We start from the raw sequence: 72,089 nt of genomic DNA on the forward strand, positions 1-72,089 counted from the left end.
AGTGTGATGTCTCCAATTTTGTTCTTTTTGCTCAGCATTGCTGTGGCTATTCTGGCTCTCTTTTGGTTCCATATGAATTGTAAGATTGTTTTTTCTATTTCTGTGAAAAATTATGTTGGTACTTTCATATAGATTACTTTGAATCTGTAGATTGCTTCAGGCAGTATGGTTATTTAACAACATTATTTCTTCTAATCCATGAGCATGGGATATCTTTCCATTTGTGTCCTCTTCAATTTCTTTTATCAGTATTTTGCAGTTTTTCTTATAGAGATCTTTCATCTTTTTGGTTAAATTTATATCTAGATATTTTAATTTTTTGGTAGGTATTGTAAATGGAATTGGCTTCTTGATTTCTTTCTCAGCCAGTACACTATTGGTATATATAGAATAGTGTATGTTAATTTTATATCCTGCAACTTTACTGAATGTATAATATCTAAGAGTTTTCTGGTATAATCTTTAGGTTTTTCTGTATATAATATCATTTCTTCAATATCAGATCCAAAAATTAAAAATATGTAACATTATATCATCTGCAAAGAGGGAAAATTTGACTTCCTCCTTTACAGTTTGGATGCCTGTTATTTCTTTCTCTTGCTTGATTTCTGTGGCTAGGACTTCCAGCACTGTGTTGAATAGGAGTGGCTGAAGTGGGCATCCTTGCCTTGTTCCCGTTCTTAGAGGAAAGGCTTTCAGCTTTTCCCCATTCAGTATAATGTTAGCTGTGGGTTTGCCATCTGTGGTCTTTATTATGTTGTGTTATGTTCCCTCAATAACTAGTTTGTTGAGAATTTTCATCATAAAAGGATGTTGAATTTTATCAAATGCTTTCTCTACATCTGTTGAGATGACTGTATGGTTTTTGTCCTTCATTCTGTTGATGTGATGTATCATATTTGTTGATTTGCTTTTTTTGACCCATCCTTGCCTCCTGAGGACTTGATCATGGTGTCTTATCTTTTTGATGTGTTGTTGGATTTTGTTTGCTGTTATTTTGTTGAGGATTTTTGCATCTATGTTTATCAGGGATATTGGTCTGCAGTTTTCTTTTTTTGTTGTTGCATCATTGTCTGGTTTTGGTATCAGGGTAATGCCAGCCTCATAGAATGAGTTATGGAAAATTCCCTCCTCTTTAACTTTTTAGAATAGTTTGAGGAGAATTGGTATTAGTTCTTGGTGAAAGTTTGGTGGAATTTCACACTGAAGTCATCCAGTCCTGAACTTCGCTTTGTTGGGGGACTTTTTATTACTGATTCAATCTCATTATTCATTATTAGTCTGCTTTAGTTTTCTATTTCTTTCTGATTCACTCTTGGTGATTGTATGTATCCAGGAATTTATCCATTTCCTCTAGGTTTTCTATTTTATTAGTGTATAGTTGTTCATAATGGTCTGCAATTTTTTTGTATCTCTGTGGTGTCAGTTGTAATGTTTCCAATTTCATATCTGATTTTATTTGGGTCTTCTCTCTTTTTTTCTTGGTTAGCTTAGCTGTCTAAAGCAATCTACAGATTCAAAGTAATCCCTGTTCATTGGTTTTGTTTATCTTTTTTAAAAACCAACTTTTTGTTTTATTGATTGTATTTTTGTTTGTTTGTTTGAGATGGAGTGTTACTGTCACCCAGGCTGGAGTGCAGTGGCACAATCTTGGCTCACTGCAACCTCTGCCTCCCGGGTTCAAGCAATTTTCCTGCCTCAGCCTCCTGAGTAGCTGCGACTACAGGCACCCACCACCATGCCCGGCTAATTTTTTGTATTTTTAGTATGGACAGAATTTCACCATGTTGGCCAGGCTGGTCTCAAATGCCTGACCATGTGATCCACCCGCCTTGGGCTCCCAAAGTGCTGGGATTACAGGCATAAGCCACTGTGCCCCACTGATCCTTTGTCTTTTTTTTTAAGCCTCAATTTTTCTAGTTCTGTTCTGATCTTTATTATTTCTTTCCTTTTACTAATTTTGAGTTTGCTTTATTCTTATTTTCCTAGTTCCTCAAGGTACATTGTTAGATTGTTCATTTGAAATATTTTTACTTTTTTGATGTAGACATTTACTACTATAAACTTCCCTCTTGGCACTGCTTTTGCTATATCCAATAGGTTTTAGTATATTGTGTTTCAATTTTCATTAGTTTTAAGAAATGTTTCTATTTCCTCCTTAATTTCTTCTTTGACCCAGTTGTCATTTAGGAGCATGTTGTTTAAATTCCATGTATTTGTGCAATATCCCAAGTTCCTCTTTTTGTTAATTTTTAGTTTTATTCCATTGTGGTCTGAGAAGGTACTTGACATAATTTTGACTTTAAAAATTTCTTAAGACTTGTTTTTGTGTTCTGACATATGGTTGATCCTGGAGAATGTTCCAAGTACTAATGAGAGGAAGGTGTATTGTGTAGTTGGGTGAAATGTACTGTCAATGTCTGTTAGGTCCATTTGGTCTAATGTGAGGTTTAATTCCAACGTTTCTTTTTAAATTTTCTGTCTAGACCAATCAAGCTTGTCCAACTCAAGGGCTGCATGCAGCCCAGGACAGCTTTGAATGTGGCCCAACATAAATTCATAAACTTTATTAAAACATTGAGATTTTTGGCCGGGAGTGGTGGCTCATGCCTGTAATCCCGGCACTTTGGGAAGTTGAGGCAGGTGGATCACAAGGTCAAGAGGTCAAGACCAGCCTGACCAACATGGTGAAACTCCATCTCTACTAAAAATACAAAAATTAGCTGGGCGTAGTGGCGCACACCTGTTGTCCCAGCTACTCAGGAGGTTGAGGCAGAAGAATTGCTTGAACCTGGGAGGCAGAGGTTGCAGTGAGCTGAGATCGTGTCACTCTACTCTAGCCTAGCCTGGGTGATAGAGCAAGACTTGGTCAAAAAAAAAATTGAGATTTTTTTTGTGATTATATTTTAAGTTAATCAGCTATCATTAGTGTATTTTATGGGTGGTCCAAGACAGTTATTCCAGTGTGGCCCACAGAAGCCAAAAGGTTGGACACCCCGGTAGCTGATCTGTCTAATGCTGTGAGTAGGGTGTTGAAGTTCCCAGGTATTGTATTGAAGTGTCTCTCTTCCTTTACATCTAGTATTTGCTTTATATATCTAGGTGCTTCACTGCTGGGTGCATTTTTGTTTAGAACTGTTATATCATTTTGCTGAATTAATTCCTTTTTTACTATATCTCTTTGTACTGTTTTTGTCTTTCTATCTGATATAAGTATAGCTACTCCTGCTTACTTTTGGTTTTCGTTGGCATAGAATCTCTCTTTCCATCCTTTTGCTTTCAGTCTATGTGTATCTTTACAGTTGGGATGAGTTTCTTGTAGGCAGTATAGAGTTGGGTCATGTATTTTCATCCATTCATCCAGTCTATATCTTTTAAGTGGAAAGTTTAATCTGTTTACATTCAAGGTCATTATTGGTCTGTGAAGATTCATTCCTATCATTTTGTTAATTGATTTCTTATTGTTTTGCATATCCTTTGTTCCTTTCTTTCTCTCATTTTATATCATTGTGGTTTGGTAGTTTTCTTTGGTAGTGGTAACATTCGATTCCTTTTTCTTCCTTATTTGTGTGTTTGCTCCACCAATGGGTTTTATAGTTTCATGTGTTTTCATGATGGTAGATATTGTCCCTTTGCTTCTAGGTATAGAACTCCCTTAAGCTTTTCTTGTAGGACCAGGCTAATGGTGATGAATTCTCTCACCTTTTGCTTGTCTAGGAAAGACTTTATTTGACCATCACTTATGAAGCATAACTTTGCTAAATATGGTATCTTTGGCTGACATTTTTTTCTTTCAGCACTTGGAATATATCGTCTCATTCTTTCCTAGCTTGTAACATTTCTGCTGAGAAATCCACTGTTAGTCTGTGGGGAGTTCTAAGTGACTAGATGCCTTTCTCTTGCTGTTTTTAGAATTGTCTCTTTATGTTTGACTTTTAACACTTTGGCTGTAATGTACAGTAGAGAAGATCTTTTTGCGTTGTATCTGTTTGGGAATCTCTGAGCTTCCTGCATCTTGATGTCTAAATTTGTTTTTAGTCTTGGGAAGTTTTTGGCTATTATTTCATTAGATAGGTTTTCTAACCCCTTCATTTTCTCTTCACCTTCTTTGATACCAAACATTTGAATATTTGGTTGCTTTATGGTATCCCATATGTCATGTAGGCTTTTTTCATTTAAAAAAATTCTTTTGTCTGTATTTTTGTCTGCCTGGGTTATCTCAAAAGAACTTAGAGCTCCGAAAGTCTTCCTTCTGCTTGTTCTAATCTATTTTTGAAGCTTTTGCGTGTATTTTGTGTTTCATTTAATCCTTCAATTCTAGAATTTGTTTCATTTTTTAAATGACATTTATTTTTTTGGAAAATTTCTCATTCATATCCTGAACTGTTTTTCTAATTTCTTTATATTGTTTTTCTGTATTTTCTTAAGCTTCTTAATATCGTTATTTTGAATTCTCTTTTTGAGGTTTCATAAATTTCTTTTTGATTGGAATCTGTTGCTGGTGAATCATTGTGTTCTTTTGGAGGTGTCATACTTTTGTATGATAGCTTCCTTCATGTTTCATGTGTCCTTATATTGCTGTCTATGCATCTGATGTAACAGTTGCCTCTTTTGATATTTTGAATTTGCTTTTGTGGGGGAGGACTTTTTTTCCTGAAGACTTAGATATAGTGTTGGTTGGTTAGGACACATTGGCTTTGATTCTGGGTGCATGTAGTAGTATAGTCTCTGTATGATTTCTTTTGCTGTAAACAATGTTGGTGGTTTCTGATTTCCTCAATGATTTAGAATACAGTTGTTAATGAAGCCTGTGGCAAAATTTTGCTGGATATGGGACTACTGGGTGGGCGGGGGGCGGCTGTCTTTGGACCCTAGTCGTGGCAGTGGTGGGCCAAGTATGCCTATCCTTGGGCCACAGGGTGGCATATGCTGGCACTGGTGCTACTGAGTTCAGGTGGGTCAATTCTTGGACCTGCAGGTGGCTTGCTTAGGTATAGGTAGTGCCAGTGGTGGGTTAAGCAGATGAACGGGTTCTCAGGCTCCTGAGCAGCAGGTGTGGCATGGACAATGGCAAAGTAGTGGTGGGACTAACCTCTGGGTCCCAAGTATTCCATGCTGGTGTTGGTGGTGGCTGTGACGGACTGGGTAGTTCAACTCTCAGGCCCATGGGTGGGTGCCTACTGTGGTGGTAGCAGCAGGTTGGGTGGGCCCGACTTCAGGCCCCTGGGAGGAGTGCTCAGGTATCAATGGTGGCGGACTGAGCTGAGTGGTCCCCAGGCCTCCAGATAATGTGCTCAGGCACTGGCGGTGCAGAGGCGGGCCAGATGGATCTATCCTCAGGCTCCCTGGTGGTGCGTGCATGTGTTGGCTATGGTAGGAAGGGGTGGATTGATCCTCAGGTCCAAGGCAGCCCATCCTGGTGAGGCAGCTGAGCAGACTGCCTCGCTTCCTTCTCTTTGCTTTAGGTGTTTCCTGTCACTTCTCTGTTGAATTCCAGCATTGTCTCTTAGATGGTATATTTGAAGTGTGATTATCTTCTCAGTATTTCGGAGGTTCTTTATGGAAGAGTTGAGTACCAGACGCCTCCAGTCAGTCATCTTGAGGGCCCTCCTTTCTTCCTATTCTCAATCTCAGGATTCTTAGAACACCTCAGAAGTGCGGGCTCACCTTTAGGAATGTCCACAAGAACATCAAGTGATTTGGGATCTCATCCCCTGGTCTACTGCATTCTCTGGAAGATTCCTCCTCCAGTACGAGCATAGATCACCCCTCATCTCCTTCTGGTCTTTGCTCAAGTGGCACCTTCTTAGCAAGACCTTCCTTGACCACATATTCAACTTACAGCTCCCCTTTTCCCTCTCTGGTTTTATTTTTCTCTTTAGCTTTCATCGCCATCTGACATAGAGTCAGCTTTCTGTATCTGTAGGTTCCGCATCTTGAGATTCAACTGACTGCTGATTGAAAATATTTGAAAAATGAAAAATAACAATTTAATAATTTAAAAATACAAACTTAAAATATGTAGTGTAACCACAATTTATATAGCATTGTCAGTCATCTAGAGATGACTTAAACTACACAGGAGGATGTTCATCAGTTATATGCAAATACTATGGCATTTTAAAAATTATTTTTGGTAGAGACGGGGTTTCGCCATGTTGCTTAGACTGGTCTTGAACTCCTGGGCTCGACTGATCTGCCTGCCTCAGCCTCCCAAAGTGCTGGGATTTCAGGTGTGATTATGCCATTTTATATCAGGGACTTGAGCATCTTCAGACTTTGGTTTCCATGGGGTTCCTGGAACCAGTCCCCCACTGATACTGAGGCATGACTGTACTCTGTTTTTTACTCATGTATTTGTTCATCGTCTGTGTCTACCACAAGAATATAAGCTTCATAAGAGCAGAGAGTTTGCAGCTTTTTGTTCAGTATTGTGTCCCAATGCCAAGAATAAAGGAAGGAATACAGGAATGCTCTCTCCCCTGCCATTATTTTTCCAAAGATCATATGTCTTGCTAGTTCCTCAGACTGGTTTATGTTTTTTTTTTTTTTTTGAGACAGAGTCTCGCTCTGTCGCCCAGGCTGGAGTGCAGTGGCCGGATCTCAGCTCACTGCAAGCTCCGCCCCCCGGGTTTACGCCATTCTCCTGCCTCAGCCTCCCGAGTAGCTGGGACTACAGGCGCCCGCCACCTCGCCCGGCTAGATTTTTGTATTTTTTAGTAGAGACGGGGTTTCACCGCGTTAGCCGGGATGGTCTCGATCTCCTGACCTCGTGATCCGCCCATCTCGGCCTCCCAAAGTGCTGGGATTACAGGCTTGAGCCACCGCGCCCGGCCTGGTTTATGTTTTAAAACTATCTATATTTAATTCTTGTTTTTAAAGCATCTATAGTTGACAGTTGTAATAGTAAAACATTTTAAATGTTTATGATTGATGACAACTCCCTGTATCTTTTTTTTTTTTTTCTTTTGAGACAAGGTCTCACTGTCACCCAGGTTGGAGTGCAGTGGTGTGATCACGGCTCACTGCAGGGTCAACCTCCCCAGGCTCAGGTGATCCTCTCACCTCCTGAGTAGTGGGGACTACAGGTGCATGCCACCATGCACAGCAAATTATTCCCTATACTTTTAAAAGCACTTCTGCACAGGTCACCTCTTTCTTTAGTTTCTTTAGTAAAATCGGATAATAAACCCTGTTTCATGGCACCATTGTGTGAATTAACTGAGATGTTGTGTGTTTTGCATAGAGTAGGTGCTTAATAACACCAGCTTTTATTATTTTGCATCTGAACATCAGAAAAATCCTTACAAGAGACACAGAGCAGGACAATAAGTTATCCACATCTTTTACATGAAATAACTACAGTCAGAGGTGTTAAATGACTTGCCCAAAGTCACCCAATGAATCAAAGTAGGCAGTGACTCTAAACTATTGCCTTGATGGAAACCCTTATTCTTGGTTTTTATTTATTTAGAAATGAAGCTAACTAAAAAATCTATTAAATCTCAGAAATCTAAAGAGGGGCTACTGTAATGGTATTGGGGAAAGAGGTAGTTTTAAGAATATGCAGTGGCAAATGTTTTCCCATCTGAACAAAAAAGATATAGTCACATCTCAGCATCCTGGGCAAAGCTTTGGGTGTCTGCATGTCATTGACCTTTTCTCAACTCCTCTCTATCCTACTCTTGAAAGCATGTTAGAGTGAGAATGATGGGAAACTTGTGTGTGTGTGTGTGTGTTTGAGATGGAGTCTTGCTCGGTCACCCAGGCTGAAATGCAGTGGCACCATCTCGGCTCACTGCAAGCCCCACCTCCCAGGTTCACGCCATTCTCCTGCCTCAGCCTCCCGAGTAGCTGGGACTACAGGTGCTCATCACCACGCCTGGCTAACTTTTTTTTTTTTCTTTCTTTCTTTTTAATTTTTTTAGTAGAGATGGGGTTTCACCATGTTAGCCAGGATGGTCTCAATCTCCTGACCTCATGATCCACCTGCCTCGGCCTCCCAGAGTGTTGGGATTACAGGCGTGAGCCACCGCGCCCGGCCGACACTTTTTGAAATTTCTGTTACTTATAGGAAAAAAACATTTGCAAAACTTGGTATACATTAACAGTAACAAATTACTCTCCTCGTATGCCATGGTGGATCACAGTAGACCAGAATCCTAAGATCACATTTGAGACTACAGATCCATGCCAGGAGACTAACCCTCTTTCCATTCTCGGGGCTTGCAAAGTCATCCTCACCTTGAATTTCCTCTCAGAAATTGACATATGGAAGGGACAGCACAGTGGTGAACCAGCTCCTCTTCTAGCAGTTAACACTGGTATCTCTCCACTGACTCAGAACTTGATAACTCCTCTAATGAGGAAATAAAAGAATTAGACTAACCCTTCCCTAAATCTGTCCTGGTTTCTCTGCCCCCTTTCCCCAGGAGACACTTAATGACAGACATGTGAATTTGGAAAGACCATTTTGGTTGTTTCTTTCCTTCCCAATTACAGATTCGTTCCTTTGGAATGTTTCTAGAAGGTTTATCTCACCCCACTTTAAATGCACAAGTCAGTGAGACTTCCCTGGATTTCTCTTGGGAAGTCATTCTGACAGCTGGAAAGTCTCTCATGATCAGCAGACAGTAGCTCCCTCTGTTTAGAATTAGCTTAGGAATAGGGAACGTGGGGATGGCCTTCCGAATCTGTGATGTGATTGGCACGTGGGGGCCCTGGCTGACGAGGCCTGATCACAGGTTTCCCGTAGCTTAGTGTGGTGGAGCGAGCACGGCATTTGGAGTCGGGTCTGCGCTTGACCCACACTTCTACCCCTAACCACCTGTGTGTCTTTTGAACATTGCTGTGCCTTCACTTTCCTTATCTGTAAGACAGGGTTTATGATACCCACTTCGCAAGACTGTTTTCAGGAGTGAATGATATATATTTGCAAAAGCATCTTGACCGTGCTGTGGGACATCAGACCTGGGGCTGGGGGAGATCTGCCTACCTCCATGAAATGTGAACCCTGGAAAGTCACCTGTGTATTGTGAACCTCCAGATAAAAGTGAGTCTGTAGGAGGACAGGAAGGTCTACAGGGAAGAAGTAGGGGCTGCTGAGACCATGATATGTTGGCTCTGGGTTCAGATGGCAGCTCTGTGGCTGTGGCTGTTTTGCCTGTGAGTGGAAGTGCTGTTAGGCCAAGGGAAAGGATTATGGACAAAGGACACGGGTCTGTTGCCAGCTGTCATGTCCATCCGTAGCCACCGTGGAATGCTGGAAGGTGAGCGTCGTATCCCAGGCCTGTGTTTGAGATCCTCCCTCAGGGGCCAAATAGGAGCCAAGTAGGGTGAAAGTGAGAGTTTGAGTTTGTAGCTACATGCAAATTGGCCAGAGCTGGATAATGGGGCCATACCACAGGATGCCCTGGGAGATTAGAGCCAGACTGGGCTTTCTCTCCCACACTTGTAGGTCCCAGGGGTCCTTTAGCTACCACATTTAGTAGCAGAGGAAATGGGATATGCATCCTGGATAGGAAGCCCCAGAGAAGAGTGGAACATCAAGTCCCAGGGAGGAGGCTGACAGCTAGACACAGGTCCAAGATGAAGGGCTGGGTAGGACAGAAAGAGCAGGGCCCCCAGGCAGAGGGCGAGGCATTTGCTAGTGGTGAGAAATGGGATCCAGGGGTTAGGAGCCCATGAAAGGGTGCACAGGAGGAAGGGGACTGTGACATTGGCTGCCTCACATAGGACTAATGAGATTAGAAGTAGAAAGTAGACATAGATGGACTTTCTCCCTTTTCTATCACCTGTGTCCCTGTCTCTCCCTGCTTGCTTCTCCCATGATGTACTTGCAGCAGTTTAAGTCCAGGGGCAACTTCTGTTGGCCAAATGCCCTTTTCCTTGGAGAGTCAAGTGTGACAACAAAGATGGGGTCTAGGGCAGCTTTTCTCCATTGGTGTCTACAGAATGTTAAGTAAAAAAAGGAGAAATGTTGGGTTATGTCAAGTTAAGATCCTGCGGGCTAGTCAGGGCAGGGTCTCCTATCACCATTTAGTAGTGAAGAGTTAAATTAGCCACCTAAGCTTCCTCAGTTGGTAAGAAGGCAAAGCTGGGTTTCAAAGACAGATCTTGTGACTGTGAATCAACTGAACTCTTCGGGTAACTGTCTGTTCACAGCTGTGTCTCTAACCTGATGTGCACAAGGTGAATAAGCAGGTATATAGATGTCCACACTCCACCCCCCCCAAGTCATGGAAAAATGAAAGCTTTAATAAATGTGGTTGTAGATAAAGGAACAACTCATAATGACATCTGAAAGCAATTCTGTTAACAATTGAAACAAATTATCTATCCGACTTTATAAGATGACATATAATGATCATAGACAAAAAGTGAACTAGTCTCAGAATAAAAGCCCTTGTCAGTGATGAGGAGAAAATTCACTGGGCACTATGGGATTGATCGTAGACGGCTTCTTTCCTAATTTAAACCTAACTCTTTAAAATTAAAAATTAGAGTATGTGTGGAAAGAGAAGTGGATTAAGAGCTAAGAGACCTGGGTTTTCATCCTTGCTCTGGCTCTGGCTAATGAGCTGTGTGACACTTCTAAGTGACTCAGTCTTTGAATCTTTGTTTCTTCATTTGAAAAAAGAATGGGTACATCAGATAATCTCTAACGTCTGATTCAGTGCCAAAAGGCTGTAATAAGCTTTTTTTTTTTTTTTTTTTTTTGAGAAAGGATCTCACTCTGTCACCCAGATGGGAGTACAGCAGTATGATCATAGCTCAGGGTACCTTCAAGTGATCCTCCCACCTCAGCCTCCCAAGTAGCTGGGACCACAGGCACCACACCATGTCTGGCTATTTTTTTTTTTTCCATTTTTTGTAGTCATGGAGTGACACTGTATTGTCCAGGCTGGTATCAAACTCCTGGGCTCAAGCAATCCTCCCACCTCAGTCTCCCAAAATGCTCAGACTACAGGCATGAACCACCATGCCCAGCTAGCTAATGAACTCTTTAAGAGAACTCATAAACGTGTCTAGAATGTGTATTTTTATCTTTATTATGATCACAAGCACCTGCCAAGGGTCTATTTGCATATGCATTATCCATGTTAGCATATGTCCCTTTTGGGGGAGGGACACTGCTCCTAGGCATGGCTTGGCCTTTTGGCCTGGCTCCAGTCCCTCCTTGCTTTTGCTAACCCCCTCCTTTCTTAGAGAATAGAGTCCTACCCAAAGTCTGCATCGGGGGTCTACAGCCTCCAGCATGGTTTGCCTGGAACTCTAGATCCTGTTGCATGCAGATTTCCTGTGGCTATGTTCTTTCCCGGTTAAAGGCCTAGTGGTCACATCACATATCCTCAGCTTGCCTGATTAGACTTTCCTCCACTGATTGCTCCTGGGTCCTTGCTCTTTTTACCCATCCCATTTAACCAGCTTCTCAAGTTACTTAGTTTGAGCCTCTGTTTTCACAAAAGTTGAGGTTGCCTTGGGTGGCCTATATAAATTAGGGTGGTAAGGAATAGCTACACAGGGAGGGGGAAATGGAGATGAAGCACACTCTGCTGTCTTATTAATGTTATCTAGCCCTCCCAGGATACTAGTACACTTTGGCAGGCTTTAACAGGACTTACCCTTTACCGCCTCTGCACTCCACTGGCACCAGAGATGTCTCCCACACCCCCCTCTCCCATTCTACATCCACCCATCCTCTGAGAGCCGTGTCAAACCTTATCTGCTCAGGTCACAAGACTAAGTGGTCTCCCCTTCTCTGAAATGGTATGCCACACACTATCTGTAGCCTCCCCACCCTACACAGAGCCCAATTAATTCCCACTTCTTCAGATTTCAACCGAAAAGTCACTCTTCCTCCAGGAAGCCCCCCCAGCTACACAAACAGGCCATATCCCTCTGTTTAGATGCTCATGAACCCCTGTTACTTTTCTTTCATCCCACTTAGTAGGTTGTGAATTCAATGTTTATTTGAATGAAGAATCGATTCCCAACACTCTCCCATGAGGACAGAATCTGATCTCTTCCACTGACCACTGTATTCTCCAAGGTCCGGTAAGGTAACACCCGTATACTCCCCTGAACCTCGTTTACTCTCTTGAACATTTCTGTAAATCCTAATTACTTGCCTAAAGATCTTTTTTCTTCAGCTGATTTGCATCCTCCTTGAAGGCAGTTCCATCTTGCTGTTGTTCCTTCATAGTCCAGCACTGCTCTGAATAAATATACATCAATTTGATGTTTCAGTTGTAGGAGACATTATTTGATCATTAGTCTGAATTTACAGCATATGAACTGTGAAGCAGACTTCTTCCTGAACATTTTACTGAACTGAACTGGGATCTGCTTGCAGGCCCAGCAAGGCTAACCACCTACATCAAGATTTTGCAGGGAAAGAAAGGAAGGCGTTTATTTGCAGGGCACCAAGCAAGGAGAATTGGGCCGCTCATGCTTAAGACCTGAACTCCCTGATGACTTGCAAGCGAAGATTTTTAAAGGCAGGGGTAAATTTCAGGAAAGCGGAAGTTACAGGCAAAACTGTAAATTAATACATGGATGTTAAATAAACATTGGTTTATCCCACCTAAAAAGGTGGGTTTAGGTGGGATATCTGGAAGTGGGGACTTACAGGCCACAGGTGGATTCAGAGATTCTGATTTGTGATTGGTTAAGGAATGGAAGCTCTGTCTAAAAACTTCTGGTCAGGATAAAGGAATGTCAAGTTCTGGCCTATGGGTGTGCCTTCCTCCAGGCCCCTCAGGTAGAAATACAGAACAAAGAATGGCAGAGTTTAGTCCTCAGTTCCCCCTTATTTGAGGTTTGTGTGACAGTGGATTCATTTAGTGGGGGACCTAGGTTTCTGAAAAACACATCAGACATATGTCATGATGTTATCTTTAGTTTCTATAGTGAGCCAAATATCTTGTGACTCTAATTTCCTTGGCTATTGTTTTAAGCTACTGTTACTTTCTTGCTGATCAAGTTGCTCATTTACTTCTCAGGACTAGCTAGGTGCCTGTAATTTCCCTCCAGGGAACTCGAGATTTTCCTTTATTTCCGTGTTTGTAAGGGCCTGGCTGGTCCCTGAGAGGGAGTCCCTGCTGCATCTCAAACTTCCTGTATAGAAGGGAAGTTATTATTGAACATCAGAGTTGTAGATAGATGTGGGAAGAGAAATGAAAAGGAAACATTGACCCTGGCTCAAGGCCATTGGAGGTTCTCACAACAGGACATTGTCTGGGGACAGCATCGGGATGAGGAAGCTCATGGGAGAAGGGTTGGTCTTGGGGGTTTTAGGCCTGATTCCATATTGTCTGCATTTCGTGGAGGCTACTCAACCTCCCCAGACTTTGGTCCTTTTCCTTCCACACAATGCAATAGATGTGGTAGAAGATGATCATTTCAAAGAATTCAATAATATTCAACACTTGTCAGAGTTCTGGATGCAGGTTTCCATTTCTTTTTGCAATTTGGACCAAGTAACTAGATCTCCCCCCCCCCTTTTTTTTCTTTTTGCAAAACATGGTGGTGCGATGGGGTAGAGGTGAAGAGAAATAGCTGCCTTCTCTCTACAGAGTTGATGAAGCATCGACTGCGATAATAAATGTGAAAACACCATGAAATGAAAACATCTATTTAAATGCAAGAGGTTGTTATTTACAGTCTTTAAATGATATTTGCCCAGCTCTGGTTGTTTACCTTTAGCACATCCCACAGAAACTGTGGAAACTACAAAAACTACGGAAAGTGATGATTAAATTCAGAAACTCAATCTGACCTGATCTGTTTGGGTTGGCAATCTCTCTGTGCTGTTTTCTTGCTTAGGACTGAGGAAGCTTTATAGATGGACCGTGAGGAGGATGTCCAGGCAAGCTGGTGGGAGTTCGTGCCTTCAGAGAAGGGGTCCTAGCTTTGATTAGGTCTGTGGATGGATTCCCTGTCAGTTTCAGAGGATTTAGTGGCCCTGCACTTCAACTGCCCCAAACCAAAAATCAATCTGGGACTGTGCAGGGGAGAAATGGTGAACTGTATTTTGCAGGACAGGAAAGAATAAGATAGACGAGGAGAGAAATGTTCACCAAAGACCATGAACTCATTCTTAATCATCAGCACAACAGGCTTATTGACGTATCTTACCAGAAGCCCTAAGCAGAGGAGTTAAACATGTAAGATTTGTAGTCAGGCAGGTTTGAGTTCAAATCTTGCCTCTACCCAGGAGCCCAGGGTAGGTTACTCTTCTTCTCTGTGCTTTAGTTTCCTTTCTGTATGGGAAGAATAAAATCCCCACCTCTAATGATTATTGTGATTATCATATATGGGCATTCAATACATGTTAGTTTCTTTTTATTACTATGGGCCAACGTCTTCTGTATTATCAGTTCAAGCCTTTTAGTTGTTTGAAGTCATTGGCACTTTCTAATCTCAGAGTTCTCAGAAGCAGCATGGTGAACTGGGAGTAGATTCCATGAAGAATAGGGTTCTGTTGGATGTGTCACTAACAGCTCTATGACCTTGGGCAGTTACTTAACTTTTACAGCCCTGTCTTCCTGGACAGTAAAAAGAAGGTTGCAGGCTGGGCGCTGTGGCTCATGCTTGTAATGCTAGCACTTTGGTAGGCCAAGGCAGATGGATCACCTGAGGTCAGGAGTTTGAGACCAGTCTGGCCAATATGGTGAAACCCTGTCTCTACTAAAAAAAAAAAGTACAAAAAGTTAGCTGGGTGTGGTGGCGGGCACCCCTGTAATCCCAGCTACTTGGGAGGCTGAAGCAGGAGAATCTCTTGAACCCAGGAGGCAGAGGTTGCAGTGAGCCGAGATCACACCATTGCACTCCAGCCTGGGCAACAAGAGCAAAACTCTGTCTCAAAAAAAAAAAAAAAAAAAAAAAGGGTTGCATGTTGTGACCAAATATCTATTGAACACCCAGGATGTTCAAGACGTGTGAATGACTCAAAGAAGTGGCAGCTGCAGAAGTGATGGCCAATGTGGGGAAGGGGCTTGGTGGGGATTGGCAGAGATAGGGGACTCTGCATGTGAAACCCCAGTGAGGGGGCAGGACTGAGAGTTTGTAGGCACCCTCTTCTGGGAGGTAGGAGGAAATGGAGAATGTAGGTATAGGGGCTAAGGGGAACTTCAGTGAACTCTGAAGTTTCACTGAAAAATCAACTTGTAAAAGACAGATTAATTGGAGAAAAGGCATACAAATTGATTTAATGTGTATGCACGGGAGCCTTCAGAATGAACACCCAAATATACAGGGGAAATTGTTTATTTTTATGCTTAGGTGCAACAAAGTATGGATAGCCATGTAGAAATATGATTGGACAAAATGGGTGTGTTCTAATGCTAACAGACTGAGTTAGGAAACCCAGCGAGGCCTGTCTGTCTAGATCCTTCCTGGCCTCTCTGAGTGTACATTCCTTCCTTCTGGGTGTAGGGAAGGCGCTCTCTGGAATGGGGGTCCTATGACCTACAGTCAAATAAGGTAGGTCAGATAATTTCTTTATGGCCTATTTTTACACAGAAAGGCAGAGGAAATTTAGAGTAATATTCTTCGGTTTTATGGCTGGCTTTGAAGAAGGGGTTCTGGTTTCTATGACTGGCCTCGGGAAAGAGGAATTGTAGTTTCCATGGCTAACCTTGAGGGGAGAGAGAGGAGGGCAGGAGGTGAGAGAAAAACTTTTGCTTCTGAGGCTGCCTCTGAAACCTTTGTTTGGGGATATTGTTTTCTGAGTCCCAACACTGTTGAATAAGTTAACACCTGGATGGCTGAGTTGATTTTAAAATAGACATGTAAGCCAAGGTCGGGAGCGGGAGGAGTCTGGATGGTTTCAAGGGTGGAGGTAGGCACAAGAGCCAGCATCCCCTAACCTCCTGGAGGGGTAGTGGAAGGAGGAGGGCAGCAGCTCTGCAGTAAGCAAAGAAGCCCAGGACAACCCAAATCCACTGGTCTGGGTGCTGCACCTGCCGCACTGGGGCTGGCCCCCAGGTGGGCGGGGTGGGAGCGGGTATCCTCGGAGCTTGCTGATTGGCCAGTCGCGTAGGCAGGTGCCGTCTGATGCCTCCGGATCCCAAAGCATGGCCTCCTGCCTCACCTCAGGTTGTTCATCATGCTCAGGCTAATTTCCCAGTCTGAGAGCTGATGCTGATCAGCCCCTAAACCTCACACGCAGTCAGGCTCCAGCCACTTTAATTTCTGGCTGGGAATTAGCAAGGAGGGTATGCTGCCCCCACGCCCCTTTCCTGTAGATGTTGCTGTTGATCACCACACACCCAACACACACCTCCCTTTCTTACATTACTCCCCTCAGCCCCCTGATCTCCCCACCTCCACCATTTGGGGGGGCAACCCTTCCACCTCTTAATGTCACCTCATCCACTGCCAAGTACATTCTGATTTTTAAAGAGGCGTCCTCTAGGTTGACATCCTGGCATGAAAAGGCAACATTTGACCTTCCCTGGTTACCACACTGTCGATTCGGCCGGTGTGGATGGAAAGACTCCCACACTCACTCCTCCTTCTGTCTCTTGAAAAAAAAAAAAAAAGTACCCCCTCCCCTTTCAAATAAAAAAAAGAGAGGGAGAGAGGAAGAGGGAGAGGGAGGGAGAGAGAATTTGACATTGTATAATTTAAAATTGCACAGCCTAGAGCCCACAAAACCGAGCATGTAATTACACACTTACTAGAGGTAACAGCAGTGCTGATAATTATTCTTTACACAGGAGAGACCCTGCTGATATCCCACAGTCAGAAAGTGGGAACTACAATATCTTTAATACCATCCTCAGAGACCCTCATAAGCAGAAGAGAAGTATGAGAAAGCTCACAAGGTCCACAGCAATATCTTCATCGCGCCGGAACGTCAGGGGCTTTAGCACAACAGAAATCAATAGTTTCTAGTACATTTTTTGGTACAATTTTTTTTTTTTTTTAATGACCTAACCTGAGAAAGTACAGGAAAGGCAGAGGTACAGAACAGTAGGAAACAAAACCTCCTTAACCGAAGGCCTGTGTATTTAGACATGTCATGCCACGTCAGTTTAGGAGAGATGCATTCTTTATCTGAGCCACACAACTGGGCAGCCGAAGCCAGGTCTTGGTCCTGGAGTGCTTTTGGTCATAGGTAAAGCCTTTTCGTTTAAATCATGAACTGGTCCTTCTCCCCATATTTCCTGACTAAGGCAGCACCTTGACTAATTATTGGCTGTAAAGTTATGCAGTATTAAATCTCTAAAGAGAGGAGATTAATATCCAGGCATTTCTTTCCAGGCACTTGGCCCTTTTCTGCTCCTTTCTCCCTATGGACAGAAAATGAGTTGGTTGCATGTTAAAAAATAAGACCAAGCATCAGTTGAAACACTGAGAAATTTAAAGCAACAGTCAGTGATGCCACACAGTGAAGTAAACGGTTTTTGTGTTAAACTTGTACTTTGACTTTTTTTTAATACTGTAACTTGTTTTCAAAAGGAGACCATTTTGCTGTTTGCACCTCTATGCTAACTACAGAAGGTGACAAATGGTTGCCTATTTCTACTCCATAACCATAGCCAAGTTCTTACGCAGTTTGCTCTTAAAAATGCTTCTTGATTGTTTGCAGGTTGTGCTGATGTTCTGATTGACAATGCGCATTAATTCAGCTGGGCTAATAAACCAATTTAATTGGGTCCATTGTTCAGTAGAAATGGCAGCCAATTTTTGTTTGGGGCTTGGGGAAGGACACTCTGACTGATTCTTTACTGTGTGCCAGGCATAAATGGATAGATGCATTTCTGTACATTAGTCATTTAAGACTCATACAGCGGCCGGGCGCGGTGGCTCAAGCCTGTAATCCCAGCACTTTGGGAGGCCGAGACGGGCGGATCACGAGGTCAGGAGATCGAGACCATCCTGGCGAACACGGTGAAACCCCGTCTCTACTAAAAATACAAAAACTAGCCGGGCGACGTGGCGGGCGCCTGTAGTCCCAGCTACTCGGGAGGCTGAGGCAGGAGAATGGCGTAAACCCGGGAGGCGGAGCTTGCAGTGAGCTGAGATCCGGCCACTGCACTCCAGCCTGGGCGACAGAGCGAGACTCCGCCTCAAAAAAAAAAAAAAAAAAAAAAAGACTCATACAGCTTCTGTGCGCTTTGTACTATCCTCCTATTTTAAATATGGAAAACCTGAGACTCAAACAGGTTAACTTGACCAAGGTCACACAGCTAACAAAGATGGAAGAGCAGAGACTCCACTCAGCTCTGTCAACTTTGGACAGAAGGGTGTATTGTTTCATTTTACCATTTCCATGGTATGGCCAGGCCAGTGAGTTTAAAGGGGGTGGGAAGCTCAGAGCAGGGAGGTCCTTGCAGATGACTTTACAAAATGTCTTTTGGTGGGGACATCGCATCACAATGTATGAACAAAGAAACACAGTGGCCAGAGGAGTCTTTGGTGACTCCCCAGGGAAACAGATTCTAGGGGCGGCAGACTCCAGGCTGGTCTGCACCTGGGGCCCAATGAAAGCAGCAGTTAGCTATTAGGCCACCTGAAAAGAGGGAATTAGAGGACAGGCAGATGTTTTCAATGCATGAGCAAAAGTGAAGACTGGTGTGAGAAGTAGAGAGCTGAAGGCCAGACGTCTAAGGGGATGAATGGAATTGCATCTGCTGGAGGTCTTCAGATTTCCGGTATGCAGAGTTATTCTGGATATTTCAGCTATGTTAACTGGCTTTTTGGTTTGATCTGGGTGGAGTGGGGGCCACGAGGTCCCTGACGCTGCTAATTTAAAGAGGCTGTATTAGCAGACTCAGGGTAAGGACCACAGGTATATAAAGGCCTTATCAGCGGCAGCCACAGACTATTTACTCTGAACCTCCCATGGCGGCTGGCTCCAATACTTGTAATTTCTGCTGCTTTTGAGAAGGGTGCAGGATACTTATTGCTTATTAGGACTCGTGCTTGAACCTTAAATGAGAGTAATCAGCAGGACCATCTCTGCGCACGTTGGTAGGAAATTGGAATTTGTCTTTTGGTCTGTATCTCCGTTTGCATCCACTTCAGCGACCCCAGCTGAATCCTGGTGACCCAAGAGCCTGGATGAAAACCTATGGTGTTATCCCTCTCACGGCTGTATTCTCATTGGTATAAAAGGCTTCAAAGGGCCGGGGGTGGTGGCTCACGCCTGTAATCCCAGCACTTTGGGAGGCTGAGGCGGGTGGATCAACTGAGGTGAGGAGTTCACAACCAGTCTGCTCAACATGGTGAAACCCCGTTTCTACTAAAAATACAAAGAATATTAGCCAGGCATGGTGGCGCATGCCTGTAGTCCTAGCTACTTGGGAGGCTGAGGCAGGAGAATCACTTGAACCCCGAGGGTGGAGGTTGCAGTGAGCCGAGATCACGCCACTGCACTCACATATTAATGTAGCTTACCCACTTGGTCCTTTGTAAATCAATCCGCATCTGTACTTCGAGAGCACAAACTTCTGGAGGAGAAATAGAGGAGGACGCCTGCCTGGGGAGGGAAGGGCCTGTGTTAGGGCTGAAGGTCTGGAGCACAGAAGTTCAGCAAGGCAGGAAGCTCTTGACCTTTGCAACCAGAACAGTTTGGGATACATCTGTTTTCCAGGCCCTGGCTGTTTGGATCTTGACTCTTGCACTTTCTGCCCAAATGGTCAGTGGCCCCGGGAGCTGGGATGGCAGGAGTTAAGGGAGCAAGATGAGTTCCTGTTGGTGACTCATGCCAGGAATTTCTTCAGGTCCCCATGGGGGAGAGGTCACTGGAGACAAGGCCTTCTAGGATCCCCAATTTAGGCTACTGACTCATACACAAATCCTTTCTCTTAACATAGCAACGATTATCTATGAGAATTAGCAAATTGAGAGCATAGGCATTGAAGTCAAATAGATGTGACTTCGAATTCCAACTGGGCTATTTCTCAACTGCGCAACTTTGGACAAGTTATTCTGACACTCAGTTTTGTTTTGTTTTTCCTGAGAAATGGGAATAAAGATCTCTCCTTTGGGGTTGCTATTAAGAATAAATAATAGACGGAACTTAGTAGAGACTCAGCACTAGTTTCTTTCACCTCTTCTTTCTCCATCAGTTTCCCACTCTCCCCTTTTCCCTCCCCAAATTACAAGGCGTCAAAAATTCAGGGAAAAGAAGAGGGCCAAGGGAAGTGACACACCAGTGAAACGTTGCTTGAGGGATAAGTCTCAACTTCAGGGGTGGGATCACTCACCCCACAGGAGATCCCCTTGATCTAGCTATTGCATTTCTAAACCCAGAGGCAAATTGAAGCCATCGCAAGTATGAGAGATGATGTAGGAATTGCAACAAATATTCAAAGAAATAAAACTACCAATACCTCTTTGCCACCTCCAAGATAAGAGAGGGCAGAGGGCACATGGGGAGAAGAGTGGGAAGAGGAGATATCTTAGAATCATTCACCTCTTGCTGCTATTGTTGTTAAATAGCACCCCTGGCACTCCAAACTGAAAGCAGTGTTAGCACCCAAGCCTTTTTTTTTTTTTTGAGACACAGTCTCACTCTGTTGCCCAGGCTGGAGTGTAGTGGCATGATCATAGTTCACTGCAGCCCCAACCTCTCAGACTCAAGCAATCCTCCTGGCTCAGCCTCCTGAATAGCTGAGACTAGGTGCACAACACCACACCTGGCTAATTTATTTATTAGTAGAGATGGGGGTCTCGCTATGTTGTCCAGGCTTGTCTTGAACTTCTGAGCTCAGGTGATCCTCCCACCTTGACCTCCCAAAGTGCTGGGATTACAGGTGTGAGCTACTGCACCAGGCTGGGTGTCTGAGTGTTCGGGTCATCTGAGGCTGCAGGTCACTCATTTATCATAAAGAGAAGGAGTGAGGATTATTAATAACCAGAACTGCCCTAGAGTGAAGGGCTTCCTTTTCATATTCATACTTCAGAAAGATGGAGCTGCTCGTGGCCCCTTTTTGGCCTTTTTGTGCTTTCCTATGGTAGTGGGTAGGTTAGAGAACACGGTAAAACACACGACTTTGCCATATCTTGGGTCTTTTCATCCTCCATCCACCTCCCACCCCCACCTACCCCCGAACCTTCCCTCCTTTGTGCAAATCTGTTTTCGCCACAGGAGCACATGCTGTCTCTTCTAGCTACAACACTACTTGCTAATTCAACGATTCATCTTTAATGAGGCCCCCTGCCAATGTTTAAATAGCATTCAGAACAAAGAAAAGGCAATATTTCCAAAACAGCTGCTTCTGCTGCATCCTCATAGCTCATCTCTCAGAAAATCAAGAAAAATACCTTGACAGATGATGGAGAAATACCTGGCTATTATAGATAGAGATGCTATCTATATATGTATAAATGGATAGGTATAAAGATAAAATACCCACTTTTATGATGCCAGAGATTTTGAATATAAGCATCCTAAAAAGTTTTGTTGGCTTTAGATAGTGCTACGTCAGGGACGCTTTTCTTTGTGATTTTGTCGGTTCTTTTCAGAATTGTTTGGGAAACACATTTGGTCGTGAAAAGAGCATGCAATTTGGAGTTAGCTAAGTCTAGGCCCATCTTTGAGCTCTGTCACTGACTAGCTGTGTAGCTGTGTAAGTGGGTAGATCATGTGAGCTCTCTGCCCATATGTTATCTTATTGGTAGAATGAAGATAATACTCTCTTCCTTCCTGGATATATGTCAGCGTGACTAGCACAATGTTTGGCAAATAGTAGACTTGCAATCATTTCTTTATCTTATATTTTATTTTTTGAGACAGCGTCCTACTTTGTCACCCAGGCTGGAGTGCAGCGGTGCGATCTCGGCTCACTGCAACCTCTGCCTCCCAGGTTTAAACAATTTTCCTGCCTCAGCCTCCTGAGTAGCTGGGATTATAGGCATGTACCACAGCACCCAGCTAACTTTTTGTATTTTTCGTAGGGGCAGGGTTTCACCATGTTGGCCAGGCTGGTCTCGAACTCCTGGTCTCAAGTGATTCACCTGCTTCGGCCTCCCAAAGTGTTGGGGTTACAGGTGTGCCACCGCACCTGGCCATTTCTTGGTTTTAAATTCAGGACCTTCTAAAATCATAAAGCACTGGCAGAGTCTGAAGGACTCTCTGCTAGAAGTGCTGCTCCAGGGGCAATAAGTCTTTTCAGTAGCCACCTCTCTCATGTGCATCATCAATTCCACATCTTTGAGTACGAAAGGATGAGCATCATGGAGGGAAGGAGGCTTGGGAAAGTTCACCGTTGCCTTTATCATTTTTAAAAGGGAGATTGAAAATAACAGAGACTAGAAAAATAATAAATGAGCCCAAGGAAACTTAGAAGAAAGGAATGAATGTGTTTCAAACAATGAACAAACTCTAACACAGAAATATGGTAGAATTGATTTAAAACCATGTAAAACATGGTTCTTTGAAAGGGGGAGAAATGTAAACTTTGAAAAAGAATTGAATTAAGAAAAAACATTTAACAGTAGGCCTGAGCTAAAACCTAGAGACACAAATGAAGAAACTTTTATTAGAGAAAGATGAGGCAGATGTTCAGAGAGATGTGAAGGAGAAGTGAGGGAATGGGAGGAGGAGGAGGAAGAAGCCAGGCTTGTCCCTCCCGCTGCCTGTCTGGTCAATTCTTCCTTGAATTCCATCTGATGCTTTAATTTCCTTTTTCGCTTTAGCCGTCTTGAAGTTGATTTCTACTATGTACTTGTAATTAAGCAACCATTACTAATACAGATGTGAAAATAGCAAGTTACAAAGTAGTTAGTTTAATATGGCCCTATTTTTGTGAAGGAAAATTGTGTATAAATGTCTGTAAAGCAAAGCCTGGAAGTGTATACCCTAAAAATGATAACAATGGTTATATTTGGGGAATGGGATTATGAGTGCATTTTATTTTCTGCTTTTTGCTTGTATAATTGATTATGCATGAGTTATCAGGACAAGAGGGCTGTTTGGACTTGTGAGGATTAGTGGATTTGTAAGATTTAGCCTATCTGATTAGTTAGATATCTTATTTATCTTCTTGGCCTTTAAAAGAGGGATGTTAGAGCAATGACAATATGTATGCATAAGGGCCAGGCTGATGTATGGTAACCAGGGGGTGACATCAATGAGACGAAAGAGGGGATCACCAATTAGAAAGGTTAAAGGGCCAGATAAAGGAGCCAAGCAGGCAAATCCAGGGTTCACAGATCCTGTTAGAGAACGGGTCTTTCCGTCTGATTGCCAAGAAACAGGGGTGCCTACAGAACTGTTGTAATCAGGAGTCATTTGGTTGCAAGGACAGAAATTCCTTCAAGCTTAACATTTACAAAGGCTTCATAAAACGATACAGGGACATCACATTGACCCCTAACTATATAACTATGGCCTGCTACTCTGTCTCTGGATCTGGGTGGCCTCTCCTTACTTCTTTCTGCAACTCAGATGTCTCTGTGAGCTCCAAAGCTCCCACCTTGATAAGAGTAGGGAGAGTCAGCCTCTCCTACCCTGAGCTTCCATAGCACATTCTACTGTGCTGCAGTTTTCTCTTTCTCTCTCTCTCTCTCCTTTCTTCTCTTTTCTCTCCTCTTTTCTTTCCTTTCTTCTCTCCTCTTTTCTTTCCTTTCTTCTCTCCTCTTTTCTTTCCTTTCTTCTCTTCTCTCTTCTTTCTTCTCTCCTCTTCTCTTCTCTTTTCTTTCTCTCATTTCTCTCCTCTCCTTCCCTTTCTTTCCTTCTCTCTCTCTCTCCTTCTTTCCTTTCTTTCTTTCATCTCTGAGCTCATTATGGTAGAAATGAACTTTTTCCTTTCTCTTTCATCAATCACCAGAAAACTGCTCAATACTTATTTTGAATAACAAATATGACAGTGTGAGTGAAAGTACTTTATAAAATTAAGTACTTTATAAAATTATCATAATACAAGATGATATTTTGTTGTGTTCTTTCAAGGCAGCCTTTCTTGTCTTCTTACTCCACGCCTGTTCCTGGTATAATATCCAGGCAGGCCAGTTGCAGAACTAAAATTAATTTTACCAATCCATCTCTTGGTTCAGAAATCAGATGAGATGAGACACATGGAAGTGCCTATTCCCATGCTTTCTGCATAGTAGCTGTTTACGCTTGGTTAAATCCCTGAGGAGGGTCCAATGGGAAAATGAACAAAAAAGAATTAGGTGTTCAGTGTCTTCATATGACTCTGGAGGTTTTTAATGGGGAGACTCCAGCAGCTTGGCCTCAGTTGGACACAGTCTGTCAAGGAATCTTAATGCCTACATTAAGCTCCATTACATGACTTCTTGATATGTATTTGACATTTTTTCATCTTTTCCCATGATCACATTTATTTTAGTGTCCAGAATCTGCAGCTACACATACCCCCTCTTTGATACTTGTCCTTCTATGTGGCATGGCTCATAGATGGTTTTAACCATGCGATATGATCTTGATCTCTTTAGAAGTAGGCTTAGGTAGAAATAAATCCCCACTGAAATAGTGATTCCACCATAGCCTTGCTCAGTGGCTTTTAGGAACATTCTCTGTTCAGCAGGACTCATCTTGGTCATGAACTTTTACCTATAGAGCACTAATTCCCATAATTTCCTTCAAGGAGATGTTAACTCAACAAATGCTTATTGAACATTAATACATACTACTGGGTCTCTGGTGTTGCTTATTTTGTTTTGTGATTACTAAACCAGTACCACTGTATTCAAGGGGCTCAGAGCATAGAGGAAAGACAGACAATCCTAGAATTTGTCTCAAGCCAGCCATGGCAGTGATGTAGGGTAGCTCACTTCCAGTCTACTCTTCATTTGTTTTTCTCTTGTATAAAGTCTGGAAAGATCCGAACACACCTCCCAAATTCCCTAGCAGTCTGGAGTGACTGTATTGTGGCTGCAGTTGTGGTCGGTGAAACATCACAGAAGTGAGGCCTCTTTTCTTCTTACTTCCTCCTCCCCGTTATGAGTGTGGGGCTTGAGCTTGGCAGTGCTCTCTAAGGCTGGCAGAGAGAGAGAAGGGAGAGCTTGGTTCCTCTGTGGCACACACCAGCCCTGGACTGCTATGTTGATATTGCTTTGTGAGCGAAGTAAACCCCTTATCATTTCAGCTGCTGTTTGTTGATGGGAGCTTGCAGGCTAAAGCAGTCTCAACTCATGTATCTGCCCACTCACAGGAGCCTTGGCTGGAGGGATCTTACTTCACTGAGCATTAGCCCATGAAGCCCATCTAGCGTGATCTACGTTATAGTGGACAGTCCAACCCCCTCCCCGCAGGCATGGGCTGGCAAACTCTAGTTATGGGATGATCTTTAATTAACAGCAAAAATCACATATGACATCATTTAATAGGCAGACTAGAAATCAGGGATGAGTACCACTTCGTTCACAATTGGCAGATTCCTTTCTCACTAATCCATTTCCACTTTCCATTTCGTCCTCCCCATGACCCTGGCCTTCCAGCAGAAAAGACTCCATTTACTCCTGAGCTGTTGATCTGTTTTCTCCTGTTCCTCTTCAGTGTGACTTTCTTATCTCATTTACCTCGCTCTTCCTTTACCAGGCCCCCTCGCCTCCTGTGATGCATTTTAGTGAATTGTCTCCCTAGTGGTAGCCTGGCTCTATTCTCACTCTCCAAGTCACACAGTTACTCTAGTAAGAAGGGACCGATGCTACATGTCCGCAGAAATTGGGATCAAGTGCAGGAAAATAGAGCTAAGAGGAATGATTTGTTCCTGGGAGTAGGAGCTTTGAGTTGGAGAAAGCTTTGTATGGGACTTTTTTTTTTTTTTTTTTTTTTGAGACAGAGTCTCGCTCTGTTGCCCAGGCTGGAGTGCCTGACGCGGTCTCAGCTCACTGCAAGCTCTGCCTCCCGGGTTTACGCCATTCTCCTGCCTCAGCCTCCTGAGTAGCTGGGACTACAGGCACCTGCCAACACGCCCGGCTAATATTTTGTATTTTTAGGAGAGACAGGGTTTCCCCGTGTTAGCCAGGATGGTCTTGATATCCTGACCTTGTGATCCGCCCACCTTGGCCTCCCAAAGTGCTGGGATTACAGGCGTGAGCCACCGCGCCCGGCCTTGTACGGGATTTAATGTTTACATCGAGGTGCGGAGGGGACAAAAAGGATTTTTTTTTTCCCTCAGAGAACAGAAGAAATAAATTCCAGGTGTAGGAAAGAGTGCAATCTCGATACAGGTGGGTGGCATGTTTGGGGAGTACTGGATAGTCTCTTAAAGAGACATGAGTAAGTGGTGTGAGATTCCCTATATATGAGGCTGGAAAGAGATATTTGGACTAGAGTTTGAAGAAAACAGAAAAGCTTGAAAGGTTTTTTTTTTTTTACAGGTAAATGGTAACCAATCAAATCCTGGAAAGAAAACTAGACAGTGTTTTAATCAGGGAGAAGGAAAGGAACTATATTTAACAAATACCAGGCACTCAGCAGTACTACTTTAAATTCACAGATTAATTTTCTTCTTACAATATGCCTTGATGGTTGATATAATAGTACACTCTCATTTTATAGAAGAATGAAGAACAACCAGTCAGGTAGCTACGGGAGCAAGTTCACACCAGAGATGACTAGGGGCTTGGGTGGGGCAGGAGCAGTGAGGATGGAGAAGAAGACATTGATGAGAGCTGTTTGAGGATTAAAGGCAATAACAAATGGAATCATTAACACATGCAAGTGGGCTAGTGAGGAAAGTCCGAGATGGGTATGAGCAAAGTTTCAGTGAATGAATTAATAAGACAGAGACGTGTTACAGAGGCAACTAGCAGGACCTGATAGAGCTGATAGGATGTAGCATGATCAGATTAGATGGGGGTTGATGGTGGTCCCTGCTGTCAAATGTTGCAGGTAGGTCAAGGACAAGTAAGACTCACAGAAAGTTAATGGCGAGATTCTGCAACCTTTAAAAAGCACACTTCACAAATAGGGCAGAGGCTAAATAGGAAGTGTCTAGAGAGTCAATGGAAGATAGGAATGGAGACCAGGCATGGGTGTAGCCTTATTTTCAGGAAGTCTGACGGTCAACAAAGAAGAGATGCTGTGGAAAGTTAAGCACGTGTGTGAGGGAGAGAGGTTAAGCCTGAATAAAGGCCCTTTGAAGGGCAGAAGGCCTTGTTGAGAAGTTGAATGACTGGAAGGTGACTAGAAGGGGAGACATCCCAGGTACAAGAAGGAAGGAAGGAGAAAGATTGAATGCATTTGTAGAGATTGTTACAGTTTATACAGTGCTTTTCATTCAGTGTCTCATATGGGGATAGGTGGGACCAACATCACCACCCATTTGATAGATGGGTAAACTGAGGCTCACAGAGATCAAATGACTTTATTAGAGAGGGGAGAGGGAGGATATGAACTCAGGATGCCTGAAACTGGTTAGGATTTTGTTTTTTGTTTGTTTTTATTCTTTGCCTTCCACATGAGGGAAAAGATGACTTGAAAAACTACCACTTAAGAGTAACACATTTTTGTGGAGAAACACTCCATTCATTGCCTACTTTGATTTTTCCACCACAATGACCCTGTGAGGTTGGCAGAATCAGCGTTTTTCTCATTCCATCAATGAACAAACGCAACCTCAGCAAGGCCAAGCAACTTCCATGACACCACATAGCTAAGAAATGGCCAAGAAGGGCCTCAGACTCTCATCTTGACTCTTAGATGAGCAGTCCTGTCAACAAGGAGGCGTCTCCCTGCACTTGTGGATGAGAAGACAGCCTCTCAGCAGTGTGGCAGATAAACAGTTCATGTCCCCCATATTTCTGGTTCTCTGCTCCTTCCTGGAACCTGGAGGGTTGTATATTGCCATGCCCTTGGGTTAGGCATGACCATCTGACTTGCTTTGGACAATGCAGCATGAGCTGATGTGCAGTTCTTCACAGTCTTGTCTTCCACTGTCTGGGCTATTTTGGAGGAGAAAGGGCTGTAAGATGGAAGCTGCTGGAATGTCAACTCAATGCTGGGAGGCTAGCTGCCTGGAAAGCTGCCTAAACCTGGAGCCAATTTTGAGTGAGAAGTAAAATAAAATGCCTGATATTTGGAGATTGTTACAGCAGCATGATCTAGTTTATACAGTTGAACACCAACAAACTCTTCCCAGTGGAAAAAAATAAAAATCCCAGTGCCTTATAGAAAACCCTATCCCGAAGAGACAAGCATCTTCCCAGAATAACTGGGAAATAAACATCACTAAAAGCCCCTCTAGGAGTTAAAATGCCATCAGGAAAGGCTCTATTGGATGTTGAGTTTTTATTATGAGGTTGAGTTGTGAGCTTGAGGAGAAATTGTTTTTACAGATGTTCAGGGTGTGTTATGAGGAAATGGCCTTTTACAGGGGTTCAGATTGATGGGCTCTCTAGGGACCCCTTCTGACTACATGCGCAGAGGAAGTAGGGAGGGGCCTGAAGAGGCACAGAAGGACACTGGAGTTTGAGGAAGACCAGGAAAGGGGGTGGCTGAGCGATGAACTAGAACAAGATTTGGAGTCACATAGACTTGGGTAGAGTCCTGGCCTTGCCAATCACTTAACCTATCTGAGTATTAAAATGGTTTTCTATACAATGGGAAAAATGATACGTGCCTTACAGAACTGTAGTGAATTTAGATAGATTCAGTCACAATTATCATTACTTTTGTTGTTATTGGTAATACAGTTGTCCTTTGGTATCCATGAGGGATTGGTTCCAGGCATCCCCACCAGGATGCCCAAATCTGAGGATGCTCAAGTCCCTTGTATAAAATGACGTAGTATTTACACATAATCTGTACACATCTTCCTGTATACCTTGTCATCTCTAGATTACTTATAATACCTAATACAATGTCAATGCTATATAAATTGTTGTTATTGTTTGTTTATATTATTTTTTATTGTCCTACTTTTTTTTTGTTTGTTTGTTTTTCTGAGACGGAGTTTCGCTCTGCTGCCCAGGCTAGAGTGAGTGGTGTAATCTCTGGTCACTGCAACCTCCACCTCCCAGGGTCAAGCAATTCTCCTGCCTCAGCCTCCTGAGTAGCTGGAATTACAGGTGGGCACCACCATGCCTGGCTAATTTTTGTAGTTTTACTAGAAATGGGGTTTCACCATGTTGGCCAGGCTGGTCTCAAACTCCTGACCTCAGGAGATCCATCTGCCTCGGCCTCCCAAAGTGCTAGGATTACAGGCGTGAGCCACCATGCCTGGCCGAGTATTTTTTTAATTTATTTTTTATTTTTTAAGTTTTTTAGAGACAGGATCTTTCTCACTCTGTCACCTAGGCAGGAGTGCAGTGGTGTAATCATAGCTCACTGCAGACTCAAACTTCTGAGCTCAAACCATCCTTTTGCGTCAGCCTCCCTAGCAGCTGGAATTATTGGAATGTGCCACCATGCCTGGCTAATTTCTTTATTTTTATTTTTTTTATCGAGATGGATTCTTGCTATGTTGCCTAAGCTAGTCTTGAATTCCTGGGTTCAAGCAATCCTCCCACCTCACCCCCCAAAGTGTTGGGATCACAGGTGTTAGCTAGCATGCCCAGCCACTGTTTTCTGAGGTTGGTTGTATTCTTGGATGTGGAATCCATGGATATGGAGGGCCAACTGTAGCTTACATTGGGGACTTGATCTTCCAGTTCTTACTTTTGTCTCCTGAAGATTCAAAGTGGTTGCTATAAACTGAATTGTGTGGCCTTAAAATTCCTGTTTTTGAAGCCCTGCCCAACAGTGTGGTGGTATTTGGAGGTGGGGCCTTTAGGAGATAATTAGGTTACCTGAGGTCATGAGGGTGGGACCCTTATGAAGGCATTCGTGGCCTTGAAGAATTAGTGCTATAGGAAGACAGAGAGAAGGCTGCTTTCTGAAAGCCAGAAAAAAAGCCCTCAGTAGAATCCAGCCATGCTGGTGCCCTGATCTTAGCCTTTCAGCCTCCAGAACTGTGGGAATATGAATGCTTGTTGTTTAAGCACCCAGTCTGTGGAATTTTGTTACGGCAACTGGAGCTAATATACAGCTGGGTTTGAAGAGGGAGTTAGAAGCTTCTACTACTTGTCTACTTTTATTGCTTCTTTTGTGACTACATTTTGGGGTGGTGAAACCTCGGGAATTGCAGGTTGGAGAGGGTGAGGTGGGAGTGCCTTCTTTGTAGAAGTTGCATTTGAGTCTTAAATGCTGAGAGCAGCCAGCGTGTGGCTGGGGAGAAAGGAGCTGGCTCCTTAGAGCTGACTCCAAGGTCATGGTTCTAAGTGGGCCTTCTGCGTGGTCTGGTCTTGCTTACCGGAAAATTGATTTAGGGTAGGCTTGAGATCAGTATGAAATAGAATTCATCTATTCGTCCTATCTGATACCACTCTTGAGAGCCCCAGCAAAGTGTGCTGGGCATTGGCATTGGGTGTCAACTAGGGGAGACAAAGGGAACCCCCAAAATATTGGCCCCAAGGGAGAACTTGGTGGGGTCCCCTTTCCAGAGCCCTGACCTTGCACCTGTCACCTCAAGCATTTTTTTCCTCTTGCTTGGAAGATTGTGCAGTTCTAACAGAGGACATTGGACGTTGTAATCTTTTCCTTAACACGGGTTTCCTAGTCTTTATTTATTCACATGTAATTGTCATGTTCTTTTGTTGTTGTACCTGTGAAATGTTCATCCTATTTACTTCATAATTCCTCAAAATTGACTCATTTTATTTAAACATCTACTTTAGTTTTATGTTAATACTATTTAAAAACTGGTAGTCTGTGTTTATTTTCATTTTTTTTAATTATTATTTTTTTTTTAGAGGTGGGATCTCCCCGTATTGCCCAGACTGGTCTTGAACTCCTGGCCTCAAGGGGTCCTCCCACCTCGGCCTCCCCAAGTACTGGGATGACAGGCATGAGCCATCGTGCCCAGTTCCCCCTCCCCCTTTTTTCCCTCTAATACACATTACAATAAATATGTCACTTAAAATTTTTAGAGAATATTCATGAATGTCCCACCTCACATCATCTTGGGGACCACTCATAGGACATGAACCACATTTTGGGGTACTACTGTAGGAGCTGAGGCAAGCAGCGTGCCTTACAGACGGGGGTGGGATAAGGGGCGTTTGGAAGGAGCAGCAGCATTCTTGCAGCACCAGCCCCATGGGTGGCCTCCATCTCAGTGGAGCCTCCGTCTTGGCACTGCCATCTGCTCCAAGCAAGCAGGCTTTTGTGAGAAGCTGTGGGAGGATAAGCCTGGCTGATTGGCTGGAGCCATGCCCAGAGTGCCCAGATGTACATTTGCCCCAAAAGAGGGGGCACAGCTGGGGTTCACTGTCTCCCTGGAGGCCTGGTTTTCCTGGTGCAGCTCAATGCTGCCTCCCACTTTCCTGCTGCGCATTCTGCTCAGCTGGGCGGCGAGGAGCGGGCCCAGAGCGGCACCGCGAGCTCCCTCACCGCCGTCTGCCTGCCATTTGCTGCCACTGGGGACCTGCGACTGCTTCCATGGAAACAGAACCATGGATTGTTTTTCCAGAAAATGTCTCAATCTAATTTGTGTAGAGCTGCGTTGTGTGTGTGCACGTCTGTGTGTGTGCTTCAGTTGCAGAAGGGGGTGAGAAGTGGGAAGAGGGAATTTGCATAGAACCTCCAATTTTCCTCATTTCCCAGGGAGTTGATGATTTCAGGTGAGTGCTGCATCTCAGACACGGAGTCGTATTAAGGGCTTGGGTTAGGAAGCAGTGACTGTTATATTTGCCTAGGGAACTCTGAAATACTTGAATTCTGCCTTGGTCTAGGTAGTTCTCCTTTTCACTAGGTCTTCCTCAGAGGAGAGAAGGTGCACGGGGAGACAAAGCATGGCAATGAGGAGGATTCCATTTAGCATTTCCTACCCTGATGTAGGACTCCAGGAACTGGGTTGAGTCCCCTCCACAGTTTCCCCTCTACCAGGCAGGGCAACATAGCCTCAACAAGAAATAATTGGGAGGTCGAGGCGGGTGGATCATTTGAGGTCAGCAGCTTGAGACCAGCCTGGCCAACACAGTGAAACCTTGTCTTTACTAAAAATACAAAAATTAGCTGGGGATGGTGTCACATGCCTGTAATCTTAGCTATTGGAGAGGCTGAGGCAGGAGAATTGCTTGAACCCCAGAGGCGGAAGTTGCAGTGAGCCAAGATCACACCACTGCACTCTAGCCTGGGCAACAGAGCAAGACTCTGTCTCTAAATAAATATAAATAAATAAATAATAAATCATGTGAACTCTTGTATTTTCCTCTCCACAGCCAAATATAAGTCTTAATGTTACATCTGCAATGGAAAAACAAGTCAGACTCAGTAAAAAGGAGCCCCGAATAGACAGAGTTAAGTGTTTCTGTGATGAGAGTAGAGTTGGCCTATGCTGTCCCTCCCAGGACTCCTTAACCCAAGAGAGAGAGAGTATGTGTGCATCCAAAGGGGAGTGAAAATAGAATACAAATAGGGAAAACAGAACTGCTCAGAGCAGTTCAGGGATCTTGACCACTCGGACATGGAGGGAAGAAGGAAAAGAGAAAAGACGAACAGGCTTTGAACCTGGGATATCTCATGTTACTGCTACATTGGTATTAAGATACAGCACTCATATGCCCTGGGATGTTTTGTTCTGTTAGGTGCTGCACCCAGTGGAAGAGTGCTCCATCCAACACAATGTTCTGGAATTTAAACAATCCAGACCAGAATTTTTCCTCCTTGGAGATGGAATGTCTTGCTCCAGAGGGAGGAGGAAGAAGAGAAAAGAAGTCTCAACCAGCCTCCTCTCTACCCCAAACAGAGAATAGAGATACAAAACTTCTCCCATAGAGTGTTTCAACTTCTTCCTGGTTTCTCTTGCTTCTTTTCTCTTCGGACAATGATATGTAAAGTTGACTTGTGGCACATTTGGCTCTTCTCCAAAGGTGCTCACAGAAATAACTCCAGTGGACTAGAATGAGATGCTTGAAACCTTCCCTGGAGCCTTGCTCTACATTTAGGAGAACAGTACAGCATGCCATGATCTGATATAGTTGTAAGTGGGTGGGAGTCTCAGTCTGTAGTTCTATATTACCTATTAGGAGACTGGAATTTGGTCCCATGTTTTCTGAGGAGGTTGAGCTCTTAACAACATGCCAAGTCAGCAGCTGTGCCCTAGAGTCTTGGCCTAAGACAAGCAAATAATTGTCAGATGACTGAATGGTTCTGTTTCCTTATTATATCCCAGGTTCAGAATTCCTTTCACAGTTAAAAAGATTTGGACAACAACTTTATAGTGCCAATTCTTTTTATTCCAGCTTATCACAACATCCTCAAAGAAAAATGCATCATGAATGGTCTTCATACCATCTAACAGATCCAGTTTACCCTCATTCCCGTGGCTTTGTTCCAGCTGCTACCTTCACTTGGCATGTTTCTCCTCCCCTTCACCCTTCAAACCATGTTTTCTCTCAAGGTTCCCTCAACCCTAATGTGCACTGTCTTTCTGTCCACTCAAGTCCCGGCTAATCTCTCCCTATTCACACTTATGCCACTATTCTTTTCAGCTCTACCCATGTGGCACTTGCCAGATGTTACCTTTTTTGCTTTGGGATTTTGCTTTCCCGACTACAGCATAAGTAGGAGTGGTGTCTTATAGTTCTTTGTATCCTTCTTTCATGTTTCAGATGAGTGTTTTCCATAGAGTGGAGCTCAATTCCTATTTCAGATTTGAGCCATCAATCCTGGGCAATTTCTTCCCAGGTAAAATGAAGGCAATACTAAAATCTTCCTCCAGATGGGACTGTGAGGACCAGATGAGATGCTGTTTTAAAGCCCCTAGACCCCAGCACACAGTAGGCCTTCAATAGGTATCATTCCCTTCCCTGTCCTTTCTGGCAGGGAGTTTAGCTTTGACTTATTAAGGACTCATAGGAAAGTCATTTTTTAATTGTTATGGGAGAAAAAATGGCATTCCCTTCCTTGTTTTACTGTGGTTTGTGGAAACTCAAGCAGCAAATTTGGTTTGACAATCTCTATACATTGAATTTCCTGTCTTTTCAGAGCTGTGGTTCTTTATACTGTATTTTTGCCTCTTCCACCTCCCAGGGCTGCATGGCGCCCATTTCTTCTAAAATTAAACACATTTCCATTTTGTTTCAAGGATTTCTGCAGATCCCCACACATCTCTGGAGATCTATGGGATGGCTCTGGGCCCCAGATTGCAGCGATCACTGTGGAGCATCAACCATCTCTCCATCCTGGCTCCACTGAGCTTCTGCTTCTGTCATATCTGCACTCCCCATTGGCACTGCCCGCCTGGCGCTCACCCAGGCTGGTCTGACACTTGCTGCTGAGGATGGGGCGGGGACCCAGGCAGGTTTCCAATTCTTTCATGAGCTGGGTGCTGCCTGAAGCCAGCAAACTGTGAAGCCCTGTTGTAAAGGCTTCAGAGGGCCCCAGCATGGTGGGGTGGGGGCACCGAGCCATGGGAAGTGTGTGAGCAAAGAGGGCTGCTGAGAGTAAATTAGCTTCTGGCTTTGAGTCCTGCTGATATAATCTCTTGATTTTTTCCCCCCTCACTCTTCAAGTACCACTTAAGTCCCTCTGCTTGCTTCCTCACAAACAATGGAACCGAATGTTCATTTGTTTGCTTGGAACTGGTTGGGCATCCCCCCCTTCTCAGTTCCAAAGGCTTGAAGTGCTCAGCTGTCCTCTCTCCAGAAGCCGGCCCCCCTTGGCTTTAGTGTCTTCTGTGCTTAATTGCAAATTATTGATTTGAAGGGAATTAATTTTTAGCTCTTGCCAGATTCAGTCGCTCCTGGGTAGGACTCCTCAGCAGGACACCCTGGGGATCCCAGCCAGGGCCGGGTGTGGGGGAGGGACCATAGCTTATCAGGGGCTGCTTTGGGCAGAAGCCCCAAAGACTCATCCGATGCCAGGGCTGTGATCGTCTAGCTCAGCGTCCTGTTTTACCAGAGAGGAAACCGAGGCCCAGGGATCGCCAAAGCTTAGCCAGCCACAGAGAGTACAGCTCCCATGTCCCGGCAGAGGCATATCTGCAACAGTCCTTGACATGCATAGGCTCATTTGGTCCTCACAAAAACGCAGAGGACGGGAACTTGTTCCCATGCAGATCTGATTTAGTAGATCTGGGTTGACACCTGAGATTTTTGCATTTCTTATTTATTTATTTTTTAAATAATTTCAACTTTTAGATATGCGGGGGTAAATGGGCAGGTTTGCTACATGTTTATATTGTGTGATGCTGAGGTTTGGGGTATGGATCCATCACCCAGGTAGTGAGCATATTATCCAATAGGTAGTTGGTAAGAATGTAAGTTAGATTTCACATTTCTAACAAACACCCTCCATGGGTTGCTGATGCTGCTTGTCCAAGATCGCATTTTGAGAAGCAAAGATCTAAACTGCAGAGCTGGGTCCTAACCTTGTCAGTACATTGGAATTACCTGGGAGTTTAAAAATTACTCATGTTTGGAACCTATCCCTAGAAATTCTGATGTAATTGTTGTAGAGTGCCCTGGGCAATGGGATTTTTTGAAACTTCAGGCAGTTTTTTTTGTTGTTGTTATTTTTACTGTTAGATTTTTTCTCTGTTGCTCAGGCTGGAGTGCAGTGGCATGATTATGGCTCACTGCAGCCTCAGACTCCTGGGCTTAAGCAATCCTCCTTCCTCGGACCCCTAAAACACGGGGTTTACAGGCATGAGCCACCATGCCTGGTTTTCCAGGCTATTCTTATGTTTAGCTAGAATACTTTCTAGCTGCCCTCATCTCTCCCAGCTTTCCTATGTACAACTCTACATTCTTTTCCGTGGAAATGCCCTCATAGAAACCCATGCGTATGTCTTTTGCAACATCAGAGATCTTAGAACCAAAGGAACAAAATAATAATGACAACATAATAATTTGTTTCCTGAGCACTTTTTTCATTATTTAAAATAAAATAATGTTACTCCTGGTACTGTACATGCACTACCGCCTTAATGTATCACAAAACCCTTGCACAGCAGGTGATGCTGTAATCCCTGGGAAAGGTCAGCTGATTCCCCACTTTTCAATCAGGTTTGGCACCATCACATCCACTTTATTCATGAGGCATCTGAGACTTAAAGATCCTCATTCCCATGTGTCCTGTGGGGCCATTGCCAACCCAGGCTGGGCGAGGGAGTGCTGGGTACATTTTGTGGTTTGCAAGGCGGGGCTTCCAGGGAGCAGCAGGACTGAGGCACAGCGGGAGCTGACACATTAATGACCAGAGGAAGCAGCTGCGGAAACAGAAAGCAGGAATGTAGTGAGCAAGGCATGGGGCAATTTCATTGATCCGATTCTTGGGTATGAATTTCAACCATCAACTCGGTTTGCAAAATAGAACCTTTTTCTCTGCAACTGAGCTGGACTTGGCTCTTAAGCTCTCTTGTGTCCGTAGCAAAAAAATTTACTTACTTTCAGATAAATGGTCATTGCCAGTTTTTTCTTTCCTCTGTGCCTTTGATATAAATTCTCATTTGATCCCGGTTCCTTTTTCTGCTCTTCTTTTTCCCTTGTACAGAAGTGAGGTTGGTGGTGAGTGGGCTTATTGTCAGGGAAATGTGTGTGTGCCTGTTGTGCTAGACACCTGCATGGCTTGGTCCTATGCTGTATCTCCTAAAGTCCTCTGCCACCCCTTAGAGGCTCCCGTGAGTCCCTCTCCATCCCTCTCCTCTGTGAGGCTCTACCAGTCCTTCAGCCAGTTTGAATAGAGATAGCATTTCCCATGTGCCAGGCTCCATTATAAGTGCTTTACGTATATAAATGTATTCTGCTCTCATGAATACATACCACCTAAGAGGTAGGTATTATTATCATCTCCATTTTAGAGATGAGGACACTGGGACACAGAAAAGGGGTAAGTAATTTGCCCAGGGTTACGTGGTAGAGCCATGACTCAAAATGTCACCTGGCACCAGGACCTACGCGCTTACTGATCTTACATATTTGAAATCCCAGGTGTCCAAGGACACTACAGCATTAATGAAGGGATTTGGGATTTTTATTTTATTTTATTTATTTATTTTTCTTGAGACAAAGTCTCACTCTTGTTCCCCAGGCTGGAGCGCAATGGCATGATCTTGGCTCACTGCAACCTCTGCCTCCCGGTTTCAAGCAGTCCTCCTGTCTCAGCCTCCCGAGTAGCTGGGATTACAGGCTCCCGCCACCAAGCCTGGCTATCTTTTGTATTTTTAGTAGAGACAGGGTTTCTCCATGTTGGCCAGGCTGGTCTCAAACTCCTGACCTAAGGTGATCCGTCTGCCTCAACCTCCCAAAGTGCTGGGACTACAGGTGTGAGCCACTGTGTCTGGGCAGCATTAGTGAAGGGATTTGATTGGATGATTTCTTCATAACTTTCAACTCTGACCCTAATCCTAGGTGGGTCAAAAGTGTCATGCATAAGTCTTTCAGTTTCCCTGGTTTATCACTTACACTGCATTTTCTCATTGCTTACACCATGGGGACCGTGAATCTGTTCAGACTCAAGGCATATGCCTGTCTTCCCCTTATTACACCTTGTAGAAGGACAGACTATCCTATTCACTGCTGTAGCTCTTGAATGGCTTATATGTTGTAGCTGCTCAGCAAATCTTAAGGAACTTGAAGGCCATTGGGTTGAATAGTAGCCCAGAGACTAGATTTTCTTGAGGGAAGGAAAGGGAGAAAGGAGAGAACTGGAAAACAGGTGGCAGGCTACCCAGAACACAATGGCAGGATCAAGTTCAGTGCTTTTTAAAAATTTGATTCATGTTAACCTGATCTCTAGTAGTTTGGAAGCAGAGCACTGTAGGAGCATGTTTAAAATTTCTCTATTACAGTGATGGCTGGAGCTCCCACGGCCAGCCTTGTGACCTGCTCTTCTCCTTCAATTTCCCAAAACAAGCATAAAAGAGTCTGTAACCGTCGGGTCCTGAGCAAGGAAGCGATTCACTTTACAAAGGGTTCTCCGTCTCCCCAGTCCCTTCCTGCTACAATTAACACCTCAGGGAGGGAATTTAAAATCAAGTGCTTCTTTTTCAATTACCACTTAGAAAACTGTGTAATAAAACACCACTGCAAGCCTGCTTGCTCTTTTTGAAAGTCTAATTAATTCATTTGCGGAGGTTGCGTCTTGCCTGGCACTGTGTCACTGGCTCATTTAGAAAGGTGCCAAGGCTTGGAATCACTTGAACAAATCCATTTTCATGTCCCATGTTTGGTAGCTGACAGAAGAACATCATAGGCTGAGATGGCCCAGAAGCCCAGGGACAATACAAATGTCCTTTGACCCAAAAAATTAACCTGCCTTTGGCTTCACCAACCCCACCCTCTACCCTGGGAGGAATGAGGCCTGGGTCAGGACCAGGTTTGGTCACTCAGCAGTCGCTACACTTCAGTTTTCTCACCTTCACTTCCTGTCTCCTTAAAAAAAAAAAAACAAAAAACTTTCAGCCAGGCGCAGTGACTCACGCCTGTAATCCCTGCACTTTGGGAGGCCGAGGTAGGAAGATCACGAGGTCAGCAGTTTGAGACCAACCTGACCAACATGGCGAAACCCCGTCTCTACTAAAAATACAAAAATTATTTGGGTGTGGTGGCGTGTGCCTGTTATCCCAGCTACTCAGGAAGCTGAGGCAGGAGAGTCACTTGAACCTGGGAGGCGGAGGTTGCAGTGAGCCGAGATTGTGCCACTGTATTCCAGCCTGGGTGACAGAGTGAGACTCTGTCTCAAAAAAAAAAAAAAAAAAAAAATCTTTCCCCCAACTCTATATTCTAAGTCAGATCAATTTCCAGTTACCAATTTGTTCCCCAAATATATTTCTATCTTTAGTCGATTAACCTGAAACCAATTGCGATTATTGCATTTCATTTAAAATGTGCCTGCTTGATACATTTTTGGTGAAAAACTATGTAGGCATAAATGTTACAAAAATTCTATCCATTCACAAGGTTGAGTCTCTTCTCCCTTCCAAATAGTTCGTGTGTACTGACAAAATTTAAACCCAGAACATAGTATCCAGTTGGCATTAATTGAAGGGTTTGATTTCTCTAGCCTGGCCCTCCTATTGCAGTATGAAACTAATATGTGCACACGGGAGAAGTTTCATTCCCTGTAATATCATCTCATTACAATTTTCCCCACATTGTGACACAGGCTAGAGATTTCTTTTCTACTCAAGGGCATAGAATATTATGGCCACATGCTGAGATGTATGGAGCTGGCTGGCTGAGCATCTGGAGTGGGTCAGGGCTGTCGCATGCCAGAACATGGGGCCACAGGTGAGGAAGAGAAGCCAGAAGCCTGAGAAAGTCAATCTGAGCAACATAGAGCACAGGTGCAACGCAAATCTGGAGATGGCAAGAGCCAGTAAAGGTGAGACAAACTGCATGAGTCAAGAGAGGCAGGAGAGCAGTCAAAGAGTGGACAAAGTATGGGATTGACCAACGGAAATAAGTGGAGTCCCAGCATATTTGCATTTACAAGAGGCCATACCAACAGCTGCCAGATAGATGAACACTATTCCAAGACTTCTCATTGTTCTTTGACCTCCTCTTGCTCTAGGTGCACCAAGTGTGGCTTCAAACACCTTCCCATCAACATCTTCTATCTATCCCTTGAGAAGAACAATTGATTGAAACCTATCCATGTCTAAATTACATTATGATTCTAATATCTTAGCCTAGACTTCCCAGAAAACAGAACTCAAAGCAAAGCTTATGCAGTAATGCTTTACTTGGGAAGTGGGCACGGAGGTGTGCAGTCCCAGAACTCAAAGCAAAGCTTATGCAGTAATGCCTTACTTGGGAAGTGGTAACGGAGGTGTGCAGTCCCAGAACTCAAAGCAAAGCTTATGCAGTAATGCCTTACTTAGGAAGTGGGCATGGAGGTGTGCAGTCCCAGAACACTGGAGGCTGAGTGAACAGGAGGAAGCAAAAGACTAGATCACATGCACTTATACAGTGAGGAATTTGGGGACCAAAATGGTGGTCTGGGAGGGGAAGGGAATTAACCAAGAGCAAATGTGGCTTGGACTAAGGAAATTGACTTAGTTTTAGCTTATTCTAAGGATATCCCAGTCGTTCAAATGACAATGTTCCAATGGCAGTGGAACTGTGAGGACTGACTGGTCTCACTTTGTTATTTAAAAGGGTCTTTCAGACTATCTCCTGGCACTGGCATGATTCACTGCCAGGCGGTTGGGAGTCAGCTGGTCTCACTGAAGCCCATTTGGATTGCTTGATTGGTTAAAGCAAGACTCAATAGGGTCCTTAGAGCCCTCCTGGGACGTGTTACTAATAGACTTGCTAGCTGATTCCAGATCCCGTCTGCTATTAGGAGGTGCTGAGATCCTGGCAGGCTGGGTACTTACTGTCTTGGGGACTGAGTAGGCTGAGTTGGCTACTGTCTAGGAGTGAATGGAGAACTTTACTAGCCTCTTGACCTAGAGAGGTAAAGTACCTCTACCACCACTACAATGGTAGAGTGTTAGAGTGCTGCTTAGGTTGGGTTACCCCAGTATTAATGTTGGGCAAGATTACTGTGGAAAGGAACATTAGTTGGGGCAAAGTAAACTTTACTTGAGCAAACTTTACTCCCTACCCCCTTTCTTTTTCTTAAAATTAACTTTATCTTAGAATTATTTTTTTAACCTAGAAATAATGAAGTGAATATACCAGAAATGTAACCATCTCAGAAAACTTTCAGCTTTTCTACCACTGAGATATGTGGATCACAAAGTGGGGATCCTCATACTTACTTTGCCTCTAAAGAGAATGGGGTTAAGTAGTTGCTGTCTTGTAGTTAAGGAATCCTTGTAGCAGTCAGGCAGCATGTGGCCTAACTCACTTTACCATGGCTAGGGTTCTTTATAGAGGTTTGAAGTCAAGTTTCCAGTTAGAAGTATTCATTTCTCAGGCTGTATTCTGAATTCACATATCTTTTGACCATTTCAAAATGCTGAGAGTGACAATGCAGACTTTGGGTGTTCTGAATTGTGGGTCCTGGTCAAATACCATCTTTCCATCACAATATGATTTATAGATGTGTAAGGATAATATTTTGAACTATTAAACAATGATTTTTAATTCTCTCCAAGTCCATTTATTCCCTCAGCCCCTTTACTATTAAAAAGGCATCACTAGGGAAACTGAACTGCTGAAAAGAGAATCAAAGTCTTGGTCTTTGCCATGCAAAATAAACTCTTAAAGCCTCTAGAAGAGCAGATGGTGTTGAAAGCTAAGCTTTGTTTCACTGTAAGAGGTATATTTTTGTGAGGGAATTAAAGTATTTTTTATACCAAAGACTAAACATAAAATACATCTATAACAGTTTTAAAACTTTTTGGTTTCAAGACTCATTTATGCTTTTAAAAATTATTGAGGATCCCAGGATTGTTTTGGGTAGAGGAGGTGATAGGGTAGGTTATATATATTGCTATTTACTTTATTAGAAATTAAAAGTGATGAATTAAAAAAAAAATTAAAAATGACAACAAAATATATTTTCTTCTTAAATTTTCATATGAGCATTACGGCAACTGTGGAATTTCAAAATAATGATTTATTGGACAATAATTAGATATTATAGCAGATATAGCCAAAGGTAACTGGTAAAAGTTCATTTGAAGCCCTGAGAAAAAAGAGTTAATCTCTGAAAACATATTTGCTCATACAGTAAACCTGCGACCTTGAAACATTCTTAAAAAACTCAAGAAAACAAAACATATATTCTTTTAGGTACCAGAGTAATGACATATATTCTTTTAGGTACCAGAGTAATGACCTCATATGTCATGCAGTCTCTGGAAACATCTATTGCATACTCCTGAGAAAATGAGAGTGAAAAAGGCTAACATTATCTTTGTATTATAAAACTAGTTTTGATATCGTGGACTATTACAGTACATGTTGTGCTACTATAGCAGAATACCTGAGACTGGGTAATTTATAATAAACAGAAATTTATTTTCTTACCATTCTTGAGGCTGGGAAGTCCAAGGTCAAGGTGCAGGCATCTGGTGAGGGCCTTCTTGATGTATTGTCCCATGGTGGAAGACCAACAAGCAAAGAGGCAGACAGGACTGAACTGAACTTGCCTCTTTATAAAGGGATTAATCCTTCTTATGAGGATAGAGTCCTGTGGACTAATCACCACTCCAAGGTCCCATGTCTTAAATACTGTTACAATGGCAATTAAATTTCAGCATCAGTTTTGGATAGGACAAACATTCAAACCATAGCGTGGACCTCCCAAGGGAGCCTCAGGAACCCCTGGGAGTCCCCAGGCTGTACTTTGAGAACTGCTTATTTATAAATAGGTTCTCATATATCTCAGTTTGCCTAGGATAGCCCAAGTTTGTTTGCTGTCCCAGTTAATATAGTTATTACAGCAACCCTCTGTACTCTTAAAAGTTTGGATTAAAAAATTATATGGACATGCTATTCGCAAACTACAGGCCAAAAGTATTGGCTTAGCCGGTTTTCCTTCACAGATCTTGAGGAAGAGAAGTTTCTAGAGAAGAACTGAGAGTAGATTGAATCCCTGGTGTGCCTTATGAAAGAAAAAGCCAATGGCCAAGCCCTGAATTGAGTTCCACTGGGGCGAGAAAGAGATGATTTTTAAAATGCACATTGTGGCTGGGTGTGGTGGCTCATGCCTGTAATCCCAGCACTTTGGGAGGCTGAGGCGGGCAGATCACCTGAGGTCAGGAGTTTGAGGCCAGCCTGGCCAACATGGTGAAACCCTGTCTCTACTAAAAATAAAAAAATTAGCCAGGCGTGGTGGCACAGGCCTGTAGTCCCAGTTATTCAGGAGGCTGAGGCAGGAGAATCACTTGAACCCAGGAGGAGGAGGTTGCAGTGAGCTGAGATGGCACCACTACACTCCAGCCTGGGTGACAGTGAGATTCTGTCTTAAAATAAAAAATAAAATAAAAAATAAAATGCACATTGTTGGTTGGGTATGGTGGCTCACACCTGTAATCCCAGCACTTTTGGAGGCTGAGCCAGGCAGATCGCTTGAGCTCAGGAGTTCAAGACCAGCCCGGGCAACATGGCAAAACCCCATCTCTATAAAACATATAAAACTTGGGCGGGTGTGGTGGTGTACACCTGTAGTCCCAGTTACTCAGGAGACTAAGATGGAAGGATTGCTTGAGCCCTGGAGGCAGATGTTGCAGTGAGCCAAGATTGCATTACTGCACTCCAGCCTGGGGGACAGAGTGAGACCCTGTTTCCAAAAGGCAAAAAAAATGCACATAGTTAATGGGTACAGAGTTTCAGTTTGGCATGATGAAAGAGTTCTGGACGTGTGTGATGGTGGTGGTTGTACAACAGTGTAAATGTATCTAATGCTACAGAACTGTTCGCTTAAAAATGGCTAAAATAGTACATTATATATATATTTTATCACAATAAACAAAATGCACATAAGTTTGAGGGAGTTGCTCTGGGAGATTGTCAATGTTGTAAAGAAGTGCTGTGTCTACTACAGTAAGAGAACAATGGGCCATCGATTGTTAAAAAAGGCAAGTGGACCTGAAATGGACGGAAGCCTCACAGAGCCCCTCTGTCTCATTGAGACGATCTTGTCAGCGCTCAGGCATGGACTCTTAAGTTGAAAATCTTGCTAGAAGTACTGACCTCAGCTGAGGATGCATTGAGTCTAGAGGCTGCCCATGAAAGACTCGGTGGGATGAAGTACAGCTCCACGGATAACGGAGGACAACAGAGGACAGCCTGTGCCAGATAAGCCCCTCACTCTGAATGCCTTGCACACTTAGTCTACCTGGAATTGGTCCGTGAGAGAAGAGGAAGAGCAGACCCTTGAACTGACTGACAAGATCCTGAATAAAACAGTAAAAACTACCAATAGAAAGACAGTGTGAGGCGTATTTTATATTTCCTGATAGTGACATGAAAATAAAATGAAACATGTTAAATTAATTTTAATAATATATTTTATTTATCCCAGTATGTCTAAAATATTATTTCAATGTGTAATCCATATGAAAACATGATTAATGAAATATTTTGCATTCCTATTTGTAGTAAGTCTTAGAAATACAGTGTGTGGTTTTTACTTACTACAATTGGGACTAGCACATCTCAAGAGTTCATTATCCACATGTGGCTAGTGACTGATGTATTGGATTATGCAGGAGTAGAGTTTAAGCCAGAAAGAATCAAACAACAAAAATTTGATAGGATTTACTTGGACATGATTAGATTGTTTTTAGTCAATGAAATGGAAGTAGAAGTGATGTGCATTTTTGCCAAGGGCAGAAGCATTTAATTGGCAGTATAAGTCACTAGAGCTTGCCCATTCACTCATACAGTGAGTGTGGAAGCACATGTTGAAATGGAGCCTCCATCAGATTGAGTCCTGAGTGATTAAGATGAACAGAGCTACCTGTCACCCATGTTGGATGCACAGTGAGAGCAAGAAAGGAATGGCTGTCTTCAGAGATTTAGGAAAGGTTTGTTACTGTAGCATAACTTAGCTTATCCTGACTGATACATGTGATTAAATTGTATTTCAACTAATTAAACTTTTAAATACAACTTTGGCAAAAATTCATGTCTTATATTTAAAATATTTCCAGAATTTTTAAAGGCTGTGGGAAACATGCCATTCATTAATGTTCCATGAATCCATTTACCTGGATATACTAATGAATTGCATAAAGGGAGATATCAAACAAATAAGTAGAATAAAGGTAATTTTTAAAGTTAGCTTCAGAAAAGAATTTCAGAGCTGGACATGGTGGCTCATGCTTGTAATCCCAGCACTTTGGGAAGCTGAGGCAGGTGGATTGCTTGAGCTCAGGAGTTCAAGACCAACCTGGGCAACATGGGGAAACCTCTCTACAAAAAAATACAAAAATTAGCTGGGCACGGTGGTGCACACCTGTGGTCCCAGCTACATGGGAGGATTGCTTGAGCGTGGGAGGTAGAAGTTGCAGTGAGCAAAGATTGTGCCACTGCGCTCCAGCCTGGGTGACGGAGTAAGACCCTGTCTCAAAAACAAAAACCGAAACAAAGCCATTTATCCATTAGTGTCTGTTGAGGGATACAAGCAGGTAGAATTTTAATCCTGCAATAGTAATGGCAATAAATTATTTGCTCTTACCAGTATTAATCATAGACTATTAAAGAAAACTTGGGATTGTGAGGGCTCTTCTCTATGGATTGTGAAACATTTTCCACTTATTTTGGAAACTGAAGATTTAAACACAAGAAGTCCTAGGACTACAGATAATCTAAATGTTCCACCCATTTAAAAAATCATAAAGGCCAATTTTTAAGTCTCCCCAGAATTTGTAATTGTTAGCACTAGTAATGGAACATGTATGTGCCCGTGTATATTTGTTTAAATGGAACATATATGTGCCCATGTAGATGTGTTTAAAGTGTTTTGAAGCTGTGCATAGAAACTTAACTTTGCCAGGACTTGTCATTATGAAACACAATTAGAATTTTTCATAATGAGAACTAAAACTCTCAATTCCTAAACCTTCCTTTCACAGGTCAAACTTTTAAATTATCTATCTCATTTTCTTTGAAACTCCCTCTGCATGAATATTGTGAAATTAAAATAAAATCCTAAGTGCCCCCCTGACTGACTGAACAGGCCCTTCTTGGCCAAGGGGACTCCAGGAAAACTTTAAAAACTAAATTTCCAGGCAGTGACAGGATGGCAAGTCGGTCACACCTCAGTACACCCCCTTCTTCGGAATACATTTTTTTTTTCTTTTTCTTTTTTCCTGAGAGTTAAATAGAAACCAGCCCTGGAAAAGAAAGAAGACGCTCCTCCACAGACTTCAGCACACCACCTGACACTGTGGCCCAACTCCCATCCCTTTTTGTAGTTTTGACTTGGCAAATAACCGGTTTCACAAAGCATTCTTTCCTTACAAATGACCATTGACCATGAACTGGCTTTGACTGGTTTACAGAGGCTGCGCACGTAGTGCCTTTGTGTCCTACATGTCACCTTTTAATGTATAGTGCCTATAGAGCCTAATTTTGCTGCATTTTAATATTAAGTCTCACCCCTGTGTGAACATGGGATCTATGTAACATGTAAATTTGCCTATCACACATGTAGGTAACCCCCTTTATGTGTGTTTAGCCAGCCTGTTAAGCATAAAACTCCTGTCCCACCCTTCCCTTCTGAATCTCAGCCAGTGACTTTGCTTGCCAGCATGCAGATTGCAACTCTTCTCAGAAATAAAGCTGTCCTTTCCAAATTTAGAGATCTTGTAACTTTTCAGTAAATAGTATACTTCTTTTTGGGCACTGAATTGTCTCCAATTCTTTCTTAGTATTCAGGTAGAGACAAGAAATTAGTACATTTCTGAAAAATTTTTTACTGTATGCTGAATACTATTTTCCAGTTGGCTTTAGAGGAAAATTTAATTTATTGAGTGTTTTTCAAATACTTACTTTATATTCAATATTGTGCTTGGTGCTGTGAAGAAACAGTGGATGTAGAAGATGCATTACTGTCTTCAAAGAACTTATAATCTTTTTTTTTTTTTTGAGACGGAGTCTTGCTCTGTTGCTCAGGCTGGAGTGCAGTGGCGTGACCTTGGCTCACTGCAACCTCCACCCCCCTCCCCGGGTTCAAATAATTCTCCTGTCTCAGCCTCCCAAGTAGCTGGGATCACAGGCACGTACAACCACAGCTGGCTAACTTTCATATTTTTAGTAGAGATGGAGTTTCGCCATGTTGTCTAGGCTGGTCTTGAACTCCTGACCTCAAGTGATTCACTTGCTTTGGTCTCCCAAAATACTGGGATTACAGGCGTGAGCTACCCGCCCACCTAGTCTTGATGGCGACTTAGGCACACAGATCTAAAATGGCCAAATGACTAAAAGGTAGCAAAATAATTAAATGACCAACAGAGCCAGGATGTTGTAGGGCAGGGAACACTGGACAGGGAGCCTGGAGATTTGAGTTGTAGTTCGAACTCTCCAAATGTAATAACAGTATATTTGTATTGAATTATAAATCAAATAAAATGCTTTTACACATTATCTTATTTAATCCTCATAACAACACTGAGAAGTGGATATTATTATGATCCTTATTTAACACGAGGACATCAATATTTCTAATGTTTTGTGGTTAATCCACCTTAAAACACCTACTTAAAAGACAGACAGTCCTCAAACTGAGTTTTACCTCCAAACCTGGATCTTTATCCATTCCACCACAGGTGCTGTGTGACCTGACACAAGTCACTAAACCTATCTGTATCTCAGGAATGTAATTTATAAAATGAAGGCTTTAGCCTACATCAGCATTTTCCGAAGTAACAGGGAATACTTACTAGTTGTGTATAACATTAATCAGTCACAAATACATTTGCGAAATGTCAATTTAAAGTGTAATTTCTTAGCTATTAAATTCTTAATCATAGTTTTATGATATATTTTATATTACATATTATATATTATTATATAATAAATGTATTTAGTAACTGTGATAATTATTAATCATAATAATTCCTAAAAACGTTCCAGAAATTCTAGTATGCTAATGGACATTGTTAATAATTAAGAGACTATAACACTTATAAAGAGTGTCTGACCTACTTTTTCTACCACTTTTTTTTTTAGCAGGGAGACACAAACCATCTTAAAGGACTGGTGTGTCTCCTGTTTAAGTAATGCTGAACTAAGCTGTTTATTTATTTTTTTATTTTGAGTCAAGGTCTCACTCTGTTGCCCAGGCTGGAGTGCAGTGGTGCAATCTCGGCTCACTGCAACTTCCGCCTCCTGGGCTCAAGTGATCCTCCCACCTCAGCCTCCCCAGTACCTGCGACTATAGGCGTGCACCATCACACCCAGCGAATTTTTATATTTTTTGTTAGAGACAAGGTTTCACTATATTGGCCAGGCTGGTCTCGAACTCCTGATCTCAGATGATCTGCCCACCTCGGCTCCCAAAGTGCTGGGATTACAGGCATGAGCCACTGCGCCTGGCCTGAACTAAGTTATTTTTAAGGTCCTTGAATGCATCACATTTTATGAGTCTATGTGAATAAGTGGTGTTTGAAGTCAGAGGAAAAGTAATGTCAGTGGATGGGAGTGAGAGGGGAGAGCTTTCTAGAAAGAGATACGGTGTAGCCAGGATGGAAGGCCAGGCTGTGACAACCAATGTCAGCAAAGGTCAGGAATGTCTGTCTCTAGAAGAAAGCATTCATGGATGAGTGTGAGAGCAGAAAGAGATAAGACTGGATCTTTGGGTTGGGAGAAAAAAAAACATGAAAGACCTTGAATGCCAAGTATATGGGACACTTGGTTAAGTGGTTAAGTGATTAAGTCTTCAGCTTCCTTTTTCCAATTGGGTTACAGAAAACCTTCTTGGAGACCAGACTTTAGCTTATGGGGTATGCCTGATTGGTGTAGGGATAATATCTACCCACTGCTGATAGCAAGTTCAGGAATGGGTCCATGACCCCAGTGTAGGTAGATCTGTGAGTCTTCATAATACTTACTGTCCTTCCTGTGGACCCTATTGATGCAAGGCTTGCTGTGGACTTACTTTGGTTAATGAAAATGAGCCCAGGGATAGGTCTGGCAAAGTCCCAGATAAGAGGCCCTAGAATTAGATGATAGGAAACAGAACTGCAGCCAATTCACATCAGACATGCGCAGCAAGCAAAAGTTAAACCCTTATTGTAAGTCACAGCAACTTTAGCCCAAAAAAGAATTGAAAGGAAAGGTCTATTCGATGATTTTGGGAAAGGTTTTTTTTTTTTTTTTTTTTTTAGATCTTTGAAAACACATACACCCATCCACCCTCCCACCTACTTACAGGGACTACATCTTTCACTGGGAGTCACTGGGGAAGCATGAAGCCCTTGATTTCACTGTTAGGCAACTTAAATCATGGGAAAGACCGGCCTTAGCATGAAGCCAATGCTGGAGAGATGGAAAGAAGTTAGATCTTTCACAGCCCTGAGCCATCGATCCTACTTCTGGATGGCTCTTACATGAATCCTGTATTTCTTTTTATAAACCAATGTGAGTTGGATTTTCTATTACTTGTAGTTGAAACCATCCCAATTCACAAAACTAAACAGCTAGATGTAATTTTGGGGTTACAGGCCACTGAAGGGTTTTGATAGGATAGTAATAACATACAAGCAATGAATTTAAAAGGTGTCTTAGTCTGTTAGGGCTGCTATCACAAAATATTATAAACTGGGTATCTCAACAGAAATGTATTTCTCATAGTTCTGGAGGCTGAGAAGTCCAAGATCAAAGCGGCTGATTTGGTGTCTGCTGGGGACCTGTTTTCTGGTTCATAGATGGTGCCTTCTAGCTGTGTCCTCACATGGTAGGAAGAGCAAGGAATCTCTTTTATAAGGGCATTAATCCCATTCACAAGGGCTCTGACGCCATGACCTTATAACTTCCCAAAGGCCCTACCTTGTAATACTATCACCTTGGTGGTAAGGATTTCAACATATGAATTTTGGGGTTAAGCAAACATTAAGGCCATAGCAAAAGGTACGTCTGGCCTTTGTGAAGAAAGGTTCACAATAGATGGGAAGAGAAAAGATAAAAGCAGGAAGGCCAGTCCTGGAAAAATGACACCAATTCACATAGAGTGCAGTGGGAGCCCAGTAGGGAATGCAATGGACAGGAGAGAAGTGAGGGACATTCTGAAGAATAATAGGACTCAGTGCCTGGAGGAGCAGAGTAGGCTTCAGAGGCAAGAGAGTTGGCAGGACTGTGAGAATGGTGAGGTCTGGTAGGATAGGGAAGAAGAAAGGAGGAGTCACTTGAGAATGAAGATGATGATTTGCTCTGGGACATAACAAGTTCAATGGAAGCAGAAAAATAATGTAGATAAACATACTATGTGGAGTCTACTATGTGGGAGATACTAAAGATTTTGAGAAGACCACCACCTAGTCCATTTCCTGTGAGACTCCCAAAGCCTAGACGGGAAGTAGTGGCAAACAAATGAATTGCAATACAGTGATTAGAACAGCAAGGTGTAGAGGTAGCACAGGGGTGGGAGATCCAAGGAGACATTTACCCATGTTCTTATGGAGATCAGATGGGAGCTTGTGAGAAGCCAGGACTGTCAAAACCCACGTGGACCTCATTTACAGAGAAGCAATAGATACTGCCATGCAAGAGATGAATCTCCAAGGGTGATGAGATGCAGTGGGAGTGGAACAGAGAAAAAGTGAAGGCAGATTTGGTGACTTATTTCTGCCACTTGCTGGCTATGTGAATTTGGACTTGTTATTTGCGATGTGAAGCTTCAATTTCTTCCTTCATAAAGGGGAAAAAAAGTGGCTACCTCCTTGTTTTGTTGCAAAAATTAAATGATATAACTCATGCGAAGTACTTTGTACCATATCTATAATTTGATAAATGCTTACAGAATGCTAGCTTTATTATCTTTATTATCATCATTACTGTTAGTAGTATATATTGCTGCATAAGAAACTGCCTCAGTGCAACTATTTATTTATTCATGAATCTGCAGTTTGGTCAGGGGTTGGTGGGAATGACTCATTCCTGTTCCATGATGTCAGCCCGCGTGACTGAAATGGGACTGGAGGATTCACTTCCATGACTGGCAAGTTAGTGCCGGATTTGGGTGGGTGCTTGGCTGCGGTCCTCAGTTCCTTCATTTGTGGGTCCCTCCATGAGGCTGGTTTTGCTTCCCTATGGCATGATGGGGATGAGGATTCTAAAGATAGGAAGTAGAAGCTGTCAAATTTTAAGGCCAACACCCAGAAACTGGCACAGCATTGCTGCTGCCATATTTTATTGGCCAAGCAGTCACAAGCCCAGCCAGATCCACAGCAGGAAGACATGGATCTCACCTCTCAGTAGGGAGGATTTGTGGCCATCTTTCATCTACCATATAATGGAATAAAAAAATAAACTTAAGGAAAGTCTACCATCAGGAAGCAGAGTTACAGTCAAAGACATATTCTTTTTAAAAAGTGACTGAGGGATTAAATAGCAAAGCTCTTATACATTTAAAAGGAACTCTGCCATGCCATTCTGTTAATAAGGATCAAATTTGATCAAATGTAGAAGCAGATGACTACTGCCTTTAAAGTTTAACAGAAGAGCTAGGAGATCTGGTTCAATAATGGAACCAGAGACCTTAGATCTGAAAGGACCTCACAGACCGCCTGATGCAGGCCTTTGTGTACTCATTGGGAGTGAAACTGGCCCAATTGTCCCATAGCACTGATGTTTATGGTTTCTTTGAATAAACACAGAAATTGGCCCTCCCAGTCTTAAAACTTGAGAAAGCTACATTTGTCTTATCTGAGTTCCTTTCTCAGGAAACAAACCATCAGGCCTTTCAGATAGTATCAAGGAGCCAAAACTTACTGAAATCACTGCATCTGGAAAATAAGATGCCAGACCCCTCACCCTTCATGATTGCCTAACTGACCACCTGCTTCACATTGATCAGCTTCTCTTCCTTTCCTGTCCACCCCCACCACCCCCACCCTCCACCCCCACCAAATTCCTGTTTTTCCATACATGGTTACATTTCTTCTCTGCTATATAAACTCCTAGTTTTAGTTGGTCATGGAGATGGATTTGAGACCTATCTCCCATGTCCTTGGCTGTGGCACTGGATTAAAGCCTTCTTCCCTGGCAATACTCATCTCAGCGATTGGCTTTCTGTGTGGTGAACAGCAGGACATAGACCAAATCCCTGGTTTTTCAGTAACAGGAGCAGAATCTATTCTTGCGAGAAAGGTTTGTGAGAGACCCCACAGCTAGGGGATGGAGAGTATTTCAGTGGGACATTTGTGTCTACCTAGACAGTCACATTCCATAGTGTAACAGTCTTTCTCTGGTTATCCTCTCTTGGAGGGAAGGAGAACAAGTGGAGACAATTTCCTCAAAGGAAGACATCAACTACAGTTTAATTCATCCAAGCATATCAGCTTCTAAAGTATCACTCTGCTATTCCTTACCAAACACTCTTTTGTGCAAAACGTAGTATTTCAAACATGGCTTGTTGGTCTAATGTAAGACAGCACTTTCTAACCTAGTTTGTCAGATCCCCAAGATTTTGCACTAGGAAGATATGTAACTCTGTCCTCTTGCATGGATCTGGCTTTCTAGCCCTGGGTAAAAACGAAGTGAGTTTTGTTTTGTTTTTTTCTAGTGGATTATTTATTTAAAGAGCACTGAATAGGTAGTTGGGAGACCACGGTTCTGATCTGAGACAGCCTCAACTGTCTCCTGCCTGCATCAATGAGGCAAATAGGTTTCCAGAAAAGCACTGGAAGGTTCCTCCCAATTCTTGGGATCAAAGATTGTGTGAGTGAGGTCACTGGACAAAATTGAAGAGTGACAACGTATCCTGCTTCCTGAGAGACCCAGGAGTAAACCTTATCACAAAGAGAACACGTTTCCTGAAACACACACTGCCAAGCGTTCCTGGGTTTCCCTAAATTCTTAGGACAGTATATAGGAAATACGTTGCTTGATTTTAACTATGCAGGGCCAAAGTCTCATAGATCAACACCCAGTATTATGAAAGGCATCCCAACATCTCTGCAGGCAGTTCAGGGCCTTTGTTTGTTATTTTTCAAATAATGTTTTGCTGCTGACTCATGTGTGTCTTGTGCCCCGCTGTGACCCCTAGATGTTCACGGTCCTAATCACATTCCATGTTATTATTAATAATCAGTGCCTATGAAATTATACTACTCTCTGGCTTGTTATCAAGTCCTGGAAGTATGCAAATAGATTAATCAAGCAGCTCCTTTGCTGAAAACCTTGAATGGAACTTTAAGGATGGTGGAAGTATTTGCCCTGGCTCTCGATGTCTCCTCCAATCAAGCCTGAGGTGTGTTTTCCTCCTAACTTTTAATTGCATGACCTCTGAGAACCTAATTTCCAGAAAATCCATTTATTATTTTAATGCTCATTTGGCATTATTATTTTCCCAAAGCAATCTTTTTGTCTCTGAATCTCTTAGGAGAGTTGAGAAGCAAGCCAAGAAAAGCTTCATTTTCTCCTTCTGGCCCTCAAAGGAAGCAGAAATGAAACATTAAAAATCTTAGTTTCTAGTCCGGGCTGGGGATGGGGGGAAGGGAGGAAGAAAGGAAAGGAGGGAAGAAAGAGATTGGAAGGCACTTGCCTTGGTCCCAGATGGGAAGCAATCCAGCAGATTGCCTTTAAACAGCAGTGTCCCTGCAAATAGGGCACTCTAGCTGTTTTGTGTCACTTTAAAGCATCTTGTTGATATTTTTATAGATTTTATGATACATTCTAAAGCATGCGTCAGGAACAGCCACTTGGAGTTCTGACAGTAATGAACATTGTTATACTCACAGTCTGAGTAGTCTTTACTTCAAAGGGAGGAGTTGATCTGATCTTTCATCTTCTCAGCTGTTGCTCACCAGCTTCCTTTAAATACTGTTTGAAAAACCCCACATTTCCTGGTTTCAGTGAGCAATTCCCCTGACACTTCTAATCTTCTCACTTGGAAGCTACTAAACTGTGATTGAATGATGCCATTAGCAAGAAGGAGGTAAATACATCTAAACATGCCGTCTTAGACTTTAATAATAACTAGCTTGTATCTTCAGCACTCCTGCTTGTTTACAGAAACCCGGGGGCGGAGGAGGGGAACTCGGGAGAGGGAGAAAGAAAAAAGCAATATTGAATAAATGAATGAGTATTGTAAGCAGGCAGTTTGGTTTGGTGATAGGAAAAGGTGTCTCACACCCCTCTTGGTAGAATGATAAAAAGAGGAAAGAAAAGTAAATATTCTACCCTTTGGAAATAGTGAACCAGATTTTCCACAAGGTGAGTAACTTTGGTCAACCTTACTTTAGGCTACTTTCCATTAAGGACTGCTTACTTAAGCCAGGTAAATGGCTTGGGCACTGATTCCTGAACATCGCTTATTTTCTCCTACCACCAAAAGTTGTTCATATTATGTGACTACTTAAATTTAAATAGAAATAATTTCAAGTTAAATACAATAGAAAATTTAGTTCCTCTTTTCTACTAACCACATTTTGAGGGCTCAAAGTGAGGTAGTGTCTACCACATAGGCCGGTACATATATAGACATTTCCATCATCTCAGAGTCCTGTGCATGGAGCTGCTCCAGAGACCTATAAAGTGTTTTTTGTTCTTCCACAATTGTGATTAAATGGATTAATCATGATCTTTAGTTCATGACGCATTCGTCTCATTGATCCATGCATGTCCTAATATTTATTTATTCATTAGTTTTCATCCTATAAAAACATCCATAAAGCCACAACTCAGAATTAGGACCTTAAAAATAATGTACATATAGTCATGTATCCACATCCCATTCTGCTATTCCCCGTCTTGAGATTACTTAACCATCGTCATGGTTCCAATGTTGATTCATGCCCTTGCTTTTCTTTTCATGTATATTCATAACAGTTCATGTGCATATGTGCATATATGTGTGAATATATTCCTATATGTATAATTTTTATTTTTAACTTTATAAAAATAGTATGCTAAATGTAATTTGGGAGGACTTTGAAAGTTAGCATACTATCATATGTTGCTGTCATTCGTTTTTTCAGATATGTAATATGGTACACATTGTGTGAGCATACCACGGTTTGTTCCTCTACCCTCTTATTGATTCAGATTACATCAGGTTGTTATTGTGAAGAATGCTCCCATGAGTGTTCTAATCATATATCCTGTTGTAGATGTGCAAGAGTTTCTCTTGGGTATTTATCAAAGAATAGAATTATTGGTTATAAGATACGTGAAGGCTTAACTTCAGGAGATAATGACAAACTGTTTTCTATAGGGGATTTGCTGGTTTACTTCTCAAGCAATGTAAAAAAGATCTTATGGATCCCTACCCTTTCCAGCACTGGTTTGTCATTTTTAGCCAATTACATAGGTATAAAATGGTATCTCCTGGTGGCCTTGATTTGAATTTCCTAGATCACTAATAGTGTTGAACATATCTTCAAATGTTTATTAGTTATATCCAATTCTGAAATGCCTGTTCATGACTTTTACCCATTTTTATATTTGTTTGTGCTTTTTAAATTGATATGAATTATTTATATCATCTTGGTACTAATCCATTGTGTAAGCATTGCAAACATCTTTTCCATTTTCAACTTGTTATTTTTTATGAGGTTTTGGAAGAACAAGTGTTTTTGATTTTAATATAGTCAAATTTATTACTCTTTTCTTTATAGTTACCCTTTTTTTATTTCTTTTCTTTTTGAGATGAAGTCTTGCTCTGTTTCCCAGGCTGGAGTGCAGTGGTATGATCTCGGCTCACTGCAAGCTCCACCTCCCAGGTTCACTCCATTCTCCTGCCTCAGCCTCCAAAGTAGCTGGGACTACAGGTGCCTGCCACCACACCCAGCTACTTTTTTTGTATTTTTAGCAGAGAATGGGTTTCACTATGTTAGCCAGGATGGTCTCGATCTCCTGACCTTGTGATCTGCCCACCTCAGCCTCCCAAAGTGCTGGGATTACAGGCATAAGCCACTGTGCCTGGCCTATAGTCATCCTTTTTTGATGTCTTTTCCAAAAATATTTTTTTCATCTCAAAAGTTATTCCTCTTAATTGCTTTTTTGCTAAGAAATTTAAAGTTCTGTTTTTTTCATTTAAATCCTTCATTCATCTGGAGTTGGTATTTGGCCATGAAGGGCCAATTTGTATTTTTTTCCACATAGATAACGCCTTTTCCCCCAGTTCTACTTATTGAACAAGACTTAGTTTTCTTCATTGATCAGATATTACACCTTTGTCCTAACCCAAAGTTCTATTAATGGGTCAATTTCTGGTCCTTTAAGTCTGTGTCATTAATCAATTTGTCTGTCTCTGCCCTAATACCATACTCTTTTAATTGCCAGACTTTCATAATAGGTCCTAATACCTAAATAAAGAATTTGCTCATTCCTTATACTTCTTATATTTCTTACTCAGAAGTGTCAGCTATTTGTGACTTTCTACTTTTTAATATACATTTTATAATATTATCAAATTCTACTTTTAAAAAACCCACTCCCCACACAACATGGTGGTCATTTAAATTGGAAATGCATTGAATCCATAGTTCAATTTGGGAATAGTCATTTCTATGGTAAATCTCCCTGTGTACAAACATGTTCTGTCTCTCTATTTATGTTTTCTGCAATATCTCTCATCTTGCACATATTTTATTGGCATTAGTCCTTGTATTAGTATGTTTTGCATTGCTATGAAGGAATACCTGAGATTGGGTAATTTATAAAGAAAAGAGGTTTATTTGATTCATTGTTCTGCAAGCTGTATAAGAAGTGTGGTACCGGCATCTGCTTCTAGTAAGGGTCTCAGGAACAGGTGAAGTGGGAATAGGTATGTCACATGACAAGAGAGGGAGCACGGCCATGTTCTTTTAAACAGCCAGATCTTGTATGAACTAATAGAGCAAGAACTCACTTATGCAGGACAGGCACCAAGTCATTCATGAGGGATCTGCCCCCATGACCCAAATACCTGCCACTAGGCCCCCGCATCCGATTTTGGAGATTACATTTCTTTATTTCTTTACTTTTATTTTTTTAATAGAGACAAGGTCTTGCTATGTTGACCAGGCTGGTCTCAAACTCCTGGGCTCAAGTAATCCGCCAACCTCAGCCTTCCAAAGTGCTAGGATTACAGCCATGAGCCACTGCACCAGGACTGGAGATCAGATTTCAACGTGAGATTTGGAGGGGACAAATATTCAAACTGTATCAGTTCAGTGTATCAATCCTTAATTCTTTTTTTTTTTTTTTTGAAGGAAAGTCTTGCTCTGTTGCCTAGGCTGAAATGTAGTGGCATGATCTCGGCTCACTGCAATCTCCACCACCCAGGTTCAAGTGATTCTCCTGCTCAGCCTCCTGAGTAGCTGGGACTACAGGCGCACACCACGACACCCAGCTACTTTTTTGTATTTTTGTTAGAGACGGGTTTCTCCGCGTTGGCCATGCTGGTCTCAAACTCCTGACCTCAGGTGGTCCTCCCACCTTGGCCTCCCAAAGTGCTGGGATTACAGGCCTTGAGCCACTGTGCCAAGCCTCGATTCTTGATATTCTCTGAGACTATTGTAAATGCTGTCTTCTCTTTAATTATATTTTCTAGTTGTTTGCTAATGTTTGGAAATAGAACTAATCTTTGAATATCTAAAAATACATAAGTGGCCGGGCATGTTGGCTCATGCCTGTAATGCCAGCACTTTGGGAGGTCAAGGTGGGCAGATCCCCTGAGGTCAGGAGTTTGAGACCAGCCTGGCCAACATGGTGAAACCCCATCTCTACTAAAAATATCAAAAAATTAGCCAGGTGTAGTGGTGGACACCTATAATCCCAGCTACCCAGGAGGCTGAGACAGGAGAATTGCTTGAACTTGGGAGGTGGAGGTTGCAGTGAGCCTAGATCAAGGCATTGCACTCTAGCCTGAGCAACAAGAGTGAAACTCTGTCTCAAAAAAAAAAATAAAATACATAAGCATATATACAAACACAAATGAAAACATACATATATACGTACCAGCCAATTTTCAGCCCTTCTATTATTTTAAATAACTTTTATCACATAATTTGTAAATAATGAAATTTTTCTTTCCTCTTTTTTAATCCTTATGACTGTAATTTCTTTTTCATGTCTTATATTAGCTAAGATAGTCTATTCAATATTTCATAGAGGTATAATAAAATTACTCCTGATTTGAAAGAAAATAATTCTAGTGTTTTGAAATTTAGGGTGATGTTTGCTTTAGGGCATTTAAAAAACATGTCTTTATCAGCTTAAAAAAATTCCCTCCTATTTCTAAGTTATGAACAGTCTTTATTATATATCAGTATTGAATTTCAGCAAACACTTTTATAGCATCTATCATATAATTTTTAAGCTGCTAATGTGATGAAATATATGTGAGGATTTTCTGTTATTAAAACCACCTGCTTTGGTGTTGTAAACCCTACTTGGTTATGTTCTATAATCTTTTACATATACTGTTGAATTCAATTTGCAAATATCTTGGTTAGGATTTTCCGTATTTGTATTCAAAGGTGAGGCAGGCTAGTAATATTCTTTTCTCAATGCATCAGTCTGAGTTTTGCATGAGAATTATGCTGTTTTCATAGAATAATATGAGAAATGCTTCACTTTATTATCCTTTTACTGTTAGAACAAGTTTGTGTTTATTGGGATGAGCTGTTACTTGAAAGTTTCATAGAATTTACCTATAAAATTATCTGAGCCTAGTACTTTTATTGTGGGTAATTTTTAACCATCATCTAATCCTTTCAATAAATGTAGAATTTTTAAACTTTTTATTTTCTATTGAGTCAATTCTGGTAAGTTAGTTTCTTCTATGAATTTGTCCATTTTATGTAAGTTTAAAACATTGGCAGGCCGGGCGCGGTGGCTCAAGCCTGTAATCCCAGCACTTTGGGAGGCCGAGGCGGGCGGATCACGAGGTCAGGAGGTCGAGACCATCCTGGCTAACACAGTGAAACCCCGTCTCTACTAAAATTACAAAAAACTAGCCGGGCGAGGTGGCGGGCGCCTGTAGTCCCAGCTACTCGGGAGGCTGAGGCAGGAGAATGGCGTGAACCCGGGAGGCGGAGCTTGCAGTGAGCCGAGATCGCGCCACTGCACTCCAGCCTGGGCGACAGAACGAGACTCCGTCTCAAAAAAAAAAAAAAATTGGCACATAGTAGTTAATAGCGTCCTTACCATATCTGTGGTTATACACACTTGCAATAGGTAATATCGTTTATTTGAATTATCTCTCTTACTTTCTTGCTAAGTTTTACTAAAGATTATTTGTCTTGTTTTTAGTTTCAAAGGATCAACTTTTGACTTGGTTGACTAACTCTGATTTTGTGTGTGTGTGGATTTCTATTTCATTTCTCCTCCTACTTTAATTATCACTTTCTACTTCCTTTGAGCTTATTCTGTTGTTCATTTATATAACTTCTGAAGATGGACACTTATATCATTAATTTGAAGCTTTCTTCATTTCCATGAAAATTATTTAAGACTATACAGTTCTCTTGAAGCACTGCTTTTGATGGATTTCTTGCTTGTTATAGTCTAATTACATTCAATTTCCTTCAAGACTCAGGTGGAATTTTACTTCCTTTATGAAGCTTTGCTTCCCTGGCCATGCTAGTTTGTGGCCGTAGATTTAGTTTTACAACTCTATATTGTAATAAAGTGGAATAAACACAGGTTTTGAAGTCACATAGATCCAGGTTAAACCCCAGCTCTGCCACTTAATAGCTGGTTGACTTTATGCATAATATGTCATTTTTCATCTTCAAAATGGAATAGACAAAAGCTAAATTTGAGGGTTTTGTAAAATTTAAGTGTCAGTTAACTTACATGAAACTGATATCAGTTTCTAGCACATAATAAATCAATGAACTACTTTTTTCTCTCCCTGCTACCTTCCTTCCTCCCCTCCCTCTCTTCCTCCCTCCCCTCCCTCCCTTCCTTCCTCCCTCCCCTCCCTCCCTTCCTTCCTCCCCTCCCTCCCTTCCTTCCTCCCCTTCCTCCCTTCCTCCTCTCTTCCCTTTCCCTCCTCTCTTCCCTTTCCCTCCCTCTCTTCCCTTTCCCTCTCTCTCTTCCTTCCTCCCCCTTCCTTCCTCTCCTTCCCTCCTTCCTCCTCCTTTCCTCCCCTCTTCCTTCCTCCTCCCCTTCCTTCCTCCCCTCCCTTCCTTCCTCCTCTGCTCCCTCTTTTTCCTCCACTCCCTCCCTTTCTCCCCCTTCCTCCCCTTTCCTCCCTTTCTCCCTACTTCCTTTCTCCCTCCCTCTGTCTCTCTCTCCCTTCTTCTTTCCTTCATTCCTGTTGACGTTTATCACATTCCAGGATTGTTTTTTTCCTCTGATAGATAGACATTGGAAATTATTTCTGCATAAAAGCTGTGTAATGCAGAGTAAGTGGACTTGGCTAGTTTTCTTCTTCCCCCTGGTTTTTATTTTCCTCTGGTAGATATTCTCCACTCCATTTTCTCCTTGACGGAGAAAGTGAAAGCATAGTAGCCACTGAGTAGTTCTGTTGTTTGTCTGTTTTTCTTTGGTTAGTGATTTTGATTTCTTCTTCATGACTCTGGAGACTTTATTTGGCTACATTTTGACCTGCTGTATCAACTCCTCAAGTTGCTAGACCTAGATTCCTGCCAGTTTCGCTCATTTAGCTAAGAAATACTTTCCTGTTTTATTACATTAACCAATTTATTTTTATTTTAAGCTCAATGCTGTGGATTTTCTTCTACTACAACTATCTCTTTCCATACTGTCTTACCTAAGTCAGTGAAGGAAAGTCCAGCTGTAATGCATTAACTCCTTAATATTTTCACATCTTTCTGAGTAGCTGCTATTGCTGGGGGCCATCCTCAACCTCCAACTTTGGTACAAATGATCATCTCATCGTAGCATGTCAGCAAATACGGCTGCACACTTCATAGTTCCAGATGGAGAAATTTCCTTGATACTGCTTTTTCTTTCACCATATTCCCCTTCATGAGATTCCAACACTTGACCCTCATTTTTGGTAGAGAAAGTATTAGGTTAAACAACTAGAGTTAAATATGGATTCATTCACCAGTGGAGAGTGACTAAAATTGTTAATTTAGCAAGAAATAGGTAATACATGCCCATCCACATTTACAGCTACTCCTGCATCCCATTTTTCCACTGTGAGGAGTATCTAACAACATGAATTGTCAATCAAGAGCCCCTAGCACAGCACGAATTGAAATGACACATGTTCTTTCAAAGCTGTGGGCATTTATACTATGTCAGAAATATCTCCCATAAACTTTGCTGGTATTTACCAGTGGAAACATACATACACAGATCTTGATGCAAAATATCAACACTGAAGAATCTTCCACTTATTCCTTAAAATCCGAATGTTCTACCTGTGAAGTCTCAAGATGTGCTAGTAAAAACTTGCGAGGGAACCTGGTATTACTGACGTGGCCATCTACCAGTTCCCAGACAGGCCCAGATTTACTCACGGAGTTCAGGGATGAGCTACTCTAGGCTACCGCCTTCACAACAAATGACAAAGGCACTTCAGTCCGGGTAGGGATGGAGGAGGGTTTACAAACAGAACAACACAAATATCCATGTGTGGTAACTACAAACTTTAAAGGGTAGGATCCCACACAAGTAATCAGCCACATAGCTAACTTCAGTAACGGAGTAGTAAGTGTCCCTGGTAGAGCAGAATGGCAGGCCCCAGCCAACTGCAGCCTGAACATGCCTACCCTCGGTTCCAGGGTAGTGGTCGGAATAGTGGTCCCCAACTTTTTTGGCATGAGGGACTGGTTTTGTGGAAGACAATTTTTCCATGGACAATTTTGCTGAAACCAGGGATGGTTTCAGGATGATTCAAGTGCATTACATTTATTGTATACTTTATTTCTATTATTATCACATTATAATATATAATGAAATAATTATACAATACACCATAATGTAGAATCAGTGGGAGCCCTGAGCTTGTTTTACTGCAACTTCACAGTCCCATTTGAGGGTGATGGGAGACAGTGACAGATCATCAGACGTTAGATTATCATACGGAGCACACAACCTAGATCCTTCACCTGCACAGTTCACAACAGGGTTCACACTCCTATGAGAATCTAATGCTGTCACTGATCTGACAGGAAGTGGAACTCAGGAAGTAATGTGAGTGATGGGGAGGGGCTGTAAATACAGATGAAGCTTCCCTTACTCACCTGCTGCTCACCTACTGCCCTGTGGCCTGGTTCCTAATAGGCCATGGATTAGTAGTGATGTGTGGCTCAGTGGTTGGGGAGCCCTGCTTTAGAAAACCCCTGACTTTCCTTCTATTCACGAATTTCAAAAAATGCCAATCTAGATCCTGAATTTTCAGGGTTTGTTCTTTTGTACCTTATGCCAAGGATTTTTGCCCAGGAGTGATTACTGGGCTGAATGATAAATCTCATTGTGAGTATTGTTAGTTCACCACCATTTTGACCTGTTGACACCACCGCTTTCTTTTTATTCCCTCAGTTCTGGGAATGCTGGCTGCTTCCTTCAGTTATTAAGGAAGGTCTGAGGTCTTGTAAGGAAAGACTGATGTCTGGGTAATTCGGTTTTTCCCTTTTCTTTTCAGTTTTCCAATACCTGTGTACCCAAATCTCTAGAATAAATTATTTCCATTTGAAATACCTGGCTTGGTTCCTTTTAAAATTTTATTTATTTATTTATTTTTTTGAGATGGAGTCTCTCTCTGTTGCCAGACTGGAGTGCAGTGGCATGATCTAGGCTCACTGCAACCTCCATCTCCCAGGTTCAAGCGAGTCTCCTGCCTCAGCCTCCCAAGTAGCTGGGCTACAGATGCACACCACCACACCCAGCTAATATTTGTATTTTTAGTAGAGACAGGGTTTCACCATGTTGGCCAGGCTAGTCTCAATCTATTGACCTTGTGATCTGCCCGCCTCAGCCACCCAAAGTGATGGGATTACAGGCATAAGCCACCATGCCCAGACGTGTTTTTTATTATTATTATTATTATTTTTTTTTGACTGAACGCTACCTGATTACATATCTTCCACAAAACATCTTGAAACTTCTGATGACATTATACTGTATGGGCATAATGTAATTATGTAATCAATGGATTTAATGAATCCAGCATAGGTTATTTGTTTCATTTATTATAAAATTATTGATTTAACAACTATTTGGGTATATCTTCAATTATTTCCTTAAGGCATATTCCTAATAGGGAAATTCTTGATTTAAAGGTTAAGATTTTTATTAAGTACTGTAAAATTGTCCTCCAAAAATGCAGTATAAACATACAATTTCACTACTAAAGTGTGTAAATTCCATTTTTCTATATTGTCATTAATCCTGATGATTTTCATTTAAAAACAAAATTAAAACTATTTCATTGTAAATGGCCAAAAAATTGTGTTTTGATGAATTATCTTTAAAATCATGTGACTTCCCAACCAGTTACATGATATTTCCCTATGTAATTTCTACCTAAAAGTCTTGCTTTTAAAAATTTATACATAATAATTGTACATATTTATAAAGTACATGTGATATTTTACATGTGCATACAATATACAATGATCATATCAAAGTATTTGGGATATCACTTACCTCAAACATTTATCATTTCATTCTTATGTTGGAAACATAATCTTCTCTTTTAACTATTTTGATATATGCAAGAAATTATTGTTAACTATAGTTACCCTACTGTGCTATCAAACACAGGCCTTACTTCTTCTGTCAATGTGTACGTTTATACCCATTAATCAACCTATCTTCATACCCCTCATCCTTTTTCTCTTCCTGTTGTTTAGAAACTATGAATTTGCTCTCAATCTTTAGAAAATCAACTTTTTAAAAGCACCTACATATGAACATGTGCGTGAGGATATGTGATATTTCTCTTTCTGTGCTTGGTGTATTTCAATTAACAGAATAACCTCCAGTTCTATCTATATTGCTGCAAATGACAAGATTTCCATCCTTCTTATAGTGAACAATACTCCATTGTGTGTATAGCACATTTTAAAAAATTTTATCCATTGATGGACACTCAAGTTGATTTTATCTCTTGGTTATTGTGAATAGTGCTGCAATAAACATGGGAGTGCAGATATCTCTTTGATACACTGATTTCCTTTTTACTTTTGATATGTAATCACTGGTAGGATTGCTGGATCATGTGGTAGTTCTAGCTTTTGGTTTCTTAAGGAACTTCCATAGTAATAGAACCTGTATTAATTTCCATTTCCACCAACAGTATATGAGCATTCCTCTTTCTCTGAGTCCTCATCAGCATCTGGTATCTTCTTTTTGATAATTGCCTTTCTAACTGGGGCAAGATATCTCACTTTAGTTTTGATTTGCATTTCCCTGATGATTAGTGATGCTGAGCATTTTTTCAATACCTGTTGGCCATTTGTATGTCATCTTTTGAGAAATGTCCATTTAGATCTCTTTCCATTTAAAAATCAGATTTTTTTTTTTTGCTGTTAAGTTCTTTGAGCTGCTTACATGTTCTGGTTATGAATCTGTTGGCAGATGGATAGTAAAATTCTTCTTTTATTTATCTTCCACTTAAGTTTGTTCATGTAGAGTCTACATTTCTTCTTAAATGTATTGCTAAGTATTTTACATTTTTGTTACTATTCTAGATTGTCTACTTTTTAAAATCCTTTGTTTTTCTGCTAATTAAAAATACATATTCATCACTGAAAATCTAAAACAGTGATAAGTTAAATAAAAATAAAATAAGTGAAAACACTTAATCTTAACACTCAGAGATAATCCCTGTGGAATTCCCACATGGGCTTTTTCCCAGCTCATTCCGTATGTGCACATGGACACACACTTGTACTCTTCACAGAATGGTTTCATGCTGTACAGGAAATTGTGTAATTCTGTTGGTTTAGCTTGAAATACATAACCAGTATTTTTCCACGGCAAAACATTATTCTAACTACAACATTATTCTTAGAAGACTAACGACTGTGTTTTATTTTATCAACTTGCAGTTGTTCATGGTTTTTAATGTTTGCTATTGTAAACAATATTGATATTTTCATAACAGAAGTCTTTGCATACATTTAAAATAATTTCCTGAGGAAAAAATCCTAGAAAATGAATGGCTGTCTGTAGGGTATATTATTCATTTAAGGCTTAATATACTGTCTTGCTAAATTATCATTAATAGACAGGTTGCTAAATTGCTCTACAGAAGGCCAAATTTACATTTGCATGAGAATAATCAGTTCTCTGTGCCATTGTCAGTTATTGGGTATTGTGCTTAAACAAAAAAAGTTTACTAGTGCCTGTAGTTTAGTTAGTATTTATGGTTACAGAGAGGGTTGACAATTTGTAATCATTTTATGTATTTATATTTCCTTTTTGTGAGTGACTCTTCATGTCTTTTGCCTATTTTAAAATTAGGTTTTTATGTTTTTCTGTTTTATTGAGACATTTTTATGCTTTAAGGACTTGAATCCTATATTTATCATGTATATTAGAAACATATTTCTAGTATTTTATATGTAACTTTATTTTACTTTATTTCATCATTCAGAGATGGCGCTTTTACTTACACTTTTAGCTGTTCAGATCTATTAATTTTTCCTTCATGGTCTTTGTATGATGTGCCATGCTTAAAAAGCCTTCCCTATCACAAGATTATATTGATATGTATGTACATTTTCTTTTTGTTTTTAAAATTTAAATATGTATTTAGGAAATGGTATGTAGGAATCCAAGTTTGTTACCAAATTGCCCCAATATCACTTATTGAATAGTCCAGGCTTTCCTCACTGATTTTACATACATCCCCCTGCCCCTGAACTCTTCATTAAACATGGCAAATTGAACACACACGTTTGTCTCTGCTTCCTCCTGAAAGCCCAATGGCAATGACAATAAAAACATAAACAAGTGAAACCCACAGTACAAAGAAATTGGGGGAACAGATTACAGGAGTAGCAGGATGTTAACTAGCATTTTTGACACTAGAAAGCTGGTGGATGAGTGGGAACCCACTTAGCAGATGTGAGATGAATGCCAGCCTGCAAGAGGGAAGACAGCATGAAGCAAGAAGGTTCAAGGATTCCTACTCCAGACCCTGAAAAGACCTAGGAATTGGAGGCAGCAAATGCGTCTGATGAAAAAACTGTGGACAGAGAATTGATTGAAGGTTTGTATCAGAAGCAACAAATCCTTGTCCTTACTAAGTATAGCTAGGCGACTGCCCTTCATTACCTTGAGAGAAGATGGAAATGTACTTTTGGCAGGGTGGTTTAACCAGTTGTCTCTAGGTTTGGCATCACCAAGTACAGCTGAGGGCAGAACTGAGGCACAGTAGTGAAAAGAGAAGGCCTAAATGAAAACCTGTATGTTGATTTGTGAGACACCTAGTCCCTTTCCCACTTCAGCTCACAGATGGCTGAAAACCAATCTCAAATAACCTAAAAAGAAAGGGGGAGGATTTCTCTCTAGGGAAATGTCCATGAGAAGAAGACCTTAAGATGCTGACATTTGGGGATCTCTCAATGAAAAAGCTGGTTTAAAGCTTTATCACTCGGCAGAGAAGTTTATAATTTACACAGGTACACAAAGCTTCCAATTAACATTACTGAAAAAGGTTCATTGAAGTATAATGTATACGCTATAAAATATGCTCTTTTTAGTATGTGGTTTTATGCATTTTGAAAATACATTTATGCAACTACCATCAAAATCAAGATACAAAGACAGTTCAATCAAGCCCCCAAATTACTAGGTGACTCAGTGTAGCAAATTCCTAATCCCTGGCAACCACTGATTTGTTTTGTCTGTAAATTTTTGCCTTTTTATGAATGTCTTGTACGTATAATAGTTTACAAAGTAGATTTTTGATTGTGGCTTGAGATTCACCCGTGTTGTTGGGTATCTCAATATCAGTTCTTACCTTTTTATTGCAAAGTAGAATCTCAATGTACAAATGCACTACAGTTATTTTTATCCATTTACCCATTGAAGGACATTTGTGTTTTTCCTCATTTTTGACAACTGTAAATAAAGCAACCATAAACATTGTATACAAATTTTTGTGTGAAAGTAAATGAAAATACTTTTCCTTTTCTTGGAGTGGGATTGCTATGTTATATGCCATATTTATGTAAAACCTAAAGCCGTCAAGCTGTTTTCCAAAGAGGAAATGTTTCACATTTACATTTCCAGTTGCTCTTTAGAGCAGAGGTAGTTGCAGTTGTTCTGCATCCTCAACAACTTTTTTATAAAGCCACTCTAATAATTATTTAGTGATATCTCATTGTGGTTTAATTTGCATTTCCCTGATGACATGATGATTTTGAGCATCTTTCAAGTGCTTATTTGTAATACATATATCTTCTTTGGTGAGTATCTGCTCAAAACTTTTACCTATTTCAAAAATTGTGTTGTTTTTCTCACTGAGTTTTGAAAGATATTTTTTCTTTCATATTTGCTGTATACAACACATAGGTGTTTGCAAATATTTTATCTCAGTCTATTGCTTGTCTTTTCATGTCTCAGTGCTTTTCAAAGAGCAAAAGCTTCTATTTTTTATAAAGTCCAATTTATCCATGTTTAATTTGGGGATTAGGCTGTTGGTGTCATATCTAAGGAATCTTTGGCTGACGCAAAATTACACAGATTTGGGGGGTGGTGCCAAGATGGCCGAATAGGAACAGCTCCAGCCTCCAGCTCCCAGCGTGAGTGACAAAGAAGACGGGTGATTTCGGCATTTCCAACTGAGGTACCGGGTTCATCTCACTGGGGCATGTCGGACAGTGGGTGCAGGACAGTAGGTGCATCCCAACAAACGAGAGCCGAAGCAGGGTGAGGCATCGCCTCACCTGGGAAATGCAAGGGAGAAAGGAATTCCCTTTCCTAGCCAAGGGAAACCATGACACACAACACCTGGAAAATTGGGTCACTCCCACCCTAATACTGCACTTTACCAAGGGTCTTAGCAAATGGCACACCAGGAGATTTTATCCTGTGCCTGGCTTGGAGGGTCCCACGCTGACAGAGCCTCCCTCATGGCTAGCACAGCAGTCTGAGATCTAAATGCAAGGTGGCAGCGAGGTTGGAGGAGGGGCACCTGCCATTGCTGAGGCTTAAGTACGTAAACAAAGCAGCTGGGAAGCTCGAACTGTGTGGAGCCCACCACAGTTCAAAGAGGCCTGCCTGCCTCTGTAGACTCCACCTCTGGGGACAGGGCATAGCCAAACAAAAGGCAGCAGAAACCTCTGCAGATGTAAATATCCCTGTCTGACAGCTTTGAAGAGAGTAGTGGTTCTCCCAGCACCGAGTTGGCAATCAGAGAACAGACAGACTGCCTGCTCAAGCGAATCCTTGACCCCCGAGTAGCCTAACTGGGAGATACCCGACTAGGTGCAGACTGACACCTCACATGGCTGGGCATACCTCTGAGACAAAGCTTCCAGAGGAACGCTCAGACAGCGACATTTGCTGTTCAGTAATATTCACTCTTCTGCAGCCTCCGTTGCTGATACCCAGGCAAACAGGGTCTGGAGTGGACCTCAAGCAAACTCCAACAGACCTGCAGCTGAGGGTCCTGACTGTTAGAAGAAAAACTAACAAACAGAAAGGATATCCACACCAAAACCTCATCTGTATGTCACCATCATCAAAGACGAAAGGTACATAAAACCACAAAGATGGGGAAAAAGCTGTGCAGAAAAGCTGAAAATTCTAAAAATCAGAGAGCCTCTCCCCCTCCAAAGGAATGCAGCTCCTCGCCAGCAGTGGAACAAAGCTGGATGGAGAATGACTTTGACAAGTTGAGAGAAGAAGGCTTCAGACGATCAAACTTGTGCAAGCTAAAGGAGGAAGTACGAACCCAGAGCAAAGAAACTAAAAACCTTGAAAAAAGATTTGATGAATGGCTAACTAGAATAACCAATGTAGAGAAGTCCATAAACAACCTGAAAGAGATGAAAACAATGACACAAGAACTGCGTGACAGATTCATAAGCTTCAGTAACTAACTCGATCAACTGGAAGAAAGGGTATCAGTGATTGAAGATCAAACGAATGAAGTGAAGTGAGTAGAGAAGTTTAGAGAAAAAAGAGTAAAAAGAAATGAACAAAGTCTCCAAGAAATATGGGACTATGTGAAAAGACCAAATCTACGTCTTATAGGTGTACCTGAAAGTGACGGGGAGAATGGAACCAAGTTGGAAAATACTCTGCAGGATATTATCCAGGAGAACTTCCCCAACCCAGCAAGGCAGGCCAACATTCAAATTCAGGAAATACAGAGAACACCACAAAGATACTCCTCGAGGAGAGCAACCCCAAGAGACATAACTGTCAGATTCACCAAGGTCAAAATGAAGGTAAAAATGTTAAGGGCAGCCAAAGAGAAAGGTCAGATTACCCACAAAGGGAAGCCCATCAGACTAACAGCAGATCTCCCTGCAGAAACTCTACAAGCCAGAAGAGAGTAGGGGCCAATATTCAACATTCTTAAAGAAAAGAATTTTCAACCCAGAATTTCATATCCAGCCAAACTAAGTTTTGTAAGTGAAGGAGAAATAAAATCCTTTACAGACAAGTAAATGCTGAGAGATTTTGTCATCACCAGGCCTGCCCTACAAGAGATCCTGAAGGAAGCACTAAACATGGAAAGGAACAACCGGTACTAGCCACTGCAAAAACATGCCAAAATGTAAAGGTCATCGATGCTAGGCAGAAACTGCATCAATTAATGAACAAAATAACCAGCTAACATCATAATGACAGGATCAAGTTCACCTAAAACAATATTAACCTTAAATGTAAATGAGCTAAATGCTCCAATTAAAAGACACAGACTGGCAAATTGGATAAAGTGTCAAGACCCATCAGTTTGCTGTATCTCAAAATAATAAGAGCTATTTATGACAAACCCACAGCCAGTATCATACCAAATGAGCAAAAACTGGAAGCATTCCCCTTGAAAGCTGGCACGAGACAGGGATGCCCTCTCTCACCACTCCTATTCCACATAGTGTTGGAAGTTCTGGCCAGCGCAATCAGGCAAGAAAAAGAGATAAAGCATATTCAATTAGGAAATGAAGAAGTCAAATTATCCCTGTTTGCAGATGACATGATTGTATATTTAGAAAACCCCATCGTCTCAGCCCAAAATCTCCTTAAGCTGATAAGCAACTTCAGCAAAGTCTCAGGATACAAAGTCAATGTGCAAAAATCACAAGCATTCTCATACACCAATAACAGACAAACAGAGAGCCAAATCATGAATTAACTCCCATTCACAATTGCTTCAAAGAGAATAAAACACCTAGGAATCCAACTTACAAGGGATGTGAAGGACCTCTTCAAGGAGAACTACAAACCACTGCTCAACGAAATAAAAGAGGACACCAACAAATGGAAGAACAGTTCATGCTCATGGATAGGAAGAATCAATATTGTGAAAATGGCCATACTGCCCAAGGTAATTTATAGATTCAATGCCATCCCCATTAAGCTACCAATGACTTTCTTCACAGAATTGGAAAAAACTACTTTAAAGTTCATATGGAACCAAAAAAGAGCCCGCATTGCCAAGACAATCCTAAGTCAAAAGAACAAAGGTGGAGGTATCACGCTACCTGACTTCAAACTGTACTACAAGGCTACAGTAACCAAAACAGCATGGTACCAAAACAGAGTTATAGACCAATGGAACAGAACAGAGTCCTCAGAAATAATACCACAATATACAACCATCTGATCTTTGACAAACCTGACAAAAACAAGAACTGGGGAAAGGATTCCCTATTTAATAAATGGTGCTGGGAAAACTGGCTAGCCATAAGTAGAAAGCTGAAACTGAAAGGATTCCCTGTTTGGTAAGTGGTGCTGGGAAAACTGGCTAGATATATGTAGAAAGCTGAAACTGGATCCCTTCCTTACACCTTATACAAAAATTAATTCAAGATGGATTAGAGACTTAAATGTTAGACCTAAAACGATAAAAACCCTAGAAGAAAACCTAGGCAATACCGTTCAGGACATAGGCATGGGCAAGGACTTCATGTCTAAAACACCAAAAGCAGTGGCAACAAAAGCCAACACTGACAAATGGGATCTAATTAAACTAAGGAGCTTCTGCACAGCAAAAGAAATTACCATCAGAGTGAACAGGCAACCTACAGAATGGGAGAAAATGTTTGCAATCTACTCATCTGACAAAGGGCTAATATCCAGAACCTACAAAGAACTCAAACAAATTTACAAAAGAAAAACAACCCCATCAAAAAGTGGGCAAAGGATATGAACAGATACTTCTCAAAAGAAGACATTTATGCAGCCAACAGACAAACGAAAAAATGCTCATCATCACTAGCCATCAGAGAAATGCAAATCAAAACCACAATGAGATACCATCTCACACCAGTTAGAATGGCAATCATTAAAAAGTCAGGGAACAATAGGTGCTGGAGAGGATGTGGAGAAATAGGAACACTTTTACACTGTTAGTGGGACTGAAAACTAGTTCAACCATTGTGGAAGACAATGTGGCGATTCCTCAAGGATCTAAAACTAGAAATGCCATTTGACCCAGCCATCCCATTACTGGGTATATACCCAAAGGATTAAAAATCATGCTGCTATAAAGACACATGCACATGTATGATTATTGCGGCACTATTCACAGTAGCAAAGACTTAGAACCAACCCAAATGTCCATCAATGACAGACTGGATTAAGAAAATGTGGCACATATACACCATGGAATACTATGCAGCCATAAAAAAGGATAAGTTCATGTCCTTTGCAGAGACATGGATGCAGCTGGAAATCATCATTCTCAGCAAACTATCGCAAGAACAGAAAACCAATCACCGCATGTTCTCACTCATAGGTGGGAATTGAACAATGAGAACACTTGGACACAGGAAGGGGAACATCACACACCAGGGCCTGTTGTGGGGTGGGGGGAGGGGGGAGGGATAGCATTAGAAGATATACCTAATGTAAATCATGAGTTTACGGGTGCAGCACACCAATATGGCACATGTATACATATGTAACAAACCTACACATTGTGCATATGTACCCTAGAACATAAAGTATAATAAAAAAAATTACACAGATTTTTCTCTTTTATTTTGTTCTGGAAATTTAATAGTTTTATGTTTTACACTTAAGTTTATGATTGTTTTTAAAGTTAATATTTGTATATGGTGTGAGGTAGGGGATGAGGTTCTTTTTTTTTTTTTTCCACTTGAATTTCTAATTGTTCCAGCATCATTTGTTGAAAAGACTATCCTTTCTCCATTGGCTTGTTTTTGCACTTTAGTTGAAAATTGACCACATATATGTGTGTGTGTGATTATTTCAGGACCCTGTTAATGTTCTTTTTATCTATACGTTTGTTTTCTCTCTAATACAATGTGCTAATTTTTGTAGACTTACAATAAGTCTCAAAGTCAAGTAGTTTGAATGCTTCAAATTTATTCATTTTTTCCTCAAAATTATTTTAGATTATCTCTGCAGTTCTAATTCCACATACATGTTAGCATTAACTTGCTAATTTCTACCCAAAAAATCCTGCTGGGATTTTTTCGAGATTGCAT

The sequence above is a fragment of the Trachypithecus francoisi genome, unplaced genomic scaffold (assembly GCF_009764315.1).
Source record: "Trachypithecus francoisi isolate TF-2019V2 unplaced genomic scaffold, Tfra_2.0 Contig01440, whole genome shotgun sequence".
NCBI classification, from domain to species: domain Eukaryota; kingdom Metazoa; phylum Chordata; class Mammalia; order Primates; family Cercopithecidae; genus Trachypithecus; species Trachypithecus francoisi.